The sequence below is a fragment of the Salmo salar genome, unplaced genomic scaffold, assembly GCF_905237065.1.
Source record: "Salmo salar unplaced genomic scaffold, Ssal_v3.1, whole genome shotgun sequence".
NCBI classification, from domain to species: Eukaryota; Metazoa; Chordata; class Actinopteri; order Salmoniformes; family Salmonidae; genus Salmo; species Salmo salar.
In genome coordinates, this window is record NW_025547875.1 from 1,343 (window position 1) to 73,431 (window position 72,089).

General features: G+C 41.7%; 1 protein-coding gene across 1 annotated transcript; it reads left to right on the plus strand.

The window, feature by feature from the left end:
- Positions 1-2,632: 2,632 nt before the first annotated feature.
- On the plus strand, positions 2,633-56,475 carry LOC106598357 (mucin-5AC-like; the record flags this gene model as incomplete). Its single annotated transcript, XM_045711670.1, has 44 exons — positions 2,633-2,723; positions 2,941-3,044; positions 3,216-3,432; positions 3,780-3,905; positions 9,704-9,821; positions 10,786-10,924; positions 12,984-13,091; positions 13,449-13,518; positions 13,784-13,921; positions 14,202-14,366; positions 16,798-16,892; positions 17,164-17,290; positions 19,462-19,565; positions 20,041-20,192; positions 20,369-20,418; positions 20,540-20,640; positions 21,612-21,763; positions 21,861-21,999; positions 22,160-22,267; positions 30,097-30,276; positions 30,416-30,655; positions 33,219-33,375; positions 33,534-33,662; positions 33,899-34,049; positions 34,511-34,554; positions 34,668-35,682; positions 35,977-36,044; positions 36,633-37,057; positions 42,513-42,918; positions 43,458-43,699; positions 44,396-44,567; positions 45,184-45,428; positions 46,872-47,055; positions 49,168-49,351; positions 51,053-51,195; positions 51,285-51,316; positions 51,707-51,917; positions 53,627-53,667; positions 53,889-54,011; positions 54,147-54,245; positions 54,555-54,683; positions 55,362-55,401; positions 55,710-55,830; positions 56,019-56,475. Coding segments are annotated over 44 exons (7,266 nt in total), but the record flags the coding sequence as incomplete, so codon positions are not given.
- Between the last annotated feature and the right edge of the window lie 15,614 nt (positions 56,476-72,089).

The window sequence follows — 72,089 nt, forward strand, 5'->3', positions numbered from 1 at the left end:
AACTGCTGTAGGTGCATGTACAGCTAGCTGTATGTGAAATGTCAATATATATGAACTGTTGTTGGCGCTTCAATAGCTAGATGTATGTGAAATGTCAATATATATGAACTGCTGTCAGGGCATGGCCAGCTAGCTGTATGTGAAATGTACATATTTGCGATGCATTAACCCTCAGTTATCTTCCATTGGTTTTATAGGTGGAGCTGGACTCAAAGTTCCAGAGTGTGATTAGATCAGAAGTCACGATATTGTCTTAATATCTATTGACATTGTAGTGAGTAAATACTGTATGTATCATCGTTCCCCTTCGTGTGTACGTAAATAATCCCAGTGTACTCAAACATCCTAACCTCAGACTAAAACTAATTTGCATAGCAGACAGACCAGTTTCCAGACAACTCACATTCAATTTAATGAGGAAAACATCATGAATATGATGCTTCATTTATTATTATTCTAAATGCACGCAGGAAAATACAAAACAACATGATGAGAGTTTAAAAGGTTTTAACAACATGTTGAGAGTTTAAAAGGTTTTAACAACATGATGAGAGTTTAAAAGGTTTTAACAACATGTTGAGAGTTTAAAAGGTTTTAACAACATGATGAGAGTTTAAAAGGTTTTAACAACATGATGAGAGTTTAAAAGGTTTTAACAACATGATAAGAGTTTAAAAGGTTTTAACAACGTGATGAGAGTTTAAAAGGTTTTAACAGCATGATGAGAGTTTAAAAGGTTTTAACAGCATGATGAGATTTTAAAAGTTTTTAATAACATGATGAGAGTTTAAAAGGTTTTAAAGGGAAGAGTGCATGTGCAGGAGAGGTAAAAACAGAGGGGATTGTAAGACACCTCCTCCTTTCAGATGTTTATAGAACACAAACCAACAAAAAATAGAATCCTGATTATTAAAACGGAGAAACAAATAGTTGGGAAGATTCATACAGTGAATGTATTTGGTATTGTTGTTCAGATCCTATCCATTTCATGTCAGACCCGAATAAAACTACAGTGAAACAGGTTTCCTATTGTAGACATATTGTAGACGTGATCCCTAATCCACATAATTCACTTTAATGAATAACCACTTGGGTATACAATACATGAAACATTGAATAATATTAGCAAAGTCCTGGGCACACTTTTGTATTTGTTTTAGGTAGCTTAATGCTCTGTATTGATCCTATCTGTACATACCTAACCTGAAACACAGTGCCTGTTTTGTGCTCACATTCCACTCCTTGTACTCAGCATCATATGCCAAACATAGGTATATCAAATCAAATTCTACTGGTCACATACACATATTAAAAATATGGTATTGCGGAAGTAGCGAAATGCTTGTAACACAGGTACAAGGAGTGGAATGTTAGCATAAACTGACTGGTACCCAGGCTAGAACAAGGAGTGGAATGTTAGCATAAACAGACTGGTACCCAGGCTAGAACAAGGAGTGGAATGTTAGCATAAACAGACTGGTACCCAGGCTAGAACAAGGAGTGGAATGTTAGCATAAACACACTGGTACTCAGGCTAGAACAAGGAGTGGAATGTTAGCATAAACAGACTGGTACCCAGGCTAGAACAAGGAGTGGAATGTTAGCATAAAGAGACTGGTACCCAGGCTAGAACAAGGAGTGGAATGTTAGCATAAACAGACTGGTACCCAGGCTAGAACAAGGAGTGGAATGTTAGCATAAACAGACTGGTACCCAGGCTAGAACAAGGAGTGGAATGTTAGCATAAACAGACTGGTACCCAGGCTAGAACAAGGAGTGGAATGTTAGCATAAACAGACTGGGACCCAGGCTAGAACAAGGAGTGGAATGTTAGCATAAACAGACTGGTACCCAGGCTAGAACAAGGAGTGGAATGTTAGCATAAACAGACTGGTACCCAGGCTAGAACAAGGAGTGGAATGTTAGCATAAACTGACTGGTACCCAGGCTAGAACAAGGAGTGGAATGTTAGCATAAAGAGACTGGTACCCAGGCTAGAACAAGGAGTGGAATGTTAGCATAAACAGACTGGTACCCAGGCTAGAACAAGGAGTGGAATTCTAGCATAAACAGACTGGTACCCAGGCTAGAACAAGGAGTGGAATGTTAGCATAAACAGACTAGTACCCAGGCTAGAACAAGGAGTGGAATGTTAGCATAAACACACTGGTACCCAGGCTAGAACAAGGAGTGGAATGTTAGCATAAACAGACTGGTACCCAGGCTAGAACAAGGAGTGGAATGTTAGCATAAAGAGACTGGTACCCAGGCTAGAACAAGGAGTGGAATGTTAGCATAAACAGACTGGTACCCAGGCTAGAACAAGGAGTGGAATGTTAGCATAAACAGACTGGTACCCAGGCTAGAACAAGGAGTGGAATGTTAGCATAAACAGACTGGTACCCAGGCTAGAACAAGGAGTGGAATTCTAGCATAAACAGACTGGTACCCAGGCTAGAACAAGGAGTGGAATGTTAGCATAAACAGACTAGTACCCAGGGTGGAACAGTTGATGCATGTGAAATGTCAGTACATATGAACTGCTGTAGCTGCATGGCCAGCTAGCTGTATGTGAAATCTACATATTTGCGATGCATTATTAACCCTCAGTTATCTTCCATTGGTTTTATAGGTGGAGCTGGACTCAAAGTTCCAGAATCAGACTTGTGGGCTGTGTGGAGACTTCAATGGAGTCCAGATTTACGACGAGTTCATTAGTCATGGTAAACAAAATCACCAAATGTCTTAGAGGGGCGGATTACGCTCCTGTTCTGCTTATGAATGTATAGGTTCAATCTATGGGGTAGGAAGGGGTTATAAAGTATTTTTCTAGGTACCATTTTAAGAAAGGGTTATCAAAAACACAAAACACATGATGACAGAGACTGTTTGTTAGGGGAAATAAACAGGTAAGATAAAACTATGTTTATTTTCCTACAGGTGATCATCTGAAGACAATCGACTATGGTGATATTTGGAAGATGAATGGCCCAACAGAGACCTGTACAGAAATCCCTGGTCACACTGAACAGTGTGAAGAACAGGTATTTACAAGCCTAGATCTGAGCTGAACATTTAAGATTTCTAATTCATTACATTTAAACATGACTGTTAGTTTAAAATATCAATATCAACATCATCATGGCTGACATTTGATCAGTTCATAATCCCTCTATGTTGCCTCTAGTAATTCTTCTTCTTCTTCATCCTTTCAGACCGAACTTTGTGAGCAGCTTCTCACCAGTCTTGCCTTCAGTAGCTGTAAGGACCTGATTGCCACAGACTCCTTCATCAAGGCCTGTGCAGAAGACATGTGTCACTGTGGCAACAGCAGCAGCAGTTCCTGCGCCTGCCCCACCATGTCAGAGTACTCCCGCCAGTGTGCTCACGCAGGGGGGAAACCCCAAGAGTGGAAGACCGACCAGTTCTGCAGTAAGGGAATCTATTTTGCATATCCTTTTTGTTTTTATTTTGGATTGTTTGTTTGTATTTCTCTGTTGGTAGTTTTGATGTGGGATGGGAAAAAAATCCTCAGCCAGAGCTTTGTTGTAACTCAAAGTAAACACTTTCGACATGCAATAATGCTTTGCCTTAGGTAATCTATAGTGTCTTCTTCTTTGACATGCTAGTATTTACATTTATGTGACTGAAAACTGAGGAGCAAATCCACATTTTCACGTAGTCTTCCAATGATTTCAATAGAAGAATATGTGAAAATGTGAAATAATGAAGACTCAGAAACAGATTTGTGACCAGGGTTATTTGTCTGTGTTGAGCAGTGAAGACGTGTCCTCTAAGCATGCAGTACCAGGAGTGTGGTAGTCCCTGCACTGATACCTGCTCCAACCCAAAGAGGAACCAGCATTGTGAGGAACACTGCACCGACGGATGCTTCTGCCCTGCTGGTACATGCACTCATTTACTGAATACAACGTCATATGTCAGCTATGTAACTATTTTAAAGTAGCTAAACACAACATCATATGTCAGCTATGTAACTATTTTAAAGTAGTCGACTACAACATCATATGTCAGCTATGCACACTCACTGATTTTAACAGAGATGGGACGAAGTCTCAATTTTGCAAGTCCAAAGCAAACTTTGAATATAGCCTAAACCGAATTTGATCACATTCACATTTTCTCCTAAAACTAATAAATGCTTATAAATAGGCTGCACAACATTACCACGTGGTTTACCATGGCCAGAGGGCCAGAACGGACAGGGCACACAACATTACAACGTGGTTTACCCTGGCCAGAGGGCCAGAGGGGACAGGGCACATAACATTACCATGTGGTTTACCCTGGCCAGAGGGCCAGAGGGGACAGGGCACATTGGCTGTGGACTATGCAGCTCCAGGCAGCGGTTGTTATCAATAGCATAGTCAAACTGAGAAATCCCCTTGTTTTCTTCCCATACAGTTTAGGTGTAGGCTGCTGCAACATTTCCGTGAAGAGTTCTTGCTTGGGTATATTGGTAGTGATGTGTTATCATGTTTGCTAAATACATACCGGAGGAAAGTGGAGCTGTGAGCGCTTTGCTAGTGTGGCAAAGAAGGGGGTTGAGTGATAAATGGCAGATATGTGAGGGCAGTACTAATAAACGGGCTCTGCCCGAACACTAAAATGGCCACCCCGATCAGAACTACAGATCACAAAATGGCCGACTGCCAAAACTACAATTCCCAGAAGCAAGGGGAACCCTCAGAAGGTGGAGCCGACCCACAGATAAAAGGTCAAGAAAAACCAGGAAGAGAGAGAGAGGGCGGGAAGTCCACCCATCATAGAGAAAGAGACAATCTACATTGGCTGGATTTACCGTGTACGAGCTGGACTGTTTTGGACTTACCTGTTGGCGTTTAGACCTGGACCTACCGAGAACCAGATTTGTGTACCGAACCCTGCTATCCTTGACCTTACCTGCGGCCTGGGTGGACCAGGACAGCGAAACAAACACACAGGTACTGTCATGTTCGAAAGAACTTTCATTCTGGGCTGACTTTGGTGACAGTTTCCCACTTAATTTGTGACAAACGCTCCTAACTTTGAAGAGGTTTGCCACACGTGGTGGAGAATGTGGGCATGGGGTAGACATCAAACTTGGAGATTTCATTTACCTTCTGAAAGTCGTTACAGAACCGCAAAGACCCATCTGGCTTGGAGACCATCACAATTGGGCTAGACCACTCACTATGTGACTCTTCGATCACTCCAGCTGTCAACATTTTCTCCGTCTCTGCTCTAATCGCTGCCTGTCGAGCCTCGGGTACCCGATTATGACCTCATGCTCACTTTTCTCCCTGGTAGGGAAACGATATCATGAGCTGTAACCTCAGTTCGGCCGGGTACCTCTGAAAACACATCTCTGTTTTTCTGGATCAGGGTCTTTACTTCCTATACTTGTGCTGGGGACAAAGTAGGTGAAATATTTACTTCGGCTGTCTCCTGAGTGTGTGTGGGGTACGTGACCATTAGTGTTTCTCTCTCTCTCCGTGCTTTTAACAGGTTTATGTGATATATCTGTTCCTGGGGCCGTCGACCTGGCTGTCGGATCCGATAATTAACTTCTCCTATTCACTTCTCCTATTCTCTCCAGTACTTCATATGGTCCTTTCCATGTGGCTAGTAGTTTGCACTCTACTGTGGGGATCAGCACTAACACCTTATCTCCCGGTTGAAATTCCGTCAGGGTAGCCTGCCGGTTATAAGTGTGCCGCTGGTGCTCTTGTGCTTGTCTCCTGTGCTCTCTGACGATGGGCATGACTGTGGCTATCCTGTTTTGCATTGCCGTGACGTGCTCTATGACACTAGTATACGGGGTGGATTGGTGTTCCTAGGTTTCCCGGGCGATGTCTAAGATTCCCCGGGGGTGCCTCCCATATACCAGCTCGAAGGGAGAAAACCCCAGCGAGGCTTGAGGAACCTCTCTAATGGCAAACATCAGATATGGCAACATGCAATCCCAGTTTTTCCCATCCTTGTCGATTACCTTCCTGAGCATTGACTTCAGGGTCCGGTTGAATCTCTCAACCAGCCCGTCCGTCTGTGGATGGTAAACCGATGTCCTCAACTGTTTCACCTGCCACAATTTACAAAGGTCCGCCATAAGGCGGGACATAAAGGGGGTCCCCTGGTCAGTAAGGATCTCCTTTGGGACCCCGACCCTGGTGAACAATAGCACTAGTTCCTTGGCGATATTTTTGGAAGCCATTGTCCGAAGGGGAATGGCTTCTGGGTAGTGAGTGGCATAATCTAGAATGTATTGGTGCCCTCTAGCAGATTTGGGTAGTGGGCCCACTATATCCATCGCTATCCTCTCAAATGGCATTTCGATTATGGGGAGTGGCACTAACGGGCTTCTAAACGCTAGTCGGGGAGCTGTTACCTGGCACTCCGGGCACTCTCCACAATGCCGAGCCACTTCAGCCTGAATTCCTGGCCAGTAAAACCTCCTTACAATCCGGTCTCGGGTTTTATCGATACCAAGGTGTCCACCCAGAATGTGCCCATGAGCTAGATCCAGTACTGTCTTCCTGTACCGGGTGGGGACCAACAACTGTTCCACCACATCAACCCCTATTTTTGAGACTCTGTACACCAAACCATTTTTCATGATAAAGTGGGGAAAACTATTAGGCATCATCCTATCATTTATGGGAGTACCATCTACGACCTGCACGTCTGCTCTGGCGTGCTGCAGGGTTGGATCCTGGTGTTGGGCCGTCCCAAAATTTGTCATGGACCCTGCCAGATCTGCTGGTTCTAGATAGTCATCCTCTGGATTCAGATCGACCCCAGCCCCACTAGTACTGGGCTGTTCATTATCAACAAGGTTTTCCACTTCATCCTCATCCTCTCCTACTAGTACCTGTGAGGTTGGCCCCTGGGAGACCTCTTTTCTTGGCCTTGGTTGAAGGCCCCATGCTTCTTCCTGCTTGGTCAGGGTTGTTGGCTTCTCAAATATGCCATTCTTTTGGCCTAACTTCGCAAAGTTAGGAAAGTATCTACCCAATATTACATCATATGGCATCTTTGGGACCACGCCGACCTCATAATCCAGCAGACCGTCCTCTGTATGCTCACTAAGGCTGTGGGGTACAGACGGGTATCCCCATGAATGCACGTAACACTGATATCCTGACTTGTATCCAGTTTATGCGTCGGCACTAGGTTTGCAACGACCAGGGTTAGCATACTGCCGGAATCCAGTAGTGCTTCAACCTCTTTCCCTTCAACCTGCACATATGTTTGTTTCTTGATCTTTCAAGTACAGTGGTTACCACGGGACATGCATACCATATCTCATCTTTTCCACCGAGGTTACATTGCATTGGCTCTTCTTTAATAGGGCAGTAGGCTGCAATATGTCCCGGTCGATTACAATTGTAACAGATAATAGGGTTTCGGGGGGGAGACATCCTCGACCCCCAGTCCCGGTTTCCGTTTTTTCCCTTAGTGTTTCGGCCCGATTCTGATTCTTTCCTCATGGCCCCACGCTGCTCTCCTCTCCCTCCACCTGTTGGGACAGTCTTACCCTGTCCGCTGGTTCGCCCAGGCCTGGGGAATGGGAATCTTTCCTCCTGCGCCTGCTCAGCTGTTCCTGCCGTACAATACCGTTCAACCAGGCCCACGAGATGGTCAGCGGAAAGTACATTGTTCTGGCCAACCCATCGTTGCACTTCTTGGGGTAGACCTCGCTGAAACTGGTTGAGTACGATGGTCTCGACGAGCGGGTCTCCGGTCGCAACCATTTCCGTGCCAGGTGAATCAAGTCGAACATCTGTGTTCGGGGGGTTGTCCCGGTCTGTAGGACCACTGGTGGAAGCGGTGTGCCCTCACGGTATCGGTCACTCCCAGTCTAGTCAGAATCTCTCCCTTGAGTTTATCGTAATCCTGTGCATCCTTCAACTCCAGGTCGAAATATGCTTTTTGAGCGTCCCCTGCCAGGTATGGTGCCAGAAGCCCTGCCCATTCTTCTTTCGGCCTCTCTGCCGTCCTTTCGAAGGTGGTAAGATATGCTTCCACATCATCCTGCGCTGTCATTTTTTGAAGAAAATGATTGGACCACCTTTGGGTATTTACAGCTGGTAACTGAGCCCCAATTTGGTACGCTAGCACCTTTAGGCCTTCTCTTACCTCACGGGTGTTTCTCTCTTGCTCTTCTCTGAGCAGCTGGTTGGTGCAGTGCTGGACCTGTAACGTGTCCTGATACATTCGCATTGCATTGCATCCTGATGAGCTATTTGTTGAGCTCTAGTTGCCTCTTGTTGGGTGGCCGCCGCTTGTAACAGGGCCTGTATGGCTCCCTCCATACTCATTTTCCAGAAAAAATGTCCTAACCAAACAAAGCCAGCGGTATGGTTAATCTACTGCCCACATTCTCCACCACGTGTGCCAAACCTCTTCAAAGTTAGGAGCGTTTGTCACAAATTAAGTGGGAAACTGTCACCAAAGTCAGCCCAGAATGAAAGTTCTTTCGAACATGACAGTACCTATGTGTTTGTTTCGCTGTCCTGGTCCACCCAGGCCGCAGGTAAGGTCAAGGATAGCAGGGTTTGGTACACAAATCTGGTTCTCGGTAGGTCCAGGTCTAAACGCCAACAGGTAAGTCCAAAACAGTCCAGCTCGTACATGATAAATCCAGCCAATGTAGATTGTCTCTTTCTCTATGATTCATAGATCCTTCCTGCCCTCTCTCTCTCTTCCTGGTTTTTCTTGACCTTTTATCTGTGGGTCGGCTCCACCTTCTGAGGGTTCCCCTTGCTTCTGGGAATTGCAGTTTTGGCAGTCGGACATTTTGTGATCTGTAGTTCTGATCGGGGTGGCCATTTTAGTGATCGGGCAGAGCCCGTTTATTAGTTCTGCCCTCACATATCTGCCATTTATCACTCGACCCCCTTCTTTGCCACAGCTAGATTATGTGATTTGCGTCCGGCCTGCGCAACCTGTGATTTCTGTGAATCTGATTGGTCAAGACACAGAACAAAACGCACAGAACCTGCAGCACTCTGATTTAAAATACCAGACAGGTTTACATGCGCAAGATGACAAATTGAGTCATACAGCTCAAGTCCAAGTCCACGAGTCATAGATGCTCAAGTCGCAGGTTCTAGTGGGAAGTGTTTTACTTTTTGTCAAGTCTCAAGTTGCAACATGACTGGAGTCCACATCCCTGGATTTTAAACCAGGAAGACTGTATTAAAAGTCATATTGGTTATGTGGCTCTTTAAACCAGGAAGACTGTATAAACCCTGATATCAGTTATGTGGCTCTTTAAACCAGTAACAGGTTAAAGGTTACATAGATTGGAAGAGTAGCCTTATTGTAGGACTGGAGATTTCATTATTTGGCAAAAGTTCTGCAACAGATGTACCGTAGTAATTAAGATATTGAACTACATGGATCAATGTATTTTATGAGATAAGGAAGGACTAAATTCATTGAATGTAATTTATGGGCTCAGATTACTAAATGTAATGTATTAAATGTAATTCATGGGATCAGGTGACTAAATGTAATGTATTGAATGTAATTCATGGGATCAGGTGACTAAATGTAATGTATTAAATGTAATTCATGGGATCAGGTGACTAAATGTAATGTATTGAATGTAATTCATGGGATCAGGTGACTAAATGTAATGTATTGAATGTAATTCATGGGATCAGGTGACTAAATGTGTTGAATGCCTTTCTCATAGGAACCGTGTTTGATGACATCACTCAGACTGGCTGTGTAGCTGTGAACCAGTGCTCTTGTCTCCACAACGGACAAACTTACCAGCCTGGACAATCATTCTCAAGAACATGCCATGAATGGTAAGAGCTGCATTGTGTTTATATACACTGAATTATTGTGTGTGTTGAGGCGGATGTGTTGAGACGAATGTGTTGAGCTGGATGTGTTGAGGCTAAAATGGATGTGTTGAGCTGGATGTGTTGAGGCTAAACTGGATGTGTTGAGGCTAAACTGGATGTGTTGAGGCTAAACTGGATGTGTTGAGCCGGGTGTGTTGAGGCGGATGTGTTGAGCTGGATGTGTTGAGCTGGATGTGTTGAGGCTAAAATGGATGTGTTGAGCTGGATGTGTTGAGGCTAAACTGGATGTGTTGAGGCTAAACTGGATGTGTTGAGGCTAAACTGGATGTGTTGAGCCGGGTGTGTTGAGCTGGATGTGTTGAGGCTAAACTGGATGTGTTGAGCTGGATGTGTTGAGGCTAAACTGGATGTGTTGAGCTGGATGTGTTGAGGCTAAACTGGATGTGTTGAGCCGGATGTGTTGAGGCTAAACTGGATGTGTTGAGCCGGATGTGTTGAGGCTAAACTGGATATGTTGATCCGGATGTGTTGAGCTGGATGTGTTGAGCTGGATGTGTTGAGGCTAAACTGGATGTGTTGAGCCGGATGTGTTGAGGCTAAACTGGATATGTTGATCCGGATGTGTTGAGCTGGATGTGTTGAGGCTAAACTGGATGTGTTGAGCCGGATGTGTTGAGGCTAAACTGGATGTGTTGAGCCGGGTGTGTTGAGGCGGATGTGTTGAGCTGGATGTGTTGAGCCGGATGTGTTGAGGCTAAACTGGATGTGTTGAGCCGGATGTGTTGAGGCTAAACTGGATGTGTTGAGCCGGATGTGTTGAGGCTAAACTGGATGTGTTGAGCCGGATGTGTTGAGCTGGATGTGTTGAGGCTAAACTGGATGTGTTGAGCCGGATGTGTTGAGGCTAAACTGGATGTGTTGAGCCGGATGTGTTGAGGCTAAACTGACTGTCTCTCTCTGTTAGTACCTGTATCCAAGGCCAGTGGAGTTGTGTGGATCTAGATTGCCCAGCTACCTGCTCCATAGTGGGAGGTTCCCACATCACCACCTACGATGGGAAAGCCTACACCTTCCATGGAGACTGCTCATATGTCCTGTCCAAGGTAGGGATCTAACCTGCTGTATGGAGTGATATTAATGCCAACTGAAAATATTGAATAAAAACGTGATTTTTTTTCATACAAATTCAAAGTGATTCAATTCAGATTCCATGTCAGTTGGCACCAATATGACTCCATGTTGATTTTTACTGTATGTTTAGTAGATTTAACTCCTAACTTCCTAGCGAACATGTACTGGCCCACGAACAGGCCAATCTGAAATGTTGAATCAATAATTATTCAACCACTTTGTTATGGCAGCCGAAATAAGTTCAGGGGTAAACATTTGCTTAACAAGTCACATAATATGTTGCATTGTCTCACTCTGTGTCCAACAATAGTGTTTAACATCACTGGTCTACACACAATACCCCATAATCTTTACAAATTAATAAAAAATTAAATGCCTTGAGTTAATAATAAGTATTCAACCCCTTTGTTATTTCAAGCCTAAATAAATTCAGGAGTAAACATGTGCTTAACAAGTCACATAATAAGTGTCATGGACTCACTCTGTGTCCAACAATAGTGTTTAACTTGATTTTTGAATGACTACCTCATCTCTGTACCCCACACATACAATTATCTGTAAGGTTCTTGAGTCGAGCAGTGAATTTTAAACACATATTCAACCACAAAGACCAGGGAGGTTTTACAATGCCTCACAAAGAAGGGCACCTATTGGTAGATGGGTAAAAATTAAAAAGCAGACATTGAATATCCCTTTAAGCATGGTGAAGTTATTAATTACACTTTGGATGGTGTATTAAAACACCCAGTCACTACAAAGATACAGGCGTCCTTCCTAACTCAGTTGCCGGAGAGGAAGGAAACCACTCAGGGATTTCACCATGAAACCAAAGGTTACTTTGAAACAGTTACAGAGTTTAATGGCTGTGATAGGAGAAAACTGAGGATGGATCAACAACATTGTAGTTACTCCACAATACTAAACTAATTGACAAGTGAAAATAAGGAATCCTGTACAGAATAAAAACATTCCAAAACATGCATCCTGTTTGCAACAAGACACTAAAGTAATACTGCAAAAAAATGTGGCAAAGAAAATAACTTTTTGTTCTGAATACAAAGTGTTATGGATTTTTTCAGACACAAAACCACACTGGAGTTGCTTACCAAAATGACATTGAATGTTCCTGAGTGGCCTAGTTACAGTTTTAACTTAAATCAGTTTTAAAATCTATGGCAAGACTTGAAAATGGCTGTCTATCAGTGATCAACATCCAACTTGACAGAGCTTGAAGAATGTACAAAAATAAATAATTGCAAATATTGTACAATCCAGGTGTGCAAAGCTCTTAGCAATTTACCCAGAAACACTCACAGCTGTAATCGCTGCCAAAGGTGATTCTAACATGTATTGACTCAGGGGATGTGTCACGACTCCCGCCGAAGTCAACCCCTCTCCTTGTTCGGGCGGCGTTCGGCGGTCGACGTCACCGGCTTACTAGGTGCCACCGATCGATGTTTCACTGTTCGTTTGGTTTTGTCTTTATTGTGTACACCTGTTTTGAGTTTCCCTAATTATGTTCATTATTTAAACCTCTGCATTTCCTGTTTGTCTTGTCGGTGATTGTTTGTCTGTTTTGTATAGTTGGAGGTGTTTCTCCTAACTATGTATTTTTATGAGAAGATGGATTGATAAATTTGAGTAAACACGTTTTGTTTACCTTCATCCCTGTGTCCTGCGCCTGATCCTCCACTTCTCTAAGAAAATCCATTACAGGATGAATACTAATGTAAATAAGATATTTCTGTATTTCATTTTCAATAAATTAGCAAACGTTTTTAAAAACATGTTTTCACGTTGTCATTATTGGGTATTGTGTGACAAAAACAATATTTAATCAATTTTAAATTCAGGCTGTAACACAACAAAATGTGGAATAAGTCAAGGGGTGTGAATACTTCCTGAAGGAACTGTAATTCCCTAGAACCGAAAGTAGGCAAGTAGTAAGTAGTGTGTTACAAAAAATGAGTTCCCTTAACTTTACTGTCATACCATAACTTAACTGTCATACCTTGTACCAATTGTCCCCAGCAAACCAACAAGACTGCTTTCACAGTCCTGGGTGACATAGTGAAATGTGGGAAGACGGACGTTGAGACCTGCCTAAGATCTGTAACCCTGGTGACTCCAGAGTCCATGGTAAGTTAGCCTTTCTGCAGTGACACACCCACCTGATAGTGTCATATTAAAATATATCAACATCAAACCATGTTGTATATGTTCAGGGGAAAAAAGCTCAATGTTGAGACTTCTGCTGCTGTCAGTGACTCGTATCACCACTTCAGGGTTGGAGTAAATCCCATTTAAATTCCAGTCAATTCAGGCAGTCCACTGAAATTCCAATTCCAATGCTCTTCATTGTTTTTTCAGTGAGGAACATTTGGAATTGGAATTAGGTTTACTCTCTGAATTGACTGGAATTGACTCCAACCCTGTTCCACACTCCTTATCACCAGTGGAGTCGTTTTTACTCAAGTTGTAATTTGTCACTTGCAGATTATCGTCATCGAGGCCAGTGGAAAGGTCTTTGTCAACAAGATGTTTTCTCAGTTGCCGCTTTTCATGGGTGAGTGACTGATTGATGGCTGCTTGAGAAAAGGGATACAGAAATGTGATATCTGTCTATTTTTTTGTAGTTATTAATCAGTATAAACGTATGTTTGAAACCCTTCCCGTGCAGTACGTACCGTACCAGAAGTTGTCTCTTTTTATCGTCTTTCTTTCCTTGTCTAGCAGCATGTAACACCATAAGCATCCCACAATAGGGAAGTGGGAGCTAAAAGTTCATGGTAAACCAAATTGTTACTAGAACTTGTGTATATTTTCCACAGCGGATGTAAAGATCTTTCAGCCCTCTACGTTCTACATCGTCGTGCATACCTCTTATGGGCTCCGACTAGAGGTGCAGATAACACCTATAATGCAGGTCTACATCGTAGCTAGCAGTTCACACAAAGAAAAAACCCAGGGTATGTTTCTCTCTGTTCATTTAACGTCTTTGTGAAAAGAAAAGCGTCTTTGGGTCTTTGAAAAGCGCTATATAAATCTCATGCATTATTATTATTATAAAAGCTGATTGGTTATCAAACTATTGTTATTGTAACATGTGTCACTATACCAGTTGTTTGAGGGGTTCGGTCAAACCTCACCTGAAACAATTATTAATAAACTAATGATACTTGATGTATTGCATCTTCAGTCAATTTTAGTTCAAACCACCTGTTATAATGTTTTGTACCTCTTATCCAGGTCTTTGCGGAGACTTTAACAGCATCCAAGCTGATGACTTCAGAACCATCAATGGACTCGTGGAAGGAACCGCTGAATCATTTGCCAACACGTGGAAGACCAAAGCAAGCTGTCCTGATGTGGCACAGAGCTTTGAGATCCCATGCAGTCTGAGTGTAGAGAACGGTACTCCTTCAGCCTCTTTAAAAACACTAACGTATGTCTTATGCAGCGGTTCTCAAACTCGGGGTCACGACCCCATGTGGGATCACCTTATATGAAAATGGGGTCTCGGGAGACTTTCAAAAATACCCCCAAAAATATACACTGAACAAAATATAAACGCAACATGGAAAGTGTTGGTCCCATGCTTCATGAGCTGAAATAAAAGATCCCAGACATTTTCAACATGCACTAAATGCTTATTTCTCTCAAATTTTGTGCACAAATTTATTTGCATCCCTGTTAGTGAGCATTTCTCCTTTGCCAAGATAATCTATCCATCTGACAGGTGTGGCAGATCAAGAGGCTGATTGAACAGCATGAGAATTACACAGGTGCACCTTGTGCTTGGGTCAAACAAATTGAACTCTACAATGTGAGGTTTTGAGGGAGTGTACAATTGGCATGCTGACTACAGGAATGTCCACCAGAGCTGTTGTCAGAGAATTGAATGTTCATTTCTCTACCATAAGCCACCTTCAATGTAATTTTACAGAATTTGGCAGTACATCCATCAGGCCTCACAACCGCAGACAACATTTATGGCGTTGTGTGGGTGAGCGGTTTTGCTGATGTCAGCGTTGTGAACAAAGTGCCCCATGGTGGCTGTGGGGTTATGGTATGAGCAGGCATAAGCTACAGAAATTGAACACTCTTGCATTTTAGCGATGGCAATTTGAATGCACAGAGATACTATGACGAGATCCTCTGGCCTAGAGCTCCAACTTCCGACATAAAGATCATGATTTGGCATCGTATTTCCATTTGTCTTGAAAGCACCTTGGTACCCTTCACCAGCTCACCAGCTCACTTCACAGTGTGAAGCTGGATTCAGTGATCTCATCTGCATTAACCTCTATGGCGTCGCCAACAGCCAGTGAAATAGCAGGGCACCAAAGTCAAAACAACAAATATCTCATAATTCAAATTTCTCAAACATACAACTATTATATCCCATTTTAAAGATACACTTCTCGTTAATCCAACCACAGTGTCCGATTTCAAAAAGGCTTTATGGCTAAAGCATAACATTAGATTATGTTAGGACAGCACCTAGACAAGAAAAACCACACAGCCATTTTTCCAAGCAAGGAGAGGCGTCACAAAAACCAGAAATACATCTAAAATTAATCACTAACCTTTGATGATCTTCACCAGATGGCACTCATAGAACTTCATGTCACACAATACATGTATGTTTTGCTCGATAAAGTTCATATCTATATCCAAAAACCCCATTTTACATTGGCGTGTAATGTTCAGAAATGTTTTGCCTCCCAAAACTTCCGGTGAATGAGCACATCAATTTACAGAAATACTCATCATAAACGTTGATAAAATATACAACTGTTATTCAAAGAATTATAGATACACTTCTCCTTAATGCAACCGCTGTGTCAGGTTTCTAAAAAACTTTACAGCAAAAGCACACTTTGCAATAATCTGAGTACAGCGTTCAGACACAAAACCAAACTCGCCATTTTGTGGAGTCAATAAAACTCAGAAATAATATTATAAATATTCACTTACCTTTGATGATCTTCATCAGAATGAACTCCCAGGAGTCCCAGGTCCACAATAAATGTTTGTTTTGTTCGATTAAGTCCATAATTTATGTCCAAATACCTCCTTTTTGTTCATGTCACGACGAAAAGTCAAAAAAAGTAATATTTTTTTTTACCCACCGAAAACTTCCGGTGAATTTACTAAATTACTCATGATAATATTTACATTCGTAGAAATATGTCAATCGATGTATAGCATCAATCTTTAGGGTTAGGGTTTTTAACATAAATCTTTAGTAATATTCCAACCGGACAATTCCAATGTCTTCAGAAAAGAAAAGGAACACAGCTCACACTCACGTGAGTGCGCGCCTCTGAGCTCATGTCATTTTCTCACTCATCTGACTCCAGGCCCTCTTGTTCGCTCCATATTCACAGTAGAAGCATGAAACAACGTTCTAAAGACTGTTGACATCTCGTGGAAGCCTTAGGAAGTGCAAAATGAACCTTAAGTCACTGTGTACTGGATAGGGAATCACTTGAAAAACTACAAGCATCAGATTTCCACACTTCCTGGTTGGATTTTTCTCAGGTTTTTGCCTGCTATATGAGTTCTGTTAAACTCACAGACATCATTCAAACAGTTTTAGAAACTTCAGAGTGTTTTCTATCCAAATTGTCATAGAAAAAGGATCACTCTGTTCATAGATCTGAGTTTATTTTCTAACTAAACATTTCAATTGTTTCATTATGTTTCGGCATAGAGAGCCTTTATCAGAGCCTTGGAATACTTCTTGGGGCTTACACTTACATATGTCTACTGAGATGCACAGTAAAGCCTAGATAAAAACTCTTTGTACTTTGTGAAATGTTGCTAAAATGTTTTACAGAGAGATATGCCAAGCACTGGTGCTCGATGCTGTCAGATCGTGCAGGAATATTTTCCCAATGCCACACTGAGATCAACCCAAATTACTACAAGGAAGTAAGTATGATGATTTTAATTTGTCAAATGCTCTTTAATTACAGAGTTATCCCAAAGCTCTAAGAATATATATTTTTTTAAACAATCCTTTAAGAAGTTCTTTATCAAAATGATATAATATTAATTTTATTTATCTCAAAACATCTAATCAGATTTGTATGATACTATTGTCCTGTGCTTGTGTGTGATTTCAGAAAACAGTAGTTTTCTTCATTAACACATCTCATAACTGAACCTTCTTCTTCTTCTGTTTCTTCTTCTCTCCCTATAGATCTGCCTATATGACAGCTGTAACTGTGAGAGGAGTGAGGAGTGCATGTGTGCTGCGGTCTCCTCCTACGTCCATGCATGTGCTGCTGCAGGCGTCCTGCTCAGTGGATGGAGAAACACCACCTGTGGTAAGATAAACATCAGATACTGAATATATTTATTTATTTATTTATTTATGAAGGGTTTCCCCTTCTATTAACCCACAGTCTCCAGGGTTTACCCTCCTATTTACCCACGGTGTCCAGGGTTTCCCCTTCTATTAACCCACGGTGTTCAGGGATTCCCTCCTATTAACCCACAGTGTTCAGGGTTTCCCCTCCTATTAACCCATGGTGTTCAGGGTTTACCCTCCTATTAACCCATGGTGCTCAGGGTTTACCCTCCTATTAACCCACGGTGTCCAGGGTTCCTCTTCGATTAACCCACAGTGTCCAGGGTTCACCCTCCTATTTACCCACTTGGTGTCCATGGTTTCCCCTCCTATTAATCCATGTTTTCCAGGGTTTACCCTCCTATTTACCTACGGTGTCCAGGGTTTACCCTCCTATTTACCCACGGTGTCCAGGGTTTCCCCTCCTATTTACCTACGGTGTCCAGGGTTTACCCTCCTATTAACCCACGGTATTTAGGGTTTACCTCCTATTTACCCACGGTGTCCATGGTTTACCCTCCTATTTACTCACGGTGTCCATGGTTTACCCTCCTATTAACCCACAGTGTCCAGGGTTTACAACATATGACTATTTTACACCATTTTATAGATACACCTCTCCTGAATCGAACCACGTTGTCCGATTTCAAAAAGGCTTTACAGCAAAAGCAAAACATTAGATTATGTTAGGAGAGTACCCTGCCAAAAAAAATCACACTGCCAATTTCAAAGCAACTAGCATGCATCACAAATACCCAAAACACAGCTAAATGCAGCACTAACCTTTGACAATCTTCATCAGATGACACTCCTAGGACATCATGTTACACAATACATGCATTTTTTGTTCGATAAAGATCATATTTATATATAAAAACAGCATTTTACATCGGCGCGTGACGTTCAGAAAATATTTTCCCTCAAATGCTTCCGGTGAATCAGCGCTACAATTTACAAAATTACTATTCGAAAACATTGTTAAAATGTAATATTGTCATTCAAAGAATTATAGATTAACATCTCGTGAATGCAACCGCATTGCCAGAGTTAAAAATCACTGGGAAATTACTGGGAAATCACACTTTGCAATAAACGACGTGGTATGCTCAGAAAAATAGGCTAGGCGATACATGTTAGCGCCATCTTGGAACCATCTAAAATCAAATATACTATTGTAAATATTCCCTTACCTTTGATTATCTTCATCAGAAGGCACTTCCCAGGTTCCCAGGTTCTCAACAAATGTAGTTTTGTTCGAAAAAGTTAATAATTTATGTCCCAATAGTTCCTTCTTGTTAGCGCGTTCCGAAGGCTACTCATAATGTACTGAAGCGCGGGACTTGTCGTCACGAATGTGCAAAAATATATATTTACGTTCGTTCAAACATGTCAAACGTTGTATAACATAAATCTTTAGGGCCTTTTTCAACCAGAGCTTCAATAATATTCAAGGCGGACGATTGCATTGTCTTACTAAACGTTTCGAAAGGGGAGGGTAGCCATGGGCGCCCGCGTCATAGTAGTAATGGCCCTCCCCCTGTGACCAACTTCCCAAGCCTCTCTTTGGGTCAGTTTCTACCATAGAAGACTCAAACCACTCTGTAAAGACTGTTGACATCTAGTGGAAGCCTTAGGAAGTGCTAAATGATTAATAAGTCCCTGTGTGTTTCAATGGCAAAGGTTTGAAGTGATTCCACACATCAGATTTCCATTTCCTGTTAGGATTTGTCTCAGGGTTTTGACTGCCATATGAGTTCTGTTATACTCACAGACACCATTCAAACAGTTTTAGAAACTTTAGAGTGTTTTCTATCCAAATCTACTAATTATATGCATATTCTAGTTACTGGGCAGGAGTAGTAACCAGATTAAATCGGGTAAGTTTTTTATCGGGCCGTGCAAATACTGCCCCCTATCCCCGGGGGGTTAACCCACAGTGTCCAGGGTTTACCCTCCTATTTACCCATGGTGTCCAGGGTTTACCCTCCTATTAACCCACAGTGTCCAGGGTTTACCCTCCTATTAACCCACAGTGTCCAGGGTTCACCCTCCTATTAACCCACGGTGACCAGGTTTTACCCTCTTATTTAAAAACAAAAAACCCAAAACATGTAAATAAATGTTGAATCACCATACTGTTTTCCACAGGGAAGTACTCCTCTAGCTGCCCTGACACGATGGTCTATGACTACACCATGACCAGCTGTGACCGCACCTGTCATTCACTGAGCCAGCCAGACTTTACCTGCCAGGTACATTTACATGGACATCTCATTTCTATTAATATAATTTATTTAATATTATTATTGTTATTATTATTCATTTTATTAATGTCTTGTTGTCGTTTTCTTGTTGTTGCTGTTTTGTTGTTGTTGTGTATGTTGTTGTTGTCTTGTTGTTGTTGTCGTTGTTGTTGTTGTTGTTGTTTTGTATCTTCTTGTTGTTGTGTATGTTGTTGTTGTCTTGTTGTTGTTGTCGTTGTTGTTGTTGTTGTTGTTTTGTATCTTCTTGTTGTTGTGGATGTTGTTGTTGTCTTGTTGTTGCTGTTGTTGTTGCTGTTGTTGTTGTGTATGTTGTTGTTGTCTTGTTGTTGTGTATGTTGTTGTTGTTGTTGTTGCTGTTGTTGTTGTCTTTTATCTTCTTGTTGTTGTGGATGTTGTTGTTGTTGGAGGCAAGCCCAAAGTAATTTCCCATCATGGATAAAACATTTTTTATTTAATTGAACAGTTAGACCATGTGTCTGTGGACGGCTGTGGCTGTGCCGAGGGAACCTACCTGAACGACCAGGGAGAGTGTGTCCCTGCCTCACGCTGCTCCTGCTACCATGGAGGCACAGTAGTACCCCCTGGAGAGGTCACCAGTATCTATGGGGTTACTTGGTGAGGACTTGGTTGGCATGTGAATGAAAGTCTCTGAAACTCTGATGGTTTTCTATGTTGTGGCTCTACTAAAATATTTAGAAATCGAATGTCTCCTTCTGAAGTCTTGGTTTACTGCAAGAGGCATGTTAAACCATGCTTAACCCCCTCCTTTTGTATCCCTCTTAACCATCCAGCTCTTGCAGACAAGGGAAATTAAGCTGTGCTGGAGAACCAAAACATTTATGTGAGTACTCTGAAATATCAGAACACATCTTTATTTTGCTAAATACAGCAAATCACTTCATAACCAAGACTCTGTACTTTAGTCCCTACAAACCTATAAAGCCTACTTTTGTTCCCTACAGCCTGTGAAGAACCAATGGGTTTCTTCAACTGTTCAAGTGCAGGGCCCGGAGCCCAGGGCTCAGAGTGTCAGAAGAGCTGTCAAACACTAGACAGTCACTGTGTAAGTCTACAATGGAACATGCCTTACAACATGTTAAAACATGCCTTACAACACGTTAATAAAAACATGCCTTACAACACGCTAATAAAAACATGCCTTACAACACGTTAATAAAAACATGCCTTACAACACGTTAATAAAAACATGCCTTACAACACGCTAATAAAAACATGCCTTACAACACGTTAATAAAAACATGCCTTACAACACGTTAATAAAAACATGCCTTACAACACGTTAATAAAAACATGCCTTAACTTAACACCTACGTAACAGCCAGTGAAATCCCATGGCGCGTTATTCAAATACCTTAGAAATGCTATTACTTCAATTTCTCAAACATATGACTATTTTAAACCATTTTAAAGACAAGACTCTCATTAATCTAACCACACTGTCCGATTTCAAAAAGGCTTTACAACGAAAGCAAAACATTAGATTATGTCAGCAGAGTACCCAGCCAGAAATAATCAGACACCCATTTTTCAAGCTAGCATATAATGTCACAAAAACCCAGAAGACAGCTAAATGCAGCACTAACCTTTGATGATCTTCATCAGATGACACACCTAGGACATTATGTTATACAATATATGCATGTTTTGTTCAATCAAGTTCATATTTATATCAAAAACCAGCTTTTTAAATTAGCATATGACTTTCAGAACTAGCATACCCAGTGAATTTGTTGTGAATTTACTAAATTACTCACGATAAACGTTCACAAAAAGCATAACAATTATTTTAAGAATTATAGATACAGAACTCCTCTATGCACTCGATATGTCTGATTTTAAAATAGCTTTTCGGTGAAAGCACATTTTGCAATATTCTCAGTAGATAGCCCGGCATCACAGGGCTAGCTATTTAGACACCCAGCAAGTTTAGGGTGGAGGGAGGAGGGACATACAGGCACAAAATGCCCAACTTAAATTCATGTCTGTCCTTCCCTATTTCATTGTGTGTTATAGATCAGTGCAGAGTGTGTGTCGGGCTGTGTATGTCCTGATGATCTGCTGTCTGATGGAAACGGAGGATGCATCAAGGAAGACCTATGTCCCTGTTCTCACAATGGAGTCTTCTACCAACCTGGACATGTGCTCAAAGTAGACTGCAATACCTGGTAAAATCAACTTCTATCACTCTTCTTCTTCTTCTTCGGATATGTCAAATGCTTCCTTCTAAAATCTTGCCATGTGATTATGTTTGCATCACTGTAGCACTTGCGAAGGCAGAAAATGGCAGTGTACCAATAAGGAGTGTGATGGGATGTGTGCCATATATGGAGATGGGCATTTCATCACTTTTGATGAGGAAAGGTTCACTTTCAATGGAGATTGTGAATACACTCTTACTCAGGTAGGGAAATAATAATTTATATTTCAGATTTTATTTGTATTTTAATAAAACCCCTACTTTATGTATGATGCACACATTTTCTAATTATGATTAAGATGAAGTAGATATAATAACTAAGAGGCCAAGGTTTTCTGATTGTGTATTTTAATACATCCTGCAGGACTACTGCAGCAACAATGCAAACGGTACCTTCAGAGTGATCACAGAGAACATTCCCTGTGGAACCACTGGCACCACCTGTTCCAAGGCCATCAAGCTCTTCTTGGGGGTAGGAACTACTGTTCATAAACGGCTTCATAAATGCATTAAAGGTACAATAGACAAGTCTGGACATTTGATACAATGTCGACACCGGTGGCTGTGAGGGGAATTGCATGCTGAACTCTGGATGCACTTATCTCGTCCCCCCATGAATTTTGTTAGCAGATTGACAGGGCTGTTTGACGGAGTGTCTGCTTAGAATTCTGTATTAGGTTTAGCTATGTATTAGGGTTAGGGTTAGAGTTAGCTATGTATTAGGGTTAGGGTTAGCTGTGTATTAGGGTTAGGGTTAGGGTTAGCTATGTATTAGGGTTAGGGTTAGCTATGTATTATGGTTAGGGTTAGCTATGTATTAGGGTTAGGGTTAGCTATGTATTATGGTTAGGGTTAGCTATGTATTTAGGTTAGGGTTAGCTATGTATTAGGGTTAAGGTTAGTTAAGTATTAGGGTTAGGGTTAGCTATGTATTAGGGTTAGGGTTAGCTATGTTTCTGGGTTAGGGTTAGCTATGTATTAGGGTTTGGGTTAGCTATGTATTAGGGTTAGGGTTAGCTATGTATTTGGGTTAGGGTTAGCTATGTATTAGGGTTAGTGTTAGCTATGTATTAGGGTTAGGGTTAGCTATGTATTAGGGTTAGGGTTAGCTATGTATTTAGGTTAGGGTTAGCTATGTATTAGGGTTAAGGTTAGTTAAGTATTAGGGTTAGGGTTAGCTATGTATTAGGGTTAGGGTTAGATATGTTTCTGGGTTAGGGTTAGCTATGTATTAGGGTTAGGGTTAGCTATGTATTAGGGTTAGGGTTAGCTATGTATTAGGCTTAGGGTTAGCTATGTATTAGGGTTAGCTATGGATTAGGGTTAGGGTTAGCTATGTATTAGGGTTAGGGTTAGCTATGTATTAGGGTTAGGGTTAGATATATATTAGGGTTAGGGTTAGCTATGTATTAGGGTTAGGGTTAGCTATGTTTTTGGGTTAGGGTTAGGGTTAGCTATGTATTAGGGTTAGGGTTAGCTATGTATTAGGGTTAGGGTTAGCTATGTATCTGGGTTAGGGTTACCTATATATTAGGGTTAGGGTTAGCTATGTATTAGGGTTAGGGTTAGCTATGTATTAGGGTTAGGGTTAGGGTTAGCTATGTATTTGGGTTAGGGTTAGCTATTTATTAGGGTTAGGGTTAGCTATGTATTAGGGTTAGGGTTAGCTATTTATTAGGGTTAGGGTTAGCTATGTTTTTGGGTTAGGGTTAGGGTTAGCTATGTATTAGGGTTAGGGTTAGCTATGTATTAGGGTTAGGGTTAGCTATGTATCTGGGTTAGGGTTACCTATATATTAGGGTTAGGGTTAGCTATGTATTAGGGTTATAGTTAGCTATGTATTAGGGTTAGGGTTATGGTTAGCTATGTATTTGGGTTAGGGTTAGCTATTTATTAGGGTTAGGGTTAGCTATGTATTAGGGTTAGGGTTAGCTATTTATTAGGATTAGGGTTAGCTATGTATTTGGGTTAGGGTTAGCTATGTATTAGGGTTAGGGTTAGCTATGTATTAGGGTTAGGGTTAGCTATTTATTAGGATTAGGGTTAGCTATGTATTACGGTTAGGGTTAGCTATGTATTAGGGTTAGGGTTAGCTATGTTTTTGGGTTAGGGTTAGGGTTAGCTATGTATTAGGATTAGGGTTAGCTATGTATTAGGGTTAGGGTTAGCTATGTATCTGGGTTAGGGTTAGCTATGTATTTGGGTTAGGGTTAGCTATGTACTAGGGTTAGGGTTAGCTATGTATTAGGGTTAGGGTTAGCTATGTTTCTGGGTTAGGGTTAGCTATGTATTAGGGTTAGTGTTAGCTATGTATTTGGGTTAGTGTTAGCTATGTTTTAGGGTTAGGGTTAGCTATGTTTTAGGGTTAGGTTAGCTATGCATTTGGGTTAGGGTTAGCTATGTACTTGGGTTAGGGTTAGCTATATATTTGGGTGAGCTATGTATTTGGGTGAGCTATGTATTAGGGTGAGCTATGTATTAGGGTTAGCTATGTATTTTGGTTAGGGTTAGCTATGTATTTGGGTTAGGGTTAGCTATGTATCTGGGTTAAGGTTATCTTAGCATTTGGGTTAGGGTTAGCTATGTATTAGGGTTAGGGTTAGCTATGTATTAGGGTTAGCTATGTATTAGGGTTAGCTATGTATTAGGGTTAGCTATGTATTTGGGTTAGGGTTAGCTATGTATTTGGGTTAGGGTTAGCTATGTATCTGGGTTAGGGTTAGCTATATATCTGCGTTAGGGTTAGCTATGTATTAGGGTTAGGGTTAGCTATGTATTTGGGTTAGCTATGTATTAGGGTTAGCTATATATTTGGGTTAGCTATGTATTTTGGTTAGTGTTAGGGTTAGCTATGTATTTGGGTTAGCAATGTATTAGGTTTAGGGTTAGCTATGTATTAGGGTTAGCTTTGTATTTGGGTTAGGGTTAGCTTTGTATTTGGGTTAGGGTTAGGGTGAGCTATGTATTTGGGTTATGGTTAGGGTTAGCTATGTATTTGGGTTAGGATTAGCTATGTATTTGGGTTAGGGTTAGCTATGTATTTGGGTTAGGGTTAGCTATGTACTTGGGTTAGGGTTAGCTATGTACTTGGGTTAGGGTTAGCTATGTATTAGGGTTAGCTATGTATTAGGTTTAGGGTTAGCTATGTATTAGGGTTAGGGTTAGCTATGTATTAGGGTTAGGTTTAGCTATGTATTTGGGTTAGGGTTAGCTATGTATTAGGGTTAGCTATGTATTAGGTTTAGGGTTAGCTATGTATTAGGGTTAGGGTTAGCTATGTATTAGGTTTAGGGTTAGCTATGTATTTGGGTTAGGGTTAGCTATGTATTTGGACAGTAGAATTTCAAATCAACATGTTGTATCTGTGTACAAACTGAATAGTGTAAAACCCAGCACCACCACAGTATAAACCCAGCACCACCACAGTATAAACCCAGCACCACCACGGTGTAAAACCCAGCACCACCACAGTATAAACCCAGCACCACCACAATATAAAACCCATCACCACCACAGTATAAACCCAGCACCACCACAGTATAAACCCAGCACCACCACAGTGTAAAACCCAGCACCACCACAGTGTAAAACCCAGCACCACCACAGTATAAACCCAGCACCACCACAGTGTAAACCCAGCACCACCACGGTATAAACCCAGCACCACCACGGTATAAACCCAGCACCACCACAGTATAAACCCAGCACCACAGTATAAACCCAGCATCACCACAGTATAAACCCACCACCACAGTATAAACCCACCACCACAGTATAAACCCAGCACCACCACGGTATAAACCCAGCACCACCACGGTATAAACCCAGCACCACCACGGTATAAACCCAGCACCACCACAGTATAAACCCAGCACCACCACAGTATAAACCCAGCACCACCGCAGTGTAAAACCCAGCACCACCACAGTATAAACCCAGCACCACCACGGTATAAACCCAGCACCACATTTACATTACATTTACATTTAAGTCATTTAGCAGACGCTCTTATCCTGAGCGACTTACAAAATGGTGCATTCACCTTATGATATCCAGTGGAACAACCACTTTACAATAGTGCATCTAAATCTTTTAAGGGGGGGTTAGAAGGATTACTTTATCCTATCCTAGGTATTCCTTAAAGAGGTGGGGTTTCAGGTGTCTCCGGAAGGTGGTGATTGACTCCGCTGTCCTGGCGTCGTGAGGGAGCTTGTTCCACCATTGGGGTGCCAGAGCAGCGAACAGTTTTGACTGGGCTGAGCGGGAACTGTGCTTCCTCAGAGGTAGGGGGGCCAGCAGGCCAGTGGTGGATGAACGCAGTGCCCTTGTTTGGGTGTAGGGCCTGATCAGAGCCTGAAGGTATGGAGGTGCCGTTCCCTTCACAGCTCCGTAGGCAATCACCATGGTCTTGTAGCGGATGCGAGCTTCAACTGGAAGCCAGTGGAGAGAGCGGAGGAGCGGGGTGACGTGAGAGAACTTGGGAAGGTTGAACACCAGACGGGCTGCGGCGTTCTGGATGAGTTGTAGGGGTTTAATGGCACAGGCAGGGAGCCCAGCCAACAGCGAGTTGCAGTAATCCAGACGGGAGATGACAAGTGCCTGGATTAGGACCTGCGCCGCTTCTTGTGTGAGGCAGGGTCGTACTCTACGAATGTTGTAGAGCAAGAACCTACAGGATCGGGTCACCGCCTTGATGTTAGTGGAGAACGACAGGGTGTTGTCCAGGATCACGCCAAGGTTCTTAGCACTCTGGGAGGAGGACACAAGGGAGTTGTCAACCGTGATGGCGAGATCATGGAACGGGCAGTCCTTCCCCGGGAGGAAGAGCAGCTCCGTCTTGCCGAGGTTCAGCTTGAGCTGGTGATCCATCATCCACACTGATATGTCTGACAGACATGCAGAGATGCGATTCGCCGCCTGGTTATCAGAAGGGGGAAAGGAGAAGATTAATTGTGTGTCGTCTGCATAGCAATGATAGGAGAGACCATGTGAGGATATGACGCTGCCAAGTGACTTGGTGTATAGCGAGAATAGGAGAGGGCCTAGAACAGAGCCCTGGGGGACACCAGTGGTGAGAGCGCATGGTGCGGAGACAGATTCTCGCCACGCCACCTGGTAGGAGCGACCTGTCAGGTAGGACGCAATCCAAGCGTGGGCCGCGCCGGAGATGCCCAACTCGGAGAGGGTGGAGAGGAGGATCTGATGGTTCACAGTATCAAAGGCAGCAGATAGGTCTAGAAGGATGAGAGCAGAGGAGAGAGAGTTAGCTTTAGCAGTGCGGAGAGCCTCCGTGACACAGAGAAGAGCAGTCTCAGTTGAATGCCCAGTCTTGAAACCTGACTGATTAGGATCAAGAAGGTCATTCTGAGAGAGATAGCAGGAGAGCTGGCCAAGGACGGCACGTTCAAGAGTTTTGGAGAGAAAGAAAGAAGGGATACTGGTCTGTAGTTGTTGACATCGGAGGGATCGAGTGTAGGTTTTTTCAGAAGGGGTGCAACTCTCGCTCTCTTGAAGACGGAAGGGACGTAGCCAGCGGTCAAGGATGAGTTGATGAGCGAGGTGAGGAAGGGGAGAAGGTCTCCGGAAATGGTCTGGAGAAGAGAGGAGGGGATAGGGTCAAGTGGGCAGGTTGTTGGGCGGCGGCCGTCACAAGACGCGAGATTTCATCTGGAGAGAGAGGGGAGAAAGAGGTCAAAGCACAGGGTAGGGCAGTGTGAGCAGGACCAGCGGTGTCGTTTGACTTAGCAAACGAGGATCGGATATCGTCAACCTTCTTTTCAAAATGGTTGACGAAGTCATCCGCAGAGAGGGAGGAGGGGGGGAGGGGGAGGAGGATTTAGGAGGGAGGAGAAGGTAGCAAAGAGCTTCCTAGGGTTAGAGGCAGATGCTTGGAATTTAGAATGGTAGAAAGTGGCTTTAGCAGCAGAGACAGAAGAGGAGAATGTAGAGAGGAGTGAGTGAAAGGATGCCAGGTCCGCAGGGAGGCGAGTTTTCCTCCATTTCCGCTCGGCTGCCCGGAGCCTTGTTCTGTGAGCTCGTAGTGAGTCGTCGAGCCACGGAGCAGGAGGGGAGGACCGAGCCGGCCTGGAGGATAGGGCACAGAGAAAATCAAAGGATGCAGAAAGGGAGGAGAGGAGGGTTGAGGAGGCAGAATCAGGAGATAGGTTGGAGAAGGTTTGAGCAGAGGGAAGAGATGATAGGATGGAAGAGGAGAGAGTAGCGGGAGAGAGAGAGCGAAGGTTGGGACGGCGCAATACCATCCGAGTAGGGGCAGAGTGAGAAGTGTTGGATGAGAGCAAGAGGGAAAAGGATACAAGGTAGTGGTCGGAGATTTGGAGGGGAGTTGCAATGAGATTAGTGGAAGAACAGCATCTAGTAAAGATGAGGTCAAGCGTATTGCCTGCCTTGTGAGTAGGGGGGAAGGTGAGAGGGTGAGGTCAAAAGAGGAGAGGAGTGGAAAGAAGGAGGCAGAGAGGAATGAGTCAAAGGTAGACGTGGGGAGGTTAAAGTCACCCAGAACTGTGAGAGGTGAGCCATCCTCAGGAAAGGAACTTATCAAGGCGTCAAGCTCATTGATGAACTCTCCAAGGGAACCTGGAGGGCGATAAATGATAAGGATGTTAAGCTTGAAAGGGCTTGTAACTGTGACAGCATGGAATTCAAATGAGGAGATAGACAGATGGGTTAGGGGAGAAAGAGAGAATGTCCACTTGGGAGAGATGAGGATTCCAGTGCCACCACCCTGCTGGCTCGATGCTCTAGGGGTATGCGGGAACACGTGGGCAGACGAAGAGAGAGCAGTAGGAGTAGCAGTGTTATCTGTGGTAATCCATGTTTCCGTCAGCGCCAGGAAGTCTAGGGACTGGAGGGTAGCATAGGCTGAGATGAACTCAGCCTTGTTGGCTGCAGACCGGCAGTTCCAGAGGCTGCCGGAGACCTGGAACTCCACGTGGGTCGTGCGCGCTGGGACCACCAGGTTAGAGTGGCAGCGGCCACGCGGTGTGAAGCGTTTGTATGGCCTGTGCAGAGAGGAGAGAACAGGGATAGACAGACACATAGTTGACAAGCTACAGAAGTGTTGTTTCTTGTATTATTGTCTCCTGTGTCTTTAGAGAACTGTTTCACTTTGATATCCTTTTTCTTCTGTCGTGATTTTCTCTTTCTTTTCTTCTGTTAACTAGATATTCTTTGTTGTTCTTCGTTAGCTAGCTAGCTTCTTCCAAAAGAGTCCCTAGCAACACCACCACGGTATAAACCCAGCACTACCACAGTATAAACCCAGCACCACCACAGTATAAACCCAGCAACACCGCAGTGTAAAACCCAGCACCACCACAGTATAAAACCCAGCACCACCACAATGTAAACCCAGCACCACCACAGTATAAACCTAGCACCACCACAGTATAAACCCAGCACCACCGCAGTGTAAAACCCAGCACCACCACAGTATAAACCCAGCACCACCACAGTGTAACACCCAGCACCACCGCAGTGTAAAACCCAGCACCACCACAGTATAAACCCAGCACCAGCACAGTGTAACACCCAGCACCACCACAGTGTAACACCCAGCACCACCACAGTGTAACACCCAGCACCACCACAGTATAAACCCAGCACCACCACAGTGTAACACCCAGCACCACCACAGTGTAACACCCAGCACCACCACAGTGTAAAACCCAGCACCACCACAGTATAAACCCAGCACCACCACAGTGTAAAACCCAGCACCACCACAGTATAAACCCAGCACCACCACAGTATAAACCCAGCACCACCACAGTGTAACACCCAGCACCACCACAGTGTAACACCCAGCACCACCACAGTGTAACACCCAGCACCACCACAGTATAAACCCAGCACCACCACAGTGTAACACCCAGCACCACCACAGTGTAAACCCAGCACCACCACAGTATAAACCCAGCACCACCACAGTGTAACACCCAGCACCACCACAGTATAAACCCAGCACCACCACAGTGTAACACCCAGCACCACCACAGTGTAACACCCAGCACCACCACAGTATAAACCCAGCACCACCACAGTATAAACCCAGCACCACCACAGTGTAAAACCCAGCACCACCACAGTATAAACCCAGCACCACCACAGTGTAACACCCAGCACCACCACAGTATAAACCCAGCACCACCACAGTGTAACACCCAGCACCACCACAGTGTAACACCCAGCACCACCACAGTGTAACACCCAGCACCACCACAGTGTAAAACCTGTCTACTAGTACTACATTAGCAATGAACACTTTCTGTTTCTTTCTTTCAGAGCAATGAGATCATACTAGCAGATGAATCTGTAAAAGTGATCAAACAAGAGAACGGGGTAGACGTGCCATACCAGGTCCACTCTATCGGTCTCTATGTTGTTGTTGAGGCTGAAAATGGCCTGATCCTCATGTGGGATAAGAAGAATAGCCTGTTCATCAAACTCAGCTCTACCTTCCAGGTGAGTGACTAGAATAGGACATTTTGAACCAGTGATTGCACTGTATCTTTGTTTAGCAATTGCATTGGCATACCATTTAAAAAAAATGTTTTATTAGCTACTTCATGTTATTCTTTTTAAATGTTTAATTTCCTTCCAGGGCCAAGTGTGTGGTCTGTGTGGAAACTATGACGGTAATGGAAAGAACGACTTCACGTCCAGAAACCAGGAAGTGGTGGTTGAAGCTCTGGAGTTTGGAAACAGCTGGAAAGTGTCACCCAGTTGCCCCAACGCTGATGTCATAAAAAACCCATGCACTTTAAGATCATACAGGCAGTCCTGGTCTCTCAAACGCTGCAGCATCATCACCAGTAAGGTTTTCTCAGCCTGCCACTCACAGGTACAGTACACAGCAGATACTATTCAATATAGATTCAATACTTTATTGCCATACCAACCGACGTTGTTAGGAAGTTGACGTAGTGCAGCTCATTAAAACAAAGATAAAAAGACACACATATACAGTAAATACATTCATTTGCATAACCTATACATTCAATAGACAGTACAGCAGATACATGCGGTCAGGGTAGGCAGGTTAAAACTAGCTATTATTGATCATAGCTTGCTATCATTGATCATTTAGCTATTTCATTTGAAATTTGAGGACCCCTTTAGGTTTCAAAAATATATCCCCCAAAAATATTTGATAAAATATTGAATTTGGCCTTTACTACTATAGCCCTTAACAACAAAAATAAATCATAAGGAATAAGGTTTTGAAGTGTCTGTCGTATATCTAGGAGATTTAAGAAAGATGATGATGGCTTGCTTCACTGGCAGTAACAGCTCTTTGGACTTCATATTCAGGGTTAACAGCATCAGATTCCAAATGCAAATGCCACACTTGAAATAAACTCTAGACCTTTTATCTGCTTACCTGTAAATGAACTAATGAGGAAACAACACACATCTGGCCTTGGAACAGCTGAGCAGACAGTTAGTTGTCCAATTACTTTTGGTCCCTTAAAAAAAGGGGGGGACCACATATAAAAGGTCCTGTAATTCCTACACCGTTCACCCGATTTGGATGTAAATACCCTCAAATTAAAGCTGAAGTCTGCACTTTCAGCTCATATTTATTATTTAATGTCAACTCCAATATGCTGTGGTAGACAGCTAAAATAATAACTTGGTCAATGTGCAAATATTTATGGACCTGACTGTAGTTTTACATGTAGCCCATATCAGATTGGCGCATTAACACTGATGTAGGCTCTAAAGTAACACACAGATGCAATGTTCATTTCCTGTCCTTTACATTTTTGGGTGGTTGTCATGGTAATGGCAGGTAATGTGCAAAAAACCCACGTTAGAGCAAAAACATCAGATCTGAGCATCCAGACAGAGATCGCGTAGAGAATTGGGTTTGAATCAGGATTGAGATCGACATATGGAAGTGGTATAAATCAGAGCTCAAAACATCAGATTCCATTTGTTTTTTGTTGTTGCTGTTTACACATTAAGTTTGTTCAAACATGTCAAACGTTGTATAACATAAACCTTTAGGGCCTTTTTCAACCAGAGCTCCAATAACATTCAAGGGGGACGATTGTATTGTCTTTCAAAACGTTTCGAAAGGGGAGGGTAGCCAGGGGCGCCGGCGTCATAATGGTGATGGCCCTCCTTATGTGACCACGTTCCACAGACTCTCATTCTGTCAGTTTTCACAGTAGAAGGCTCAAACCACTTTGTAAAGACTGGGGACATCTAGTGGAAGCAATAGGAAGTGCTCAATGAACCATAGCTCACGGTGTGATTTATAGGCAAAGTGAGGAAGTTGAGTCCGCAATTCAGAATTCCACATCCTGTTACGATCTGTCTCGGGGTTTTGACTGCCATTTGAGTTTTGTTATACTCACAGACACCATTTAAACAGTTTTAGAAAGTGTAGGGTGTTTTCTATCCACAAGTATTAATTATATGCATATCCTAGCCTCTGAGTTTGAGTAGGAGGCCGTTTAAAATGGGCACGAATTTTTTTAAAAAATCGCTGTAGCGCCCCCTATCCTAGGCGACCGTCAAGAGGTTAAACTATAATATTTAATACAGAAAGAAGTATGTTCAATAGAAAAGCAAAATAAGCAGGTGCGCGTCCTCTTTGTCGCGTGCGCACAGACTGATTTCCAACTCTGACTCTCATTACTAAAACTCAAAATTCTTCCTCGTTTGGGAAGAAACAAGCCTGAAACCTTGAAACCGTTGACATCTAGTGGCATCATAGGAATTGCAATCTGGGAGCTGGTTCTTAAAAAATACAATTCTGGTTGGTTTTTCTTTGGATTTTCTCCTACCATATCAATTGTGTTATACTCTCATACATTGTCTTAACATTTCTACAAACTTCAAAGTGTTTCATATCCAATGGTACCAATTATATGCATATCCTGGCTTCGGGGCCTGAGTAACAGGCAGTTTACTTTGGGCATGTCAGTCAGACAGGAAGTGGAGAAAAATAGACCCTAGCCTGAATAAGTTTTAATATACAGTACCTCACAGCCTCAGGGTCAATAAGGTTAATGCTTCAACAAGAGTTAATTTATTATGACCTCAGGGTCATAATAACAAACATATGGTAGAAATTATAACAGCCGATAATTCTGTAGCACAAGTCTTGGGCTAACAGGTTTCCTATAAGGTACACAATGACAAGCAGAGTTGCATGATGGTACATGGCAATCTTTCTAATAAAATTGGTTTGTCAATAATCATGTGGATGTCCATACAGTCACCATAAAAGACAACAACCAACATCAAAAGTAGTACTGAAACAGATAACAAAAACATAAAGTCAACCATCCAACCCAATAATAATCATCGTCAATAGTTCATCTGTAGTCTGTTTAACAAGCTGAGCAATGCATTGAATAAATAAATGATGGCTTAATGCATCTTCCTTAAAGGTGGACCCCACGCCATTCCATGATGCCTGTGTGAGGGACTCGTGTGCCTGTGACACTGGGGGAGACTGCGAGTGTTTCTGTACAGCTGTAGCAGCCTACGCCCAGGCCTGTAACGAGGCAGGGGCTTGTATCAAGTGGAGAACACCAGATATCTGCCGTGAGTCATTTGCTTCGAGTGGGACAATTGATTGATGGATAGGTGGGATTGTTTTGCTATAGGGACAAAATACCAATTTACGATTTGTATGTGTAACTTTTCAATCAATCCTCTTTTGAGACCCTGGTTAAAATGTGACATGTTTTTAATTTCACCAGCTCTGTTCTGTGATTTCTACAACCCTATTGGTGAGTGTGAGTGGCATTATAATCCATGTGGATATCCCTGTATGAAGACCTGCAAGAATCCCTCAGGAACATGCTCCAGTCAGATCCCTGCGCTGGAAGGTAACTAATAGCCCTTCATAACAGCTTGGCCGTTTGATTTTGACAATTTACATTCCAAGTTGTTAAACAAATGTACAGTATAAAATATGTAATGCCCTCCCTTGTCCATCTATACTGAAAACTACATACAAATATTGAAATATCATATCCATTACAGCTTTGGTGAACTAGATACCATGAGGATGATCTAATCTGTGCAGGTGTCCTGGATTAAATGGACTGTTTATATCTTAAAGGTTGCTATCCAAAATGTCCTTCGGCCAAGCCTTATTTGGAAGAAAGTACCATGAAGTGTGTCAGTAAGGAGTACTGTGGTTGCTACGATGGAGATGGAACTCATTACAACGAGAGAGAGGTTATACCTTCCAAGGAGAACTGTCAGAAATGGTATGTTTTCAGATCAACATTTTGACATATACATAGATACTGTATTTACATTACATAGGATTTAATATGGTTGGTATAAGCCTTAAGGTAGCCTGTATTTCTGGTGAGATAAGGCAATGTCAATAGTCCCCCTACAAAGAGGTTTTCCTACCATTCAATTGATTTTGCTTTTCAAAGATTGTGATTTGACATGTTTATACCTTATTGGGATTTGACCTGTTTATACCTTATTGTGATTTGACCTGTTTATACCTTCTTGGGATTTGACCTATTTTATACTTATTGTGATTTGACCTGTTTAAACCTCATTGTGATTTGACCTGTTTATACCTTATTGGGATTTGACCTGTTAAAACCTTATTGTGAATATAACATATAACATTGTTTTGTACTTCATAACAAATAGCTCTTAATATTTTATTTGACTTTGAAAGGTACTGTAACCTTCTTTCTTTTTCTAGTCGTTGCTCATCAACTGAGGTCAGATGCAGCTATGATGTCCAAGGTAAGGAAAACCACTACAAACTGAAACATTAGCCTACATTATTACCAAGATGGTAACATGACAAGATGATTACACGATAATAACTTGTGTTCCGTGTGAAAATCTTATTGCAGCTTGCTATTGTTTATACGGCGGCAGAACATACCCGTATGGAGCGACCATATATCACATACCTGACGGTGATGAGAGATGCATTACTGCCACCTGCAAAGAGAACGGAACCATTGTCCGGATTATAAATCCCTGTCCCAGCACCACAACTCCTACAACTACACCAAGTGTTACAACAACACAGATATCCACTCAAGCACCGACCACAACAGTATTTGTTTTCTCAACTCCTACCACTACCCCAACCACAACTCCTACCACTACCCCCACAACAACCCCTACCACCTACACAACCCCTACCACTACCCCCACAACAACCCCTACCACTACCCCCACAACAACCCCTACCACCTACACAACCCCTACCACTACCCCCACAACAACCCCTACCACTACCCCAACAACAACCCCTACCAATACCCCCGCAACAACCACTACCCCCACAACAACCACTACTTCACCAACAACCACTTCACCCACTACTACTCCACACTGCCTGATCAAGACTGTCTGTGATTGGTCAGGCTGGATTGACAGTTACTATCCTACTATAGAAACAGGAGGAGATTATGAAACCATAGAAAATATAAGGAAATCTGTTAAAAATATTTGTAGCCAACCTAAGGAAGTAGAATGCAGAGCCATAGGCTTCATCGATGTTCCTTTGGCCGAACTAGGTCAAGATGTTAAATGCAATCCCTCAGTTGGACTGATATGCCACAACAAGGATCAAGGCATCCCACCAATATGCTACAACTACGAGATCAGAGTCAGATGTTGTGTTGATGTTTGTAGCAATGAGACAACTACCACCTCAGAAAGGCCCACAACAACCATTACAACATCAACAACTATCCCAACAACAACAACAACAACAACAACAACAACAAGAACAACAACTACCCCAACAACAACAACAACAACAACAACAACAACAACAGAAGGTCCAACAACAACACCAGAAAGTCCATCAACCACAACTAAGTCAACAACTTCATCCAACAACAACAACAGAAAGTACAACATCAACAACTATCCCAACAACAACAACAACAACAACAAGAACAACAACTACCCCAACAACAACAACAACAGAAGGTCCAACAACAACAACAACAACAACAACAGAAGGTCCAACAACAACAACAACAACAACAACAGAAGGTCCAACAACAACAACAGAAAGTCCATCAACCACAACTAAGTCAACAACTCCATCCACAACAACAACAGAAAGTCCATCAACCACAACTAAGTCAACAACTCCATCCACAACAACACAAGTAACAGAGGAAGTTACAACTGGTCCAGAATCAACAACACCTACCACCACTACCCCCACAACAACAACCACCACCACAGGAAGTCCATCAACCACAGTAACGGCTGAGACAACAACATATTCCACAACAAGAGAAACAACAGGGGAAATTACAACTGGTCCAGAATCAACAACACCTACCACCACTACCCCCACAACAACCCCTACCACTACCCCCACAACAACCACTACCACTACCCCCACAACAACCCCTACCACTACCCCCACAACAACCACTACCACTACCCCCACAACAACCCCTACCACTACCCCCACAACAACCCCTACCACTACCCCCACAACAACCCCTACCACTACCCCCACAACAACCACTACCACTACCCCCACAACAACCACTACCACTACCCCCACAACAACCACTACCACTACCCCCACAACAACCACTACCACTACCCCCACAACAACCCCTACCACTACCCCCACAACAACCCCTACCACTACCCCCACAACAACCCCTACCACTACCCCCCACAACAACCCCTACCACTACCCCCCACAACAACCCCTACCACTACCCCCACAACAACCCCTACCACTACCCCCACAACAACCACTACTTCACCAACAACCACTTCACCCACTACTACTCCACACTGCCTGATCAAGACTGTCTGTGATTGGTCAGGCTGGATTAGCAAATACTATCCCTCTGTTGGACCAGAAGGAGGAGATTATGAAACCATAGAAAATATAAGGAAATCTGGTATTGATATTTGTAGCCAACCTAAGGAAGTAGAATGCAGAGCCAAAGACATCGATGCTTCTTTGGCCGAACTAGGTCAAAATGTTAAATGCAATCCCTCAGTTGGACTGATATGCCACAACAAGGATCAAGGCATCCCACCAATATGCTACAACTACGAGATCAGAGTCAGATGTTGTGCTGATGTTTGTAGCAATGAGACAACTACCACCTCAGAAAGGCCCACAACAACCATTACAACATCAACAACTATCCCAACAACAACAACAACAACAACAGAAAGTCCAACAACAACAACTACCCCAACAACAACAACAACAACAACAACAACAACAGAAGGTCCAACAACAACAACTATCCCAACAACAACAACAACAGAAGGTCCAACAACAACAACAAAAACAACAACAACAGAAGGTCCAACAACAACACCAGAAAGTCCATCAACCACAACTACCCCAACAACAACAACAACAACAACAACAGAAGGTCCAACAACAACAACAACAACAACAACAACAACAGAAGGTCCAACAACAACAACAAACACAACAGAAAGTCCAACAACAACAACTATCCCAACAACAACAACAACAACAACAGAAAGTCCAACAACAACAACTACCCCAACAACAACAACAACAACAACAACAACAGAAAGTCCAACATCAACAACTACCGCAACAACAACAACAACAACAGAACGTCCAACAACAACAACTAAGTCAACAACTCCATCCATAACTTCTGTGGGCTACGTGGGACGCTAGCGTCCCACCCGCAGTTCACACTATCAACAGCCATTGAAATATCAGGGCACGAAATACAAAACAGCAAAAATCTCATAATTTCATTTTCTCAAACAATCAACTATTTTACACCCTTTTAAAGATAAACTTCTCGTTAATGTAACCACATTGTCCGATTTCAAAAAGGCTTTATGGCGAAAGCATAAAATTAGATTATGTTAGGACATAAACTTCACAAGAAAAACCACACAGCCATTCTCCAAGCAAGGACATGCATCACAAAAACCAAAAATACAGCTAAAATATTCACTAACCTTTTATGATCTTCATCAGATGGCACTCATAGGACTTCATGTTACACAATACATGTATGTTTTGCTAGATAAAGTTAATATTTATATCCAAAAAGCCCATTTTACATTGGCGCGTGATGTTCAGAAAATGTATTCCCACCAAAACACCCGGTGAATGAGCACATCAATTTACAAAAATACTCATCATAAACGTTGATAAAATTTACAACAGTTATTGAAAGAATTAAAGATATACTTCTCCTTAATGCAACCGCTGTGTCAAATTATAAAATAGCTTTACGGAGAAAGCACATTTTTCAATATTCTGAGAACATAGCTCAACCATAAAAGCAAGCTATACAGACACCAGCCATGTTCTGGGGTCAACTAAACTCAGAAGTAGTATTATAAATATTCTCTTACCTTTGCTGATCCTCGTCAGAATGCACTCCCAGGACTCCTACTTCCACAAGAAATGTTCTTTTTGTTCGAAATACTCCATATTTATGTCCAAATACCTCCGTTTTGTTCGTGCGTTCAGATCACTATCCAAAGGAATAACGCGCGAGCGTAAATCCAGACACGAAAAGTCAAATAGTTCCATTACCGTTCGTAGAAACATGTGAAACGTTGTTTACAATCAACCCTTAGGGTCTTCTTAACCTCTTGACGGTCGCCTAGGATAGGGGGCGCCACAGCGTATTTTGAAAAACATTCGTGCCCATTTTAAACGGCCTACTACTCAAACTCAGAAGCTAGGATATGCATATAATTAATACTTGTGGATAGACAACACCCTAAAGTTTCTAAAACTGTTTGAATGGTGTCTGTGAGTATAACAGAACTCATATGGCAGTCAAAACCCCGAGACAGATCGAAACAGGAAGTGGAATTCTGAATTGCGAACTCAACTTCATCACGTTGCCTATTAATCACACCGTGAGCTATGGTTCATTGAGCACTTCCTATTGCTTCCACTAGATGTCCCCAGTCTTTACAAAGTGGTTTGAGTCTCCTACTGTTAACCTCTATGGGCTAGGTGGGACAGCCAGTGTAATCCCGAGGCGCGATATTCAAATACCTCAAAAATGCAAAAACTTCAATTTTTCAAACATATGACTATTTTACACCATTTTAAAGACAAGACACTCGTTAATCTAACCACACTGTCCGATTTCAAAAAGGCTTTACAACGAAAACAGAACATTAGATTATGTCAGCAGAGTACCCAGCCAGAAATAATCAGACACCCATTTTTCAAGCTAGCATATAATGTCACATAAACCCAAACCACAGCTAAATGCAGCACTAACCTTTGATGATCTTCATCAGATGACAACCCTAGGACATTATGTTATACAATACATGCATGTTTTGTTCAATCAAGTTCATATTTATATCAAAAACCAGCTTTTTACATTAGCATGTGACTAGCATTCCCACCGAACACTGCCGGTGAATTTAATAAATTACTCACGGTAAACGTTCACAAAAAACATAACAATTATTTTAAGAATTATAGATACAGAACTCCTCTATGCACTCGCTATGTCCGATTTTAAAATAGCTTTTCGGTGAAAGCACATTTTGCAATATTCTCAATAGATAGCCCGGCATCACAGAGCTAGCTATTTAGACACCCAGCAAGTTTAGCACTCACCAAAGTCAGATTTACTATAAGAAAAATGTTATTACCTTTGCTGTTCTTCGTCAGAATGCACTCCCAGGACTTCTACTTCAATAACAAATGTTGGTTTGGTCCCAAATAATCCATTGTTATATCCAAATAGCGGCGTTTTGTTCGTGCGTTCAAGACACTATCCGAAAGGGTAAATAAGGGTGACGAGCACGGCGCATTTCGTGACAAAAAAATTCTAAATATTCCATTACCGTACTTCGAAGCATGTCAACCGCTGTTTAAAATCTACTTTTATGCCATTTTTCTCGTAAAAAAGCGATAATATTCCGACCGGGAAATCGTTTTTTATTACAAAGAGAGTGAAAGTAAAAGCATGCTATCCCCTCATGCACGAGCCTCAGTCTAATGGCCCTCTGATAGAGCACTTGCCAAACGCGCTAATGTGTTTCAGCCTGGGGATGGAATTACATCGTTCAGCTTTTTCCCGCCTTCTGAGAGCCCATGGGAGCCGTAGGAAGTGTCACGTCATGCCAGAGATCCCCTGTATTTGTTAGAGAGGGTCAAGGAGGGCAAGAAATGGTCAGACAGGCCACTTCCTGTAAGGAATCTTCTCAGGTTTTGGCCTGCCAAATGAGTTCTGTTATACTCACAGACACCATTCAAACAGTTTTAGAAACTTTAGGGTGTTTTCTATCCAAAGCCAATAATTATATGCATATTGTAGTTACTGGGCAGGAGTAGTAACCAGATTAAATAGGGTACGTTTTTTATCCGGCCGTGCAAATACTGCCCCCTAGCCCCAACAGGTTAAAACTGAATGAATGAGACGCTGTTGAAATTGGTCACATGAGGAGGGCCATCACCATTATGACGCCGACGGCCCTGGCTTCCCTCCCCTTTCGAAACGTTTTCAAAGACAATGCAATCATCCTCCTTGAATCTTATTGGCTCTCTTGTTGAAAAAGGCCCTGAAGATTTATGTTATACAACGTTTGACATGTTTGAACGAACCTAAATGGAAAAAAATGTATTTTCTCGAAATGGCTGTCCCGCGGCCGATGGAGCATTTGGATCAGCCTTCAGACGCGCTAACAAGAACAAGCTCTTGGAACATAAAGGAGTAATTTTTTCGAACGAAAATACATTTGTTGTGGACCTGGGATTCCTGGAAGTGCTTTCTGATGAAGACAACCAAAGGTAAGGGATTATTGACAATAGTATACAAGACTAGATGTGATATGCGATTGTTCCAAGATGGCGCTGACCTGTAACGGTAGCCTATTGTTCTGAATATCGCATCCCCTTTCATCGCAAAGTGTGATTACCCAGTAAAGTTATTTTTAAATCTTGCATTACAGGTGCTTTCAAGAGATATTCATCTATAAATCTTAGAATGACAATATTACATTTTAAAAATGTTTTCGAATAGTAATTTAGTAAATTGTAGCGCTGTTTCATCGGATGCATTTGAGAGAAAATAGTTAGTCAACGTTACGCACCGATGTAAAATGCTGTTTTTATATATAAATATGAACTTTATCGAACAAAAGAATGCATGTATTGTGTAACATGATGTCCTAGGTGTGTCATCTGATGAAGATTGTCAAAGGTTAGTGCTGCATTTAGCTGTTTTTTGGTTATTTGTGATGCATGTGGTTGGTCGGAAAATGGCTATGTGGCTACTTTTACGATATACTCCTCTAACATAATCTAATGTTTTGCTTTTGCTGTAAAGCCTTTTTGATATCAGACAACGTGGTTCGATTCAGGAGAGGTGTATCTATAAAACTATATAATTTGAAAAAAAAAATGAAAAAAACAATTATTACATTTTGTTATGCTAATGGCGATATGATTTTTCGCTGGATGTCCGCATACGGGACGAAGGCCGCACAGGGGTTAACATAGAACATCGATAATATTCCAACCGGACAATAGCGTATTCATTACAGAGGAAAAAGAAGGAGCGGCGCACCAAACGTGCCTCGCAGTAAACAACTCACTGGTCCCAAGCAGTCCACTCATTGACTGAGCTCCTATTTTCTGCCCAGTAACAGGAGAAGGATGAAACACGTTTCTTAAGGTGTTTGACAGCCAATGGAAGCCTTAGGAAGTGCAACGTGACCCCACAGACAATGTAGTTTCGATAGGGATTCAAAAGAAGAACTACAATTCTCAGATTTCCCACTTCCTGGTTGGATTTTTCTCAGGTTTTTGCCTGCCATATGAGTTCTGTTATACTCACAGACATCATTCAAACATTTTTAGAAACTTCAGAGTGTTTTCTATCCAAATCTAATAATATGCAAATATTTGACTCTGGGCCTGAGTATTAGGCAGTTTACTCTGGGCTCGCTTTTCATCCGAAAATGAAAATACTGCCCCCAATACCTTAAAAAGTTAATGTTTCTGTACTGGGGTAACAGGGGGAGATGGCTCCAGTATGCCCCCATACCATAAAAAGATAACAACAAAAGTAACAGAGGAAGTTAGAACTGGTCCAGAATCAACAGCACCTACTACCACTACCACAACAACAACCACCACCACAGGAAGTCCATCAACCACAATAACTATGTCAACAACATATTCCACAACAAGAGAAACAACAGAGGAAATTACAACTGGTCCAGAATCAACAATACCCACAACAACCCCTACCACTGCCCCAACTACTACCCCAACAACGACTCAGATGAGGACTACCTCTGAGGAAATGACAACAGCCACCACCAAAGTATCTACCACAACAACAGGCCTCACTGTAGTCACAAATCTACCATACACAAAAGCAACTCAAAAGCAAACCCAACAACAACCCCTACCATTTTCCCAACAACAACCCCTACCATTACCCCAACAACAACCCCTACCATTACCCCAACAACAACCCTATCATTACCCCAACAACAACCCCTATCATTACCCCAGCCACAACCCTATCATTACCCCAACAACAACCCCTATCATTACCCCAGCCACAACCCTATCATTACCCCAACAACAACCCCTATCATTACCCCAACCACAACCCCTACCTTTACCCCAACAACAACCCCTATCATTACCCCAACAACAACCCCTATCATTACCCCAACAACAACCCCTATCATTACCCCAGCCACAACCCTATCATTACCCCAACAACAACCCCTATCATTACCCCAGCCACAACCCCTACCTTTACCCCAACAACAACCCCTATCATTACCCCAACAACAACCCCTATCATTACCCCAACAACAACCCCTATCATTACCCCAGCCACAACCCCTACCTTTACCCCAACAACAACCCCTATCATTACCCCAACAACAACTCATTTCACTACCCCAGCCACAACCCCTACCTTTACCCCAGCCACAACCCCTACCATTACCCCAACAACAACCCCTATCATTACCCCAGCCACAACCCCTACCTTTACCCCAGCCACAACCCCTACCATTACCCCAACAACAACCCCTATCATTACCCCAGCCACAACCCCTACCTTTACCCCAGCCACAACCCCTACCTTTACCCCAGCCACAACCCCTACCATTACCCCAACAACAACCCTATCATTACCCCAACAACAACTCATATCACTACCCCAGCCACATCCCCTACCTTTACCCCAACAATAACCCCTACCATTACCCCAACAACAACCCCTACCATTACCACAACAACAACCCCTACCATTACCCGAACCACAACCCCTATCATTACCCCAACAACAACCCCTACCACTACCACAACCCCTACCACTACCACAACCCCTACCACTACCACAACCCCTATCATTACCCCAACCACAACCACTACCTTTACCACAACAACAAACCATATCACTACCCCAACGACAACCCCTATCATTACCCCAACGACAACCCCTACCACTACCACTACCCCTACCACCTCCACAACTCCTACCACATTATATTTTTGCACATACAAAAATCTACATTTCCTTGCTGGTAAGTGATAGTTTCCTTCATTCAAATGATCAATTCTGACTACATAATGCATTCATACACTTCATTTAATATCTATTTATTACTAATAATATGTTTTTGTTTAGGTTCCTTGATATATAATGAGACTGACGGGGCAGGCTGGTGTTTCACCTCCTATTGTAACTCAAGTTGTATTGTTGAGAAACAAGCCAGACCATGTCCCTCTACGACCCCAGCTACAGTCAGCACTGTCTCAACTACAGTCAGCACTGTCTCAGCAACAACAGAAGCTACACATTCTACACCATCTACATTGTCCCCGACTACACCTTACATGGGCTGTGAATATGCCATTCCACCAAGAAAGGTAATGAAATAAAATAAACAGAATATTTGTGTTTCTTAGCTCATAGTGTTGTGTAGTTCGTAGTGTTGTGTAGTTTATAGTGTTGTGTAGTTTATAGTGTTGTGTAGTTATAGTGTTGTGTAGTTCATAGTGTTGTGTAGTTATAGTGTTGTGTAGTTCGTAGTGTTGTGTAGTTTGTAGTGTTGTGTAGTTCATAGTGTTGTGTAGTTCACAGTGTTGTGTAGTTCATAGTGTTGTGTAGTTCATAGTGTTGTGTAGTTATAGTGTTGTGTAGTTCATAGTGTTGTGTAGTACGTAGTGTTGTGCAGTTCATAGTGTTGTGTAGTTCATAGTGTTGTGTAGTTTATAGTGTGTTACTTAGCTCATAGTGTTGTGTAGTTTATAGTTTTGTGTAGTTCATAGTGTTGTGTAGTTCATAGTGTTGTGTAGTTTATAGTGTTGTGTAGTTCATAGTGTTGTGCAGTTCATAGTGTTGTGTAGTTTATAGTGTTGTGTAGTTATAGTGTTGTGTAGTTATAGTGTTGTGTAGTTTATAGTGTTGTGTAGTTTATAGTGTTGTGTAGTTCATAGTGTTGTGTAGTTTTAATGTTGTGTAGTTCATAGTGTTGTGTAGTTCATAGTGTTGTGCAGTTCACAGTGTTGTGTAGTACGTAGTGTGTTTACTTTCAGGACTAAAACATACATTTTCAACTTTAGGATGGAGAGACTTGGAAGACAGACAACCGCACTACTCAAACTTGCCACAGCGGTGTAATTACCACAACGTATGTGGTCTGTGAGTCTGCAGAAAAGCCTGTGTGTGAAAATGGATTCCCACCAGCTAAAGTCTATGACGAATCAGGTTGCTGCTATCACTACGAATGTGAATGTAAGTTCAAAACTTAATTAAAAACATTATCTTCTCTCCTTCTACAAATACTTATTTCTCCAAGTTTACTTGTTTTAAAGACGTCCTCCAGTGATGTTTGAACATTTCATGTTGGAAAGTGATATCCCAAGTGTAAATACAGTAAAGAAATACAATATGTTTTGAACAAAATTGTGTTTTTTTTGGACACAACTGCAAACTTCAAGGAGTTGGTCTGATCCAGTGGCGCAACTTTGGTTTTAGAAGTGGGGGGGACAGAAGTATTATTATTATTATTTTCATCCAGTTGGATGAACAGTGTTGCCTTGTTTTGTATCACATTCCAATGATAAAACTGGGAGTGGAACAAAAATGCAATTTCAGAATGTGGGGGCGACATGCTCCCTGTAAACCCACCGTCCCCCCATCCCCAGTGAACGTTGCACCCTTGGTCTGATCTGATGGTGACATTGTGGTGTTATCAGCTTGTGCCATTTCATGAGGATACCTAGACCACCTGTTGTGTTCAGTAAATCAGGTGTTAAATGAGGTGAAAAGGAGACTGGAGTAGGACTTTAAACTCTTGTATTGATGAGTGATCTATCTATTTGCTACCTTTTTCTGTTCTATCTCTCAGGTATATGCTATGGATGGGGAGACCCTCACTACGTCACATTTGATGGCCAGTATTACAGTTTCCAGGAAAACTGCACCTACGTTTTGATGAAAGAAATAGTTCCTCGACAGAACTTCAGTGTCAACATCGACAACTATAACTGCGATCCGTCTGGACATGCGACCTGCCCTCAGTCTCTGATTGTCTATTACAAGTCCTATAAAATTGTTCTTACTCCGAAGAGATTAAACGTGACAACAAATATGGTAATTATAACTGTGCTATTGTACACATGTATACACTTAAAAACAGTGCACTTTGAGATAGACATTATTTGATACAGACATTATTTGATACGACTTTCTTTGATACAGACTTTCTTTGATACAGACATTCTTTGATACAGACATTCTTTGATACAGACATTCTTTGATACAGGCATTCTTTGATACAGGCATTCTTTGATTCAGGCATTCTTTGATACAGACTTTCTTTGATACAGACTTTCTTTGATACAGACATTCTTTGATACAGACATTTTTTGATACAGGCATTCTTTGATACAGACATTCTTTGATACAGACATTCTTTGATACAGACATTCTTTGATACAGACATTCTGTCACGTCCTGACCAGGTAAAGAGGTCATTTGCCATAGTAATATGGTCAGGGCGTGACAGGGGGTTGTTTTGTGTGGGTTTTGGGGTTTTCTGTTTCTATGTGGGAGTGTTCTAGTTTTCTATTTCTATGTGTTGTTTTTCCATGTTTGGCCGGGTATGGTTTCCAATCAGAGGTGTCTTTCGTTGTCTCTGATTGGAAGCCATACTTAGGCAGCCTGTTTTCTTTTGCGGTTTGTGGGTAGTTGTTCCCGTTTAGTCTAAGTGTACCTGACGGGACTGTTGTTGGTTGTGTTGTTGTTTTGTTTTTTTGTTGCTAAAGTGTCTTCATTATTAAAGAATTAAGAATGAGCACTCTCCACGCTGCGTCTTGGTCTCCATTCATCAACCCCTGTGACAAATTATTTGATACAGGCATTATTTGGTACAGACATTCTTTGATACAGACATTATATGATACAGACATTCTTTGATACAGACATTCTTTGTGTGGCAAAGAAGGGGGTCAAGTAATAAATGGCAGATATGTGAGGGCAGAACTAATAAACGGGCTCTGCCCGATCACTAAAATGGCCACCCCGATCAGAACTACAGATCACAAAATGGCCGACTGCCAAAACTACAATTCCCAGAAGCAAGGGGAACCCTCAGAAGGTGGAGCCGACCCACAGATAAAAGGTCAAGAAAAACCAGGAAGAGAGAGAGAGGGCGGGAAGGATCTATGAACCATAGAGAAAGAGACAATCTACATTGGCTGGATTTACCGTGTACGAGCTGGACTGTTTTGCACTTACCTGTTGGCGCTTAGACCTGGACCTACCGAGAACCAGATTTGTGTACTACACTTCAGTACTTACAAATAGTTATTTAACAACATTACATATTGGTTAACCACTTTGATGATGCCATCACGTTAACTCAAAAACCATCATCAAGGTATCTGAAACAGTCCCATGACATTTCAAAGAATTTAATTTTATTGACAAAAAATTAATTTAGTTCTGGAAACCAAATCTTATCTACAGTATTGTAACGTTATTCTGTTCTCTATTCTCATTCGTTATGTAATGTTTTTACTTATCATTCACAAGGTTTACATCAATGGAAATCAGATCTTCCCGACCTATTCTAATGAAGACCTCATGATCACCAGCACTGGGGTAGAGTTACTGTTGAAGATCCCTGCCATTAAAGCAACAGTGATGTTTAAGTCCATTATGTTCAGTGTAACCCTGCCAAACTCCCTATTCCACAACAACACAGAGGGGCAGTGTGGTAAGTATGTAGGCATTGTCTACATCCCAAATGGCACACTGTTCCCAATGTAGTGCACTCCTTTTAACCAGGGGGAATAGGGTTCCATTGTAGTGCCCTCCTTTTAACCAGGGGGAATAGGGTCCCATTGTAGTGCACTCCTTTTAACCAGGGGGAATAGGGTCCCATTGTAGTGCACTCCTTTTAACCAGGGGGAATAGGGTCCCATTGTAGTGCACTCCTTTTAACCACCTTTTAACCAGGGGGAATAGGGTCCCATTGTAGTGCACTCCTTTTAACCACCTTTTAACCAGGGGGAATAGGGTTCCAATGTAGTGCACTCATTTTAACCAGGGGGAATAGGGTCCCAATGTAGTGCACTCCTTTTAACCAGGGGGAATAGGGTTCCATTGTAGTGCACTCCTTTTAACCAGGGGGAATAGGGTCCCATTGTAGTGCACTCCTTTTAACCAGGGGGAATAGGGTCCCATTGTAGTGCACTCCTTTTAACCAGGGGGAGTAGGGTCCCACTGTAGTGCACTCCTTTTAACCAGGGGGAGTAGGGTCCCACTGTAGTGCACTCCTTTTAACCAGGGGGAATAGGGTCCCATTGTAGTGCACTCCTATTAACCAGGGGAAATAGGGTCCCAATATAGTGCACTCCTTTTAACCAGGGGGAGTAGGGTCCCAATGTAGTGCACTCCTTTGAACCACCTTTTAACCAGGGGGAATGGGGTTCCAATGTAGTGCACTCCTTTTAACCAGGGGGAGTAGGGTCCCAATGTAGTGCACTCCTTTTAATCAGGGGGAATAGGGTCCCAATGTAGTGCACTCCTTTGAACCACCTTTTAACCAGGGGGAATGGGGTTCCAATGTAGTGCACTCCTTTTAACCAGGGGGAGTAGGGTCCCAATGTAGTGCACTCCTTTTAATCAGGGGGAATAGGGTCCCAATGTAGTGCACTCCTTTGAACCACCTTTGAACCAGGGGGAAAAGGGTCCCAATGTAGTGCACTCCTTTTAACCAGAGGGAGTAGGGTCCCAATGTAGTGCACTCCTTTTAACCAGGGGGAGTAGGGTCCCAATGTAGTGCACTCCTTTTAATCAGGGGGAATAGGGTCCCATTGTAGTGCACTCCTTTTAACCAGGGGGAATAAATCAAATCAAATGTATTTATATAGCCCTTCTTACATCAGCTGATATCTCAAAGTGCTGTACAGAAACCCAGCCTAAAACACCAAACAGCAAGCAATGCATGCGTAGAAGCACGATGGCTAGGAAAAACTCCCTAGAAATGCCAAAACCTAGGAAGAAACCTAGAGAGGTACCAGGCTATGAGGGGTGGCCAGTCCTCTTCTGGCTGTGCCGGGGTAGAGATTATAACAGAACATGGCCAAGATTTTCAAATGTTCATAAATGACCAGCATGATCAAATAATAATAATCACAGTTGTCGAGGGTGCAACAAGTCAGCACCTCAAGAGTAAATGTCAGTTGGCTTTTCATAGCCGATCATTGAGAGTATCTCTACCGCTCCTGCTGTCTCTAGAGAGTTGAAAACAGCAGGTCTGGGACAGGTAGCACGTCCGGTGAACAGGTCAGGGTTCCACAGCCGCAGGCAGAACAGTTGAAACTGGAGCAGCAGCACGGCCAGGTGGACTGGGGACAGCAAGGAGTCATCATGTCAGGTAGTCCTGAGGCATGGTACTAGGGCTCAGGTCCTCCGAGAGAGAGAAAGAAAGAAAGAGAGAAAGAGAGAATTAGAGAGATAGGGTCCCATTGTAGTGCACTCCTTTTAATCAGGGGGAATAGGGTCCCATTGTAGTGCACTCCTTTTAACCAGGGGGAATAGGGTTCCATTTGGAATGCACCCATTATGTAGACAATAAACACTAAGTATGAATCAGAAGAACAGCTTGTAGTACTCTGTGTAAACTGAACATTTGTTGCAATGATTTGATGTTATTTTGTTGAATGTTATTGTATTTTCATGGCATTAAAAAGTTCACTGTAAAGTTACAATGATAGCATAACAAATTAAAAAATACTGTAGGTAGGCTTAAAGTTATGAGAGTTTCTAACATCAAAGAACTTGTGTTTATTCTCATTCCCATATTTATTTTACCTTTATAAAGGTACCTGTGACAATAACAGGAAAAACGATTGCAGATTACCGAATGGACAGATTGATACATCATGTCCTGGGATGGCTCATGAATGGAAGATTCCTGATGATAAAAAACCCTACTGTGAACTGCAACCCCCTACCCCACCTACCCCTACGCCTCCACCCTGCCTGTCAGGGAAACACAGCAATCTGTGACATCATAGTTAGCCCGTAAGACGTGCAACCTTGTAATAACACAAAGAGAGCTATATTACAAAGGGAATATGATTAAGGTTGCTATGACACTGTATACATGAAAGTCTGTAAACTTTCCGTTAAAGGCAATGGTTGTTGTTCCAAAACTTAGAACCAAACTTATCTTGCAGACTTTTTATGCCATATAAACGTTTTTATTCATTAAGGAAGTCTTCATAAGAACTTCACAGATGCTTCACAAATAATTTCAAAATATTACATTACCATACTTCGAAGCATGTCAAACTTTGTTTAAAATCTATTTTTATACGATTTTTCTCGTAAAATAGCGATAATATTCTGACCGGGAGTGGTTGTTTTCGTTCAAAGACTGAAAATGTAAAATGGCCTCTTCACGTGCACACGCGCACCCGTCTCATTGTTCTCAGATCGACCACTATCCAAATGCGCTACTGTTTTTCAGCCAGACTGCAGAGTCATCATTCAACGTTCTGGCGCCTTCTGAGAGCCTATGGGAGCCTTAGAAAGTGTCACGTTACAGCAGAGATCCTCTGTTTTGGATAGAGATGACAAAGAAGGCCAAGAAATGGTCAGACAGGGTACTTCCTGTACATAATCTTCTCAGGTTTTGGCCTGCCATTTGAGTTCTGTTATACTCACAGACACCATTCAAACAGTTTTAGAAACTTTGGAGTGTTTTCTATCCAAAGCTACTAATTATATGCATATTCTAGTTTCTGGGCAGGAGTAATAACCAGATTAAACCGGGTACGTTTTTTTATCCAGCCGTGAAAATACTGCCCCCTATCCATAACAAGTTAATCAATGCCATGACGTTATCCCACGACAACCCTTCTTCGAGGCCTGTCAGTTTGATGTCTGCCACATACCAAATATCTCAATCGGCTGCTCCAGCCTGGAAGCCTACGCCGTGAGGTGTGCAGCTGCTGGAGCCTGTATCGACTGGAGGAACTCAACTAATGGAAAATGTGGTAGGGAAGGACTTTCAAATCAAATAAGGGTTGTATCCCAAATGGGATCCTATTCCCTACATAGTGCACTGCTTTTGACCAGAATGCTGCCAAAAGTAGTGATCTATGTAGGGAATAGGATCCCATTTTGGATGCAGGAAAGATGTTAATACAATTTTAAATAATTCTAATAACTTTAAGATTTATCAATATTAATTGTATTTTGGCAACCTGCATTTACAAATTGTGCTCTTACTGTTTTGTCAATCATTCCATCTTGACCATATTACAGAACTGCCCTAAGACCAGAACTGCCCTAAGACCAAACTGTATAAGGCATGTGGCTCTACTATCCAGCCAACATGCAATTCAAGGTATCCATCTCATTCCCATCTCATCTCATCTCATTCTCATTACATTCCCATCTCGTCTCATACCCATCTCATTCCCAACTCATCTCATTCCCATCTCATTCTCATTCACTTCTCATTACCATCTCATCTTATTCTCATTTCATTCCAATCTCATCTCATTCTCTTTTCATTCCCATCTCATCTCATACCCATCTCATTCCCATCTCATCTCATTCTCATTTCATTCCCATCTCATTCTCATCTCATTCCCATCTCATTATTTTACACCACTACCTAATGGACAGGCATTCTTTAAGGTTTCCATTATATTAAACGTTTCTAGTCTGTAATGAATTGTTTTTTCTTGTCATAGATACAATGACAAATATGTGCATTCATGTCAGGGAGCACAAATGACCCGTGACTTTGTATGTGACTCATTCATGGAGGGCTGTTTCTGCCCTGAGGGTACCGTCTTGTTCAACACATTCTCTGACACCTGTGTTCGTGACTGTGGTAAGGATGTTTCAGTTTGAGAAATACATTGTTTAATTGTGTCTCAAAGGACCACCATGTATGACTTAAAATCTTATTTTCCCTTCAAGGATGTACAGGACCTGATGGAAAACCCAAACGGGTAATAATGTAGATGTATACCACAATGAATCTGTCAGAATAAATAGTTTAACAGCTCACTTCACATTATAGCCCACAAAAAGGTTCTGTATAGAAACCCAATTATTTTAAGCAGTTTACTAGTTTCATTGGGGCTTGTTAGTGGTCCAAGCCCTGAAGAGGCTGGAGCCCTATTGTTATTATTAATCAATCAAATGTATTTGATAAAGCCCTTTTTTCATCAGCAGTGGTCACAAAGTGCTTTACAGATACCCAGCCTAAAACCTAAAAGAGCAGGCAATGCAGAGGCATAAAGACAGTGGCTAGGAAAAACTCCCTAGAAGGAAGGAACCTAGGAATAAACAAAGAGAGGAACCAGGTTCTGAGGGGTTGCCAGTCTCATCTTAATAAGTTTCAAGTCTCTGCTAACAGTGTTTGTTTTGTCCCAACACAGTTTGGTGAGACTTGGAACAGTAACTGCCAGAAGTGCACGTGTAATGCTGACACACTGAGTGTCCAGTGTGAACCAGTGAACTGTCCGCCCCAAGAAATTGTTACCTGTAAGAAGTACGGTGAGGTGTTGGTCAACGAGATGGTGGACTGCTGTCAGATAAATAAATGCGGTGAGTATAGACAGGATCTGAGTTGAGACCAGATAGAGGAACCTTAACAAGTCTGTGTGTGCTAAATGTTTGGCATATGACAAGGAGTACAAGGAGTGGAATGTTTGCACAAAACAGGTCTTCATTCTAGCTACTTCATAAAGCTTTCATAAGCACTGCATAAATGTGTTACAAAGCATCTATAACATGCTTTATAAAGGGTTCATAAATGTGGCATAACTCTGTGACATAATCACCAGACTGTGAATAGTGTAGCTTGTCCCTGAGCTGGTGGACCAATTAACTCTCTTTCTGCTGGAGGTACTGCATGTTGATTCCAACCTTAAAAGTAACAACAAAGAAATTTAGAAGGTGTGTTAGGAAATGCCTTTGTCACACAAATTCTATTCAATTTAAGGTCTTTATTGGCATGGGAAACATATGTTAACATTGCCAAAGCAAGTGAAGTAGATAATAAACAAAGGTGAAATAAACAATTAAAAATGAACAGTAAACATTACACTCATAGAAGTTCCAAAAGAATAAAGACATTTCAAATGTCATATTGTGTCTATATACAGTGTTGTAAGGACGTGCAATTTATTTGAAATAACAACTGAGATAGCTACAATAAGTAATCTAACTCAACACTTAACTACTATGAACTCATTAAAAATTACAATAAATATAGGTTCATTATTCATAAGGCTTTTATTAAGCAGTGCTTATGCCACCTTTTATAAAGCACAGGTTTGTCTAATTTGACACAGTGGGTTATGTCATACAGTTATGTCACATTTATGAACCCTATATAAAGCATGACATATGGTTATAGATGGTTTGTAACACATTTCGGTAGTGTTTATGAAGCCTTTATACTGACCATGTCATTGGACCCTGTCATTGGACCATGTCATTGGACCCTGTCATTGGACCATCACGCACCATAATTTCAAAACTGTGTATAGTGATAAAACAGTGACTTCATATTTCTATTCCTAGAACGTGGAAAGGCACAGCGCTCACTCAATCATATCATAACATAGACTTTAACCTGGAGCTAATTATTAAGGATGTAAATATTGTCATGAACACGGTGCAGGTGTCGTGATGGTAACGTGGTGCAGGTGTCATGATGGTAACGCGGTGCAGGTGTCGTGATGGTAACGCGGTGCAGGTGTCGTGATGGTAACGCGGTGCAGCTGTCGTGATGGTAACGCGGTGCAGGTGTCGTGATGGTAACGCGGTGCAGATGTCGTGATGGTAACGTGGTGCAGGTGTCGTGATGGTAACGCCGGTGCAGGTGTCGTGATGGTAACGCGGTGCAGGTGTCGTGATGGTAACGCGTGCAGGTGTCGTGATGGTAACGCGGTGCAGGTGTCGTGATGGTAACGCGGTGCAGGTGTCGTGATGGTAACGCGGTGCAGGTGTCGTGATGGTAACGCGGTGCAGGTGTCGTGATGGTAACGTGGTGCAGGTGTCGTGATGGTAACGCGGTGCAGGTGTCGTGATGGTAACGCGGTGCAGGTGTCGTGATGGTAACGCGGTGCAGGTGTCGTGATGGTAACGCGGTGCAGGTGTCGTGATGGTAACGTGGTGCAGGTGTCGTGATGGTAACGCGGTGCAGGTGTCATGATGGTAACATGGTGCAGGAATTGTGACTAACTTAACTGTTCAACAACTGTAATGTCTCAACCATTGTCTGACCCTTTTATTGTGTGTTCTCTCAGTACCCAAACCTGTTTGTGTCTACAATAATACTGAATACATGGTGAGAAGTAACACTTTTTTGATATCACTCTGCACAAATATAATTTGCAGGCAGAACAGAGCAGTATTACAATAAATCATTTGTAAATTGTGTATAAAATAAACCTAAATATTGATGTGCCAATCACAGATTGCCCCTTTAAGTAATCCTGAGAGCCACTGTGGCCCCAAGCTTAATTTTTGCTTCAGTACATGATACTAACTCTTGCTTGCATTCTCCAGCTTGGTGAAAATGTTCCCAGCAGCACCTGTGAGGAGTGCAAGTGTGGCCCTAATAAGGATCCAGTTTCCAAGCTGTATGTTGTAGACTGTGTCCAAATCAACTGTTCCACCACTTGCCAAACGGTACTGTACTCGGGATAATTGCAAACTCGGTTTAACATAAGTGAAACATTTTACATGGTAGGCTATACAGTATAATATTCCAGGTATATATGAAGGAAATCCACTAATGATGTCACCTTGTTGATTCTCCTCCAGGGTTATGAGTATGAAGTCGTACCTGAGAAATGTTGTGGAACGTGTGTCCAGAAGGACTGTGTTGTAGTTCTCCCAGATGCCACATCTCACATCATTCAGGTGACGTTGATGAGATAATGCACCCAAATTAGATTCTTTTTAATATCAGATATCTTTGTTATATCTCAAAGGGACGAATTACATCACTAATGAGAACATTTAAATGCTTACAAATGTTCATAAATGCTTCTTAAATGATCATAAATGTTAAAGGTGTAAATGCTTAAGAATTGTACTGCTTGTTTACATTTTCAAATAATGAAGAACTTATTTCTGAAAGTTTATAAATTATGTATCACTTCTTATTTATTGAAGTTTTTATAACATACACTATTAATTTATCAACATTTATGTTTTGCTACTTGACAGCTTGGGAAGTTTTGGTCACCCCCTAGTGACCGCTGTGTGAAGTATGACTGCTCAAAAACAAACAAACAGCTCATCGTTGTGAAATCCAAATTGGAATGCCCAGTGTTCCGTCCAGAGGACTGCGTCCCTGTAAGTAGATGAGGAAACTGGTTGAATGTGTTTGTTTGAAGTAAAGTAACTATACCTAAATACACTGGTTGCTTCATTTGATAGTAACTTTTAAGTTATATTGAATTTACATCCGAGTAGCATATTCATAGATGATCATAGTTTAAGACCATGGTGATTGCCTACGGAGCTGTGTAGGGAACGGCACCTCCATACCTTCAGGCTCTGATCAGGCCCTACACCCAAACAAGGGCACTGCGTTCATCCACCTCTGGCCTGCTCGCCTCCCTACCTCTAAGGAAGCACAGTTCCCGCTCAGCCCAGTCAAAACTGTTCGCTGCTCTGGCACCCCAATGGTGGAACAAGCTCCCTCACGACGCCAGGACAGCGGAGTCAATCACCACCTTCCGGAGACACCTGAAACCCCACCTCTTTAAGGAATACCTAGGATAGGATAAAGTAATCCTTCTAACCCCCCCCCCTTAAAAGATTTAGATGCACTATTGTAAAGTGGTTGTTCCACTGGATATCATAAGGTGAATGCACCAATTTGTAAGTCGCTCTGGATAAGAGCGTCTGCTAAATGACTTAAATGTAAATGTAATAGTTTTCCATTATAACATCTATACTGTGTTCTCTAGCTCAATAGACTGTAACTAGTCATATCCAAATTGTGCTGAACGCTATTATTTTTGACAGGGAACTGAGAAAACTGATGCAAGTGGATGTTGCACAACCTGTAAGTTAAAACAATATACTGATTCATTTATAAATATTAATGATTGTGTGAAGTTGTATTTATTGTTTACACATCAGATCTACTAGTCAAACATAACCTCTTATGAACCTAACCTCTTATGAACATAACCTCTTATGAACATAACCTCTCATGACTTAATAAATCAATGTTGAGTTTCTGTGGATGAAACTGAATACAGATATGATGTGATATACTTTTTCAAGTTGCTCAAAGTCTGTGCACTTTACATTGTAAGTGGGAAACTCAGCACTTTAAGATGTCTTCTTTAACTCTGTCTACCTAAACAGGCACTTTACGTAGTCACTGTGATGTGAAGAACACCATCACCTACCTAGAGGTGAATAACTGCAGGTCTACTGTGCCGGTGGAAATCTCAGCCTGCGGGGGATCCTGTGGAACGTCTTCTATGTGAGTACAAACTCTAAATAAGAACACACACACACACACACACACGCCAAAAAAGCACACAGAGGTCTTGCAGAAATTTGTACTTGGGGAATTGGATTGAAGGGTGAGAAATCAATGGGAGCTGACCTATGGCAGAATAAATGTGGTACTGTTTCTAACAGTGATGTTTGTTGTGTCCTGTTTGCTAGGTACTCTGCAGAGAAAAACACCTTGATGCACTCCTGCTCCTGCTGTCAGGAGATGTCTACCAGTGAGAGGAAGGTGGAGATGCTCTGCCCTGACGGGAAGAAGATCATGCAGAACTACATTTACATTGATAAGTGCGGCTGCCATGACTCTGAGTGTGACAAGAAGAACCACGTAGATTAGGAATTGAAGAATTAAGTCTTTTGAAATGTTCTTATTTACATTAACTGCATGGAATATTAAATACTTTTATCTAAAGGGAACCAATAGGGGCTGTCTAATTATCATATAGGCTACTTTTCATAAGGTGAATGCACCAATTTGTAAGTCGCTCTGGATAAGAGCGTCTGCTAAATGACTTAAATGTAATGTAAATGTACTTTCATGAACTGTATGTCCTTTCTCTCTACACTATCATAGACATTATGCAAACGTATTAAACTGATGAAGAAGCATGAAGTCATTATCTTGTTTTATTTCATATTGTCAAGTGCATCAATGTGTGACTAGGTAAAAAGTACACATAGTATTTAATAAAGAACACATTCATTACATAACTGTTACGATTAGAAGGGACAATCTGCGAATCAAACAATAACATATTGGCCAACCTGCCATTGTTTTGGCAAGAAGCTGAAGGATGGGGCTGGAGAAATGTAACCACTCTAAAATTCATAGACAGGGCCATGGATGCAAGGACTGACCATCCATGATATCAACATTATAGTTGTAAATCATGTTTTGAGGCTATACAGTGTTTGTTAACAATTATGTTGTTTTCAAACAATGGAGTAAAACAATCTTATATTCTGGGTTCTGATGAGCTACGACAATTGAGCTCAGCTCATTAGGCATTTATAAGTTATATTCTTCAAGAAACAATGGGTATCATCAATTTAAAAGTCAAAAGGACATGGAGCAGAGAGATGGGAGCTTGTTGGTGTTCTTTAAAACCTCTTGAGGATACCCTAGGATAGGGGGGCGCCACAGCGCATTTTGAAAAAAATCGTTCCCATTTTCAATGGCCTACTAATCAAACTCAGAAGCTAGGGCATGCATATACTTATTATATATGGATAGAAAACACCCTAAAGTTTCTAAAACTGTTTGAATGGTGTCTGTGAGTATAACAGAACTCAAATGGCAGTCAAAACCCCGAGACCGATTGAAACAGGAAGTGGAATTCAGAATTGTGGACTCGACTTCTCATCTTTCCCTATAAATCACACCGTTAACCATGGTTCAGTGAGCACTTCCTATTGCTTCCACTAGATGTCGCCAGTCTTTTCACAGTGGTTTGAGCCTTATACAGTCGAAACTCAGTGAATGAGACGCGTTGGAAATTGGTCACAGGGGATGGGCCATCACCATTATGACGCCGGCGGCCATGTCTACCCCCACCTTTGGAAACGGTTTGAAAGGCAATGAAATCATCCCCCTTGAATCTTATTGGCTCTCTTGGTGTTACAGGCCCTGAAGATTAATGTTTTACAACGTTTGACATGTTTGAACGAACCTACAGGCGGGAGAATCTCATTTTATCCGGAACTTCAGCCCTGCGCTTGGAGAGAGCCTTAGGACGCGCTACCAACAGCAGGCTAATGGAACGTGAAGTATGGACTTTTTCGACCGAAAATACATCTGTTGTGGACCTGGGATTCCTGGAAGTGCTTTCTGATGAAGACAACTAAAGGTAGGCGATTATTGACAATATTATACAAGATGAGATGTGACATGCGATTGTTCCAAGATGGCGCCGAGCTCTGTATATAAGCTCATTTTCTGAGTATCGCATCTCCTTTTATCGCAAAGTGTGATTACCCAGTAAAGTTAATTTAAAATCTGGTATGACAGGTGTTCTCAAGAGATATTCATCTATAAATGTTAGATTGACAATATAAATTTAAAAAATCGTTATCGGATAGTAATTTAGGGAATTGTAGCATTGTTTACCGGGACGCATTTGAGGGGAAATTATTTAGTCAACGTCAGACGCCGATGTAAAATGCTGTTTTTATATATAAATATGACCTTTATTGAACAAAAGAATGCATGCATTGTATAACATGATGTCCTAGGTGTGTCATCTGATGAAGTTTGTAAAAGGTTAGTGCTGCATTTAGCTGTTTTTTGATTATTTGTGATGCAAGTGGTTGGTCGGAAAATGGCTATGTTGCTGTTTTTTTACGATGGACTCATCTAACATAATCTAATGATTTGCTTTTCCTGTAAAACCTTTTTGAAATCGGACGACGTGGGTCGATTCAGGAGAGGTGTATCTATAAAAAAATTTTACAAAAATTAAACAAAAATTAAATTATGTTTTTTTTTTTAATGCTAATTGGCGATATGATTTTTCGCTGGATTTTGATCCCGCTAACGGGATCAGACGCTGGAGAGGATAAGGACATGGTGCAGAGAGATAAAGCCAAGAAAATAGGGAGGTATAAGGTGTTTGCTTAACCTAGAGGCCAGCCGCACCAATGTGTTGGAGGAAACACAGTACAACTGACGACCAAAATCAGCATGCATGCTCCCGGCCCACCACAAAGAGTCGCTAGACCGCGATCGGACAAGGACATCCCGGCCGGCCAAACCCTCCCCTAACCCAGACGACACTAGGCCAATTGTGCGCCACCTTATCGGTCTACCGGTCGCGGCCAGAATGCGACACAGCCTGGGATCGAACCAGGATCTGTAGTGATGCCTCTAGCCCTGCGATGCAGTGCCTTAGACTGCTGCGCCACTCGGGAGGCAAAATTTTGCATTTCTGTTAGGATATTGAATTTAAATAAAATATTTTTGAATTTGTAACGCAAAAATTGAATTCATAAACTGAACTTGTATTTCATGACTTGAAACTGAATTGAGTGAAAATTGCATTTAGTTTTCAAATTAAATTTCAATATAATTTAATATTCAAATTCAATGCTTAAATATTCATTTTCAATATGGTAGATATTGCATTCATTGTCTGTGTATCAAGTTTACAAACTATAATTTCATGTTTATCCTCTTGCATCTAGACGTTCCGCTAGCGGAATGCCTCACCAATATCCAATGGTAGAGCGTGGCGCAAAATACAAAAACCTTAAAAATGCTATAACTTCAATTTCTCTAACATATGACTATTTTGCAGCATTTGAAAGATAAGACTCTCCTTAATCTAACCACATTGTCCGATTTCAAAAAGGCTTTACAGTGAAAGCAAAACATTAGATTATGTCAGGAGAGTACCCTGCCAAAAATAATCACACAGCCATTTTCAAAGCAAGCATATGTGTCACAAAAAACAAAACCACAGCTAAATGCAGCACTAACCTTTGATGATCTTCATCAGATGACACTCCTAGGACGTTATGTTATACAATACATGCATGTTTTGTTCAATCAAGTTCATATTTATATCAGAAACCAGCTTTTTACATTAGCATGTGATGTTCAGAACTAGCATACCCACCACAAACTTCCGGTGAATTTACTAAATTACTCACGATTAACGTTCACAAAATACATAACAATTATTTTAAGAATTATAGATACAGAACTCCTTTATGCAATCGCGGTGTCAAATTTTAAAATAGCTTTTCGGCGAAAGCACATTTTGCAATATTCTGAGTAGATAGCCCGGCCATCATGGCTAGCTATTTTGACACCCACCAAGTTTGGGGCTCACTAAACTCAAATTTACTATAAGAAAAATTGGATTACCTTTGCTGTTCTTCGTCAGAATGCACTCCCAGGACTTCTACTTCAACACCAAATGTTGTTTTGGTTCCAAATAATCCATAGTTATATCCAAATAGCTGCGTTTTGTTCTTGCGTTCAAGACACTATCCGACGGGTGACGCGCCCGGGCGTATCGTGACAAAAAAATTCAAAATATTCCATTACCGTACTTCGAAGCATGTCAAACGCTGTTTAAAATCAATTTTTTGTGCGATTTTAATCGTAAAATAGCGATAATATTCCGACCGGGAGATGTTGTATCCGTTCAAACACTGAAAATGTAAAATGGACTCTTCTCGTGCACGCGCGCCCGTCTCATTGTTCTCAGATCGACCACTATCCAAATGCGCTAATGTTTTTCGCCCAGGGACTGCAGAGTCATCATTCCCCATTCTGGCGCCTTCTGAGAGCCTATGGGAGCCTTAGAAAGTGTCACGTTACAGCAGAGATCCTCTATTTTCGATAGAGATGACAAAGATGGCCAAGAAATGGTCAGACAGGGTACTTCCTGTATAGAATCTTCTCAGGTTTTGGCACAAAGACGGGGGCGGTCAGGTCACGCGCCTAAGCCCACAGTCCCTTGATCGGCCACTTGAGAAAGGCGATAATGTGTTTCAGCCTGGGGCTGGGATGACGTCATTCAGGTTTTTCCCGGGCTCTGAGCGCCTATGGACGACGTAGGAATGTCACGTTAGAGCAGAGATCCTTAGTAAAAGATAGAGATGGCAAAGAAGTTCCAGAAATGGTCAGACAGGACACTTCCTGTAAAGGAATCTCTCAGGTTTTGACCTGCCATTTGAGTTCTGTTATACTCACAGACACCATTCAAACAGTTTTAGAAACTTTGGAGTGTTTTCTATCCAAAGCTACTAATTATACGCATATTCTAGTTTCTGGGCAGGAGTAATAACCAGATTAAATCGGGTACGTTTTTTTATCCGGCCGTGAAAATACTGCCCCCTATCCATAACAAGTTAACAAGGGATGACAGTTACTCCAAATGGATTATGATATAAGTAAAGATTATTTCATTTTGTGTTTTTATTTCAATACAAAATTTGCAACATTGGGATATTGAAGTTTGCGAGGGGTTATGTTGTTAAATTATCTGTAACTCGTCAGAGTTCACCAGTAGAATAAGGGAGTTATAATGGAAGGTGATGTCAGAATGCTTTAATACATGGGAGAGATATTTTTACCACAAGTGTGTGTGAAGCTCAAACCCTCCCTAACCGGCTGAAGAGTGAGGGACAACTGTGTCTGATGACCTGTGAACTGTATCTGAAATAGACATGCTGGAATGATATGTGAAGGAAGACTAAAGGGGAATATGTTACTGACCTTTTATTACCAGGCCTCTCATGACAGAAAAACAGAGGCAAAGGGGGGCTGTAATATGAATAGACAGTACTGGTACTACAAGTTTAGTATAAATGTACATTTTTAAGGGGATGAAGCACTAAGGACTGAATTCTGATTTGGGTTGGACAATTTATAAAACGTTGTAGTTATGATTTGGACGTAGAACTGTTTAAATTTACTAGGCCTAGGGAAGCTCTGGAAACTAAATCCTGAGACAGGGAGGTTGACAGAACTTACAGAAGATTAAAGGTTTTTGTTTCTTCTGTTTTATTATGTCATTAGAAATGTAATGTTAAATTGTATTGATATAATTAATTGCATAAAAAGTTTATAGTCTGTATTGCGATAACACACAAGGATGAAGGAGGAGACCAACATAACATGGGCATAGAATGTAACGGATGGACGTTTTCCCCAGGTTTAGTTACATTATGAGTAGTGGTCACTTATTACAAATATGCAGTTATTGTAATTTATTTTTCTCTTTTCTTGTCTGGTCAATTAATTTTTTGTTTTAAGGAACATAAGTGTGTTTATTCTTCCTGAGGAGGGAATGATATAAATTGACTAAAATTGATTTGAGAATGTTTTTGTATGTATCAAACGGTGGAAGGAAATTAGAAGTAGGAAATTATGTGTTATGGGTTAGAAGTTAGAAGAACTGTGACCACATTGGGGATCTGAGGGGGCTCATAAATGAAGGTTATGGTAGTAGAGGGGTGTTATTTCTAGAGACTATGTATATTATTAGAGGAAGTTAACCTGTTAGGGCTAGGGGGCAGTATTGACACGGCTGGATAAAAAACATACCCGATTTAATCTGGTTACCACTCCTACCCAGTAACTAGAATATGCATATACTTATTACATATGGATAGAAAACACCCTAAAGTTTCTAAAACTGTTTGAATGGTGTCTGTGAGTGTAAGAGAACTCAAATGGCAGGTCAAAACCTGAGAGATTCCTTTACAGGAAGTGGCCTGTCTGACCATTTCTTGAACTTCTTTTCCATCTCTATCTTTTACTAAGGATCTCTGCTCTAACGTGACACTTCCCACGTCGTCCATAGGCGCTCAGAGCCCGGGAAAAAACAGAATGTCGTCATTCCAGCCCCAGGCTGAAACACATTATCGCCTTTCTCAAGTGGCCGATCAAGGGACTCTGGGCTTATGCGCGTGACCCGTTTTTCCTCTGTTTGCCGAAAAGGAGATTCCCTGTCGGAATATTATCGCTTTTCTACGAGAAAAATGGCGTAAAAATTGATTTTAAACAGCGGTTGACATGCTTCGAAGTACGGTAATGGAATATTTCGAATTTTATTGTCACGAATTGCGCCATGCGCACGACACTTCTTTACCATTTCGGATAGTGTCTGGAACGCACAAACAAAACGCCGCTATTCGGATATAACGATGGATTATTTTGGACCAAACCAACATTTGTTATTGAAGTAGACGTCCTGGGAGTGCATTCTGACGAAGACAACAAAAGGTAATCAAACTTTTATAATAGTAAATATGATTATGGTGAGTGCTAAACTTTCCGGGTGTCTAAATAGCGAGCCCGTGATGCCTGGGCTATGTACTTAGAATATTGCAAAATGTGCTTTCACCAAAAAAGCTATTTTAAAATCGGACATATCGAGTGCATAGAGGAGGTCTGTATCTATAATTCTTAAAATAATTCTTATGCTTTTTGTGAGTAATTTAGTAAAATGTTAGCGAATTCCCCGGAAGTTTGCGGGGGGGTATGCTAGTTCTGAACGTCACATGCTAATGTAAAAAGCTGGTTTTTGATATAAATATGAACTTGATTGAACAAAACATGCATGTATTGTATAACATAATGTCCTAGGGTTGTCATCTGATGAAGATCATCAAAGGTGAGTGCTGCATTTAGCTGTCTTCTGGGTTTTGGTGACATTATATGCTGGCTTGAAAAATGGGTGTCTGATTATTTCTGGCTTGGTACTCTGCTGACATAATCTAATGTTTTGCTTTCGTTGTAAAGCCTTTTTGAAATCGGACAGTGTGGTTAGATTAACGAGAGTCTTATCTTTAAATGGCTGTAAAATAGTCATATGTTTGAGAAATTGAAGTAATAGGATTTTTAAGGTTTTGAAAATCGCGCCACAGGCTGCAAGTGGCTGTTACGTAGGTGGGACGCCAGCGTCCCACCTAGCCCATAGAGGATAACTCACAGAAGAGAAAGGACAGCTGGCTGTGTAAAATATGGGGATGCACAACATAGGGACAATTCTGAGTAAATTGAACATTACACATACCTAGATTATGGTAAGAGTAAAAGTGATAGTGGTGACATTTAACACTATGGTAAAAGTTTAAGAGAGTTATGACTTGGAGTTTTAAGAGGTTGGATAGTCTTCCAACTGGAAGACACTTGACTGATTACATGTTATTCTAACAGCAGTTGCTGTAGGGACCATAATTTGGCTATCATAGTATATCTGTGGCAGGAGGCCAGGTATTTGAGACAGAATGTTTACATGGGGCTGTTATTTAACCTGTTAGGGCTAGGGGGCAGCATTTGCACGTCTGGATAAAAAAAATGTACCCGATTTAATCTGGTTACTAATCCTACCCAGTAACTAGAATATGCATATACTTATTATATATGGATAGAAAACACTCTAAAGCTTCTAAAACTGTTTGAATGGTGTCTGTGAGTATAACAGAACTCATTTGGCAGGCAAAACCCTGAGACATTTTCTGACAGGAAGTGGATACCTGATGTGTTGTATTGACTTTAAACCTATCCCATTGAAAAACACAGGGGCTGAGGAATATTTTGGCACTTCCTATTGCTTCCACTAGATGTCACCAGCCTTTACAAAGTGTTTTGAGTCTTCTGGAGGGAGATCTGACCGAACAAGAGCCATGGAACGATGATGTCCCATTAGACACCTGGCGCGCGAGTTCATGTTGGGTACCCTCGTTCCAATACGTTATAAAAGAGTATGCATTCGTCCACCTTGAATATTATTCATGTTCTGGTTAAAAAGGCCCTAATGATTTATGCTATACAACGTTTGACATGTTTGAACGAACGGAAATATATTTTTTCCCCTCGTTCATGACGAGAAGTCCGGCTGGCTTAGATCATGTGCTAACAAGACGGAGATTTTTGGACATAAATGATGAGCTTTTTTGAACAAAACTACATTCGTTATGGACCTGTGATACCTGGAAGTGACATCTGATGAAGAGAATCAAAGGTAATGGATTATTTACATAGTATTTCGATTTTAGATCTCCCCAACATGACGTCTAGTCTGTATCGCAACGCGTATTTTTCTGGGCGCAGTGCTCAGATTATTGCAAAGTGTCATTTCCCAGTAAGGTTATTTTTAAATCTGGCAAGTTGATTGCGTTCAAGAGATGTAAATCTATAATTCTTTAAATGACAATATAATATTTTACCAATGTTTTCTAATTTTAATTATTTAATTTGTGACGCTGACTTGACTGCCGGTTATTGGAGGGAAACGATTTCCTCAACATCAATGACATAGTAAAACGCTGTTTTTGGATATAAATATGAACTTGATAGAACTAAAAATGCATGCATTGTCTAACATAATGTCCTAGGAGTGTCATCTGATGGAGATTGTAAAAGGTTAGTGCATCATTTTAGCTGGTTTTATGGTTTTGGTGACCCTGTCTTTGACTTGACAAAACATTACACACAACTCTTGTAAATGTACTGTCCTAACATACTCTAAATTTATGCTTTCGCCGTAAAACCTTTTTGAAATCGTAAAACGTGGTTAGATTAAGGAGATGTTTATCTTTCAAAGGGTGTAAAATAGTTGTATGTTTGAAAAATTTGAATTTTGACATTTATTTGGATTCAAATTTGCCGCTCTTGAAATGCACCTGCTGTTGATGGAGTGCACCACAGGTGGTACGCTAGCGTCCCACCTAGCCCATAGAGGTTAACCTGTTAGGGCTAGGGGGCAGCATTGACACGGCTGGATAAAAAACATACCCGATTTAATCTGGTTACCACTCCTACCCAGTAACTAGAATATGCATATACTTATTACATATGGATAGAAAACACCCTAAATTTTCTAAAACTGTTTGAATGGTGTCTGTGAGTATAACAGAACTCAAATGGCAGGTCAAAACCTGAGAGATTCCTTTACAGGAAGTGGCCTGTCTGACCATTTGTTGAACTTCTTTTCCATCTCTATCATTTACTAAGGATCTCTGCTCTAACGTGACACTTCCCACGTCGTCCATAGGCGCTCAGAGCCCGGGAAAAAAACAGAATGTCGTCATTCCAGCCCCAGGCTGAAACACATTATCGCCTTTCTCAAGTGGCCGATCAAGAGACACTAGCTTATGCGCATGACCCCGACCGCCCCGCCTTTGGGATTTTTTCCTCTGTTTGCCGAAAAGGAGATTCCCTGTCGGAATATTATCGCTTTTCACGAGAAAAATGTCGTAAAAATTGATTTTAAACAGCGGTTGACATGCTTCGAAGTACGGTAATGGAATACTTAGAATTTTATTGTCACGAATTGCGCCATGCGCGTGACACTTCTTTACTATTTCGGATAGTGTCTGGAACGCATACGAACAAAACGCCGCTATTCGGATATAACGATGGATTATTTTGGACCAAACCAACATTTGTTATTGAAGTAGCAGTCCTGGGTGTGTATTCTGACGAAGACAACAAAAGGTAATGAAACTTTTATAATAGTAAATATGATTATGGTGAGTGCTAAACTTGCCGGGTGTCTAAATAGCGAGCCCGTGATGCCTGGGCTATGTACTTAGAATATTGCAAAATGTGCTTTCACCAAAAAAGCTATTTTAAAATCGGACATATCGAGTGCATAGAGGAGGTCTGTATCTATAATTCTTAAAATAATTGTTATGCTTTTTGTGAACGTTTATCGTGAGTAATTTAGTAAAATGTTAGCGAATTCCCCGGAAGTTTGTGGGGGTATGCTAGTTCTGAACGTCACATGCTAATGTAAAAAGCTGTTTTTTGATATAAATATGAACTTGATTGAACAAAACATGCATGTATTGTATAACATAATGTCCTAGGGTTGTCATCTGATGAAGATCATCAAAGGTGAGTGCTGCATTTAGCTGTCTTCTGGGTTTTGGTGACATTATATGCTGGCTTGAAAAATGGGTGTCTGATTATTTCTGGCTTGGTACTCTGCTGACATAATCTAATGTTTTGCTTTCGTTGTAAAGCCTTTTTGAAATCGGACAGTGTGGTTAGATTAACGAGAGTCTTGTCTTTAAATGGCTGTAAAATAGTCATATGTTTGAGAAATTGAAGTAATAGGATTTTTAAGGTTTTGAAAATCGCGCCACAGGATAGCAGTGGCTGTTACGTAGGTGGGACGAATTTGTCCCGCCTAGCCTAGAGAGGTTAAATGTTACAATGTAGTGATCTTGACATAAGAGGAAAGTTGTCAGGAAATAACCCATGTGTTAGTGTGTATGTCCTCAGGAGAAAAAACAGCACACAAGAATCCAGAAATAACCAAGGGCATGGGCTGAATTCTGGAGATTGAGTGTACATCAAGATACACCAGGCTGGGGGTATACTTCTTACAGCACCTGCAGTGGTAAAGATCATCATGTCTCTCTTCGGTGGGCGCATAATTCTCACAAGAAGTAAGGTCCAGCTGAATAATGGGTGAGCTTGAAAACACCATGACAGAGGACGTGGAGAGCGCGAGAGAGACTAGATCCACTGTAGACATACAGTTGTTGGGTTTGGGAGCTACTTATTTTATTGGTTAACCTCTATGGGACCGGCGGGACGAATTCGTCCCACCTACGTAACAGCCACTGCCAGCCTGTGGCGCGATTTTCAAAATCTTCAAAATCCTATTACTTCAATTTCTCAAACATATGACTATTTTACAGCCATTTAAAGATAAGACTCTCGTTAATCTAACCACACTGTCCGATTTCAAAAAGGCTTTACAACGAAAGCAAAACATTAGATTATGTCAGCAGAGTACCAAGCCAGAAATAATCAGACACCCATTTTTCAAGCCAGCATATGATGTCACCAAAACCCAGAAGACAGCTAAATGCAGCACTCACCTTTGATGATCTTCATCAGATGACAACCCTAGGACATTATGTTATACAATACATGCATGTTTTGTTCAATCAAGTTCATATTTATATCAAAAACCAGCTTTTTACATTAGCATGTGACGTTCAGAACTAGCATACCCCCGCAAACTTACGGGAATTCGCTAACATTTTACTAAATTACTCACGATAAACGTTCACAAAAAGCATAACAATTATTTTAAGAATTATAGATACAGACCTCCTCTATGCACTCGATATGTCCGATTTTAAAATAGCTTTTTGGTGAAAGCACATTTTGCAATATTCTAAGTACATAGCCCAGGCATCACGGGCTCGCTTATTTAGACACCCGGCAAGTTTAGCACTCACCATAATCATATTTACTATTATAAAAATGTCATTACCTTTTGTTGTCTTCGTCAGAATGCACACCCAGGACGTCTACTTCAATAACAAATGTTGGTTTGGTCCAAAATAATCCATCGTTATATCCGAATAGCGGCGTTTTGTTCGATGCGTTCCAGACACTATCCGAAATAGTAAAGAAGTGTCGCGCTTGGCGCAATTCCTGACAATAAAATTCAAAGTATTCCATTGCCGTGCGTCGAAGCATGTCAACCGCTGTTTAAAATCAATTTTTACGTCATTTTTCTCGTAGAAAAGCGATAATATTCCGACAGGGAATCTCCTTTTCGGCAAACAGAGGAAAAAATCCCAAAGGCGGGGGCGGTCGGGGTCACGCGCATAAGCTAGTGTCTCTTGATGGGCCACTTGAGAAAGGCGATAATGTGTTTCAGCCTGGGGCTGGAATGACGACATTCTCTTTTTTCCCGGGCTATGAGAGCCTATGGAAGACGTGGGAAGTGTCACGTTAGAGCAGAGATCCTTAGTAAATGATAGAGATGGCAAAGAAGTTCCAGAAATGGTCAGACAGGCCACTTCCTGTAAAGGAATCTCTCAGGTTTTGACCTGCCATTTGAGTTCTGTTATACTCACAGACACCATTCAAACAGTTTTAGAAAATTTAGGGTGTTTTCTATCCATATGTAATAAGTATATGCATATTCTAGTTACTGAGTAGGAGTGGTAACCAGATTAAATCGGGTATGTTTTTTATCCAGCCGTGTCAATGCTGCCCCCTAGCCCTAACAGGTTAATGCATCATATGAAAAAGGACAGATGTTAGGGTAATTGTGCTCTAACCTCTTACATCTAGACGTTCCGCTAGCGGAACACCTGCTCCAATATCCAATGATAGGCGTGGCGCGAATTACAAATTCCTCAAAAATACAAAAACTTCAATTTTTCAAACATATGACTATTTCACAGCATTTTAAAGACAAGACTCTCCTTTAACTAACCACACTGTCCGATTTCAAAAAGGCTTTACAGCGAAAGCAAAACATTAGATTATGTCAGCAGAGTACCAAGCCAGAAATAATCAGACACCCATTTTTCAAGCTAGCATATAATGTCACAAAAAACAAAACCACAGCTAAATGCAGCACTAACCTTTGATGATCTTCATCAGATGACAACCCTAGGACATTATGTTATACAATGCATGCATGTTTTGTTCAATCAAGTTCATATTTATATAAAAAAACAGCTTTTTACATTAGCATGGGACGTTCAGAACTAGCATACCCCCCGCAAACATCCGGTGAATTTACTAAATTACTCACGATAAACGTTCACAAAAAACATAACAATTATTTTAAGAATTATAGATACAGAACTCCTCTATGCACTCGATATGTCCGATTTTAAAATAGCTTTTTGGTGAAAGCACATTTTGCAATATTCTCAGTAGATAGCCCGGCATCACAGGGCTAGCTATTTAGACACTGACCAAGTTTAGCCCTGATCAAACTCCGATTTACTATTACAAAAGTTTCATTACCTTTGTTGTCTTCGTCAGAATGCACTCCCAGGACTGCTACTTCAATAACAAATGTTGGTTTGGTCCAAAATAATCCAGCGTTATATCCGAATAGCGGCGTTTTGTTCGTGCGTTCCAGACACTATCCGAAATGGTAAAGAAGGGTCGTGCGCATGGCGCAATTCGTGACAAAAAAATTCTAAATATTCCATTACCGTACTTCGAAGCATGTCAACCGCTGTTTAAAATCAATTTTTATGCCATTTTTCTCGTAGAAAAGCGATAATATTCCGACCGGGAATCTCCTTTTCGGCAAACAGAGGAAAAAATCACAAAGACGGGGGCGGTCAGGTCACGCGCCTAAGCCCACAGTCCCTTGATCGGCCACTTGAGAAAGGCGATAATGTGTTTCAGCCTGGGGCTGGGATGACGTCATTCAGGTTTTTCCCGGGCTCTGAGCGCCTATGGACGACGTAGGAATGTCACGTTAGAGCAGAGATCCTTAGTAAAAGATAGAGATGGCAAAGAAGTTCCAGAAATGGTCAGACAGGACACTTCCTGTAAAGGAATCTCTCAGGTTTTGACCTGCCATTTGAGTTCTGTTATACTCACAGACACCATTCAAACAGTTTTAGAAACTTTAGGGTGTTTTCTATCCATATATAATAAGTATATGCATATTCTAGTTACTGGGTAGGATTAGTAACCAGATTAAATCGGGTACGTTTTTTATCCAGCCGTGAAAATACTGCCCCCTAGCCATAAGAGGCTAAACAACATGTTGAAGGCAATAATGTGAAAGCATATACAGTGTTGAATTAAGAAGATAAGATATAATGTTCATTAGGGATATGCCTATCGGGTGAAATGGAGCAGATGGGAAACAAAGTGAAAATTACATGATTTGGGAACACCTCTCAGAACCTGGGGCCGAAAGGGAAAGACAGGGTGGAAGCATGAGGAAGCTTTTTAGTGCTTTTATTTTTGTGGATTCCAGCAGAAAAGTATCCTGGAGGCATAGAGTCAGGTGAAGAGACAGTGGGAATTGTCATGGTCTCAGATTTCAGTTTTCATGAATATATTTGTGCATGACATATCACATTGTCGATACTGTTGTGTTTTTGTTTTTCACTTTCTAAGTCTTAGGCTTAGGAACCAGAAGTAGAGGGGTCGCCAGCTTCAGCTGGAATGTTAGTTGGTGTATGACGAGTGATGGAAATAAGTGGATGTATGGTGTAATCATAAAACAGAGGCCATAAGTCTCTAAGTTTGAATGCCTCACAGAAAGAAGGCAGAAACCTGAACCAGGACCAGAGGTACCACGTCTGGTGATCCAAGAGACCAGGTCCGAGTGTTCCGGAAGAAAGGAATGAGCCAAGGAGGGAGGGTCCCTACAAGGTGGCTCGAACAACATTAACTGCTGTCCAGGTGAAAGGAAGCAACACGTGGTACCATCTAAATCACTGTACCAAAGTCCCGTCGGAAAGGAGGGGACAACCACCAGGCCATGAAGACGCAAAGGTTGCTGGTACACCAGGTGGGTGTCCAAAGGGAACGGGAGCAGAGGAAATCAAGGAGCCAGGCAGGAGACAGGCAGGAGACAGGCAGGAGCCAGGCAGGAGACAGGAAGGAGGAGCCAGGCAGGAGCCAGGCAGGAGCCAGGCAGGAGACAGGCAGGAGCCAGGCAGGAGCCAGGCAGGAGACAGGCAGGAGCCAGGCAGGAGACAGGCAGGAGACAGGCAGGAGCCAGGCAGGAGACAGGAAGGAGGAGCCAGGCAGGAGCCAGGCAGGAGCCAGGCAGGAGCCAGGCAGGAGACCTGCAGGAGACAGGCAGGAGACAGGCAGGAGCCAGGCAGGAGCCAGGCAGGAGACAGGCAGGAGCCAGGCAGGAGACAGGCAGGAGCCAGGCAGGAGACAGGCAGGAGCCGAAGAGGAGGTGGATCGAGGAGCAACTTCCAACAGCCAACAGACACTCTCTCCTGAATATCCAGAGAATCCAGGGATGGGGAGGAGTGACATGCCTGTTGCTCCTGATGACATACCTACTCTGGCAGATACACCTGATAGAGGTGGAAGGAGTAACAACGACAGGAGAATGGAAAGGAGACTTTCTTATCATCAACTTCTCTGTCCTCACGTGGTCTTTTTAACAGACAGTGAAATAGGACAGATGAAGAACGGTAGAATGGCTTTGACAGCAACAGCAACAAACCTAGAAGAAATTGTAAAAGAATCTCCCACTAGAGACTAGTACACCAACTAAGACAATAGAAAAACCAAAAGAAAGTGGATTGATGCAGAAAATCTGGACATCTGTTACCAACTGGGGTCGTTACAATGAAGAAGCTACCCCAGAATCAAACATTGATCAAACATTTTGAAAAGCAATAACAAATGGCTTGTATACATGGGCTCAGTACACAACAGCTAAACATAGGATGGACAATTGCATTTTGTGTAGCAAATCACCTTTGTCTGATCTTTTAATAGTACCTGAACCTGCATCAGTTAAGAATGTGCTAAATGGAAAAATGTTCAATGTATTCAGAGAAAATACTACATACCTTTGTGTACCATAGAATGCAGCTTGGCATTAGGTAGCACTAAAGGTAGAAGTGAATTAAACAAAAATATGTTGTGAGAACATGAATGTGCAACATATGACTTAAGAACTGAATTAAATGGTCCTCATAATGATAGGTTTACTATGGTAAAAAGTAGATATGAATGTTTCTACAGCTATGGAGATAATGGGATAGATGTGAGAAACACTACAGTTAATTGTTAAACTATTTGGGTGTTAGAAACTGCAGGAGTTAGTAAATTTGATGATAAAGGAATGATTATGGATCACAAAGGTACATGTGGTAATATAACTCAAGTAACACTATCTCTTGCAATATTAAAGAATCAGGACAGAAGTATAGCTGATAGTTTCGGGATGTGTGGGCAGAACAAACTCTTGAATGTTTTACCAGAAGGCTGGACTGTGCCTT